Consider the following 52,500-nt stretch of genomic DNA (forward strand, 5'->3'; position numbering starts at 1 on the left):
TCAAACTACTGCTTTAATAAGATAAGACAAGATAAGATATTCCTTTATTGTCCCACATGGGGAAATTTCATTGGTGCAACACAGGTAGATACAGAGGTAGATATAGAAGAACAGATCACTTATAGGAAGTCTGTAGTACGTATTTCTCCGAGGTAAAGGCGTGTCCAGGTAAGCGCAAAGAAGGAGGGAAAGAGAAACGGTTTAAATTCAATGAACTTTCTTTTTGCGGAGCCCGAAATGTGGCTTCATCGGTCAAAAAGACGAGCAGAATCACCGACGTTCACAGGAAATAAAGGAATGGATACGCTTCCCCAGGCCCTAAGACGTAATGAACGCCTTAGTCTGTTTTCCTCAATAAACTTAAACGTTACCTTTTACTGCTACTCGAGTACTTACTGTTTTGTCCTTCCAGTTACATGAACTTCACATTGTAAATCAGAAGTTACGTCCAGACAGTTTCTCTTAAAGTTACTTGAGTAAAAGTTTCCCCAAATACTTTTTAACTCTCATTCACAGGCCAAAAAAGAAAAAAATGTGTTCGTACTGCGACCCGCCTCTCCACAGATACGACCTGTAACGTGATCTGGCACTTGACGCTTGTTTGTCTTGATAAGGGAATAAAATTAAATAAGATTAAGCTTTTGGATCAATTAGATCTATTTCACAGCTATGACTAAGGTTCACACGTTCAACACCTGTCCATAGGGCCAATTTAGAGTTGCCAATTCTACCTAACACCTGCATGTCTTTGGACGGTGGGAGGAGCCGGAGAGAACCCACGGTAACACGGGGAGAACATGCAAACTCCACCCAGAGAGATCATGTGATGTTGGTCTGCTCCGGGAATCGAACCCATGATCTCTAACCGCTAACCGCCTTTGCCACCGTGCTAGAACAGGACCAAACCTGGACTGTATCAGGACCAAGAGAAGACTAGAACAGGACCAAACCTGGACTGTATCAGGACCAAGAGAAGACTAGAACAGGACCAAACCTGGACTGTATCAGGGCCAAGAGAAGACTAGAACAGGACCAAACCTGGACTGTATCAGGGCCAAGAGAAGACTAGAACAGGACCAAACCTGGACTGTATCAGGGCCAAGAGAAGACTAGAACAGGACCAAACCTGGACTGTATCAGGGCCAAGAGAAGACTAGAACAGGACCAAACCTGGACTGTATCAGGGCCAAGAGAAGACTAGAACAGGACCAAACCTGGACTGTATCAGGACCAAGAGAAGACTAGAACAGGACCAAACCTGGACTGTATCAGGACCAAGAGAAGACTAGAACAGGACCAAACCTGGACTGTATCAGGGCCAAGAGAAGACTAGAACAGGACCAAACCTGGACTGTATCAGGACCAAGAGAAGACTAGAACAGGACCAAACCTGGACTGTATCAGGGCCAAGAGAAGACTAGAACAGGACCAAACCTGGACTGTATCAGGACCAAGAGAAGACTAGAACAGGACCAAACCTGGACTGTATCAGGGCCAAGAGAAGACTAGAACAGGACCAAACCTGGACTGTATCAGGGCCAAGAGAAGACTAGAACAGGACCAAACCTGGACTGTATCAGGGCCAAGAGAAGACTAGAACAGGACCAAACCTGGACTGTATCAGGACCAAGAGAAGACTAGAACAGGACCAAACCTGGACTGTATCAGGACCAAGAGAAGACTAGAACAGGACCAAACCTGGACTGTATCAGGGCCAAGAGAAGACTAGAACAGGACCAAACCTGGACTGTATCAGGACCAAGAGAAGTCTGGGTTAGACCTGAGTTAGACCTGGTTTAGTCTTGGTTAGACCTTCTGGTTTAGTCCTGACAGTGTCCTTTAGTCCTGGTTTAGTCCTGGGTTTAGGATTATATTTTGATGACATGAAAATGGCAAAACTGACTTAATTCACAGTTTCTTTGTTTCTTTACGTTGCGATAAAGCGAGTTGGTTTTGTTTCTGGCGAACAGAACGGTCGGGTTATGGTCAAAAATGACAAATCTGGAATCAAATATTCTGAAAGTGCTGTTAATACAGGACGAGAAGGCGTTTGCTGCTCTTACTCGCCACAATAAGACAGGGTATCATGTGCTTATGGCGAATTGCGACCTTTCAAATTGCAATTTCGAGTACCGCATATTTGTACAGAAGTAAAAGTACAGTTACAAGGCTAAAAATGCGCAAAATACAATACAAATTACATTTTAACATGGTTTAAGATCAGTCTTTTGAACAAAATTTGAACATTTAATTGACAGTTTAAAGCAGAATTAACGTGTTGGTGTAACAAGAAGCAGATTCAGCGGTTCAGTTTAAAAACAGTTCTTTTTATCTAGATTAATACGACTGGATTGTGGATATCCTGAGTTAACCTCGATTACATTATAATTTTAACTCATAATGGAGAAGGTATAGAAGCTTTTACTATAGATATTTTTATCATTATTATTATTATTACTATCTTATTATTATTATTTATTTTGCGTTATTTCAGTCCCTTTTTGTTGTTTTCTTTTCTTTCTTTTGTCGTTTTTGTGTATTTGTTATGTTGTTATTGTGTTTATCTCACTAAAAAGCAAAAATATAAAAAAAATAAAAATACAAAAAATCTACTTAAAATCACACAAAAATCGACTCAATGACAGTCACGCGTGAGTACTTTATTTAGTTCCTTTAATTAGTACTTTAATTAGTTCCTTACAATAAGAAATATTGCCTCTCATTTAAATATAAAATACAAATATCAACGCAGTTTTCCACTATTTTGACATTTGGATAACGTTTTATTACTTTTATTGGATGAAATCAATCAGTTTTATCTCATTAAACTCTGTGTATTGTTACTTCTTTTGAACATGTCGATAGATGCACTTACAGTGAGTCATGCAGCCAGTGAATATATACATAAAACACAATTACACGTGTTTGAACGGGCGTGTGAAGCAGTAAAGCTTCTATACCTTCTCCATTATGAGTTAAAATTATAATGTAATCGAGGTTAACTCAGGATATCCACAATCCAGTCGTATTAATCTAGATATAAAGTCGTATTGTCTCATTTTATTTGGATTTTGCTCGAGTTTATGCCTAAGTTTGTTGTCCAGGAAATCTGTTTTATTGTGGTTTGTTGTTTTTCAATCGTAAAATGTAAGTTTGAGCTGTTTCTATCAACATTTATACGAAACGAGCGTCTTTCCTGTCGCTCAATGTTTTATTTCCAATGTCTGAAATAAACGTATAAAATCAACTAAATTCAATAAAAGAAGAAGAAGAAGAAATAAAGTGACGCTAATCAATCTAATCTAATCCGGTCATTAAAATGATTAAATTAACTTTGTTTCCTCATCGTCTTCAAAGAATTGTAAATGATCACGTTACGACTCTATCAGAGCGTCTTTAGTTTATACGTGATAAAAAAAAAACACTCATTTTCTGCAAAAATACTTGAAATACTGCGAAAAGCACAAAACAACAAACCTGTAAAGAGTCGACTATACTGTATTTGAACATTTGAACATGATCAATTAAAAACAGTTTACTTCTATAGCTTCTTGTGGTGAATAGTCAGAGAAGTTCATCTATAGATTTCATGTTCTTTTGAAAAATGAAAATGTGTTCTAGAAAATAGACATTAAGTTCAGTTTTTTATATACCTTGTTTACAACTGTCACTGCATTATTCATCATCAGTCAGAACTGCACTTTGCCTTACCTTATCTTCCGTGAACCTTCAAAACTCCTTCTTCTTTCTGTTTCTCCTTCTCTCCTTCTTCTCTCCTTCTTCTCTCCTACTCGTCTCCTTCTTCCCTCTCTTCTTCTGGTTTACTCTCTGTTGCGGTGGCGTGTGGCTCCTTATCGAGGCGCTGCACGGCTCTGGCTCTGGCTCTGGCACAGGCTCGAACTCGCCCCGAATGCGGAGATCACCGCGGCGACGCACGGGGGAGGGGGAGGAGTCTGACAGGAGAAGGCACGCCCCGGCACGCTTTCAGGATCACTTTCACTGCGAAGGAGAGAGCGTGTGTTGAGCGTGTGCTTTATGGTCCCTGATCAATCATCGATCTTTATCAAACTTTAACCAGATCTAGAGTCAGGACACTGCACCTGGGGGACCTTTATCCAGATCTAGAGTCAGGACACTGCACCTGGGGGACCTTTATCCAGATCTAGAGTCAGGACACTGCACCTGGGGGACCTTTATCCAGATCTAGAGTCAGGACACTGTGTCTGAGGGAACTTTATCCAGATCTAGAGTCAGAAAACTGCACCTGGGAGACCTTTATCCAGATCTAGAGTCAGGACACTGCACCTGGGGGACCTTTATCCAGATCTAGAGTCAGGACACTGCACCTGGGGGACCTTTATCCAGATCTAGAGTCATAAAACTGTGTCTGAGGGACCTTTATCCAGATCTAGAGTCAGAAAACTGCACCTGGGGGACCTTTATCCAGATCTAGAGTCAGGACACTGCACCTGGGGGACCTTTATCCAGATCTAGAGTCATAAAACTGTGTCTGAAGGACCTTTATCCAGATCTAGAGTTAGAAAACTGTGTCTGGGGGACCTTAATCCAGATCTTGAGTCAGAAAACTGCACCTGGGGGACCTTTATCCAGATCTAGAGTCAGAAAACTGTCTGAGGGACCTTTACCCAGATCTAGAGTCAGGACACTGCACCTGGGGGACCTTTATCCAGATCTAGAGTCAGAAAACTGCACCTGGGGGACCTTTATCCAGACCTAAGTGTAAAACTGTCTCTGTGTCGCACACTGATGACATCACAGAGAGGGATTCAGATCTACTTCCTGTCATTCTAAACTCTTATTTTTCCATTTTTCAACTTAACGGAAGTAAAACTATGTTAAACATTTACCACAGGTTCTGTTCCAACAAACTGAGTCATAATTAGAAGAAAACAGAAGAACTTTTCCTTTTGAGCTTGAAAAAAGTACACATTTGATCAAATCTAAATAAACGTTTATCACATGGTCAGATCGTTTGACAGAAAACAGATGGCGTGTTTGAGATCGGTGATTATTTAGTTACAGTTATTAGTCACATGTAAACTAATATTCGCTGCGTTTAATTGAACGTATTTGAAACATTTACATACCTGGTAAAGCTTTCATCTTAGATATAAGATGTACAGATAGAAGTAGTTTATATAGTCTGAGGTCACTTTTCACACTTTTCAACTTCCTTATGATCCAATAAAATAATTAGACGATAACATGGTTGACTGAGACAAGAAGAAGTACAATAAAAAAGTACACATACATGATCTTATACATATAGATACATTAGCTTAAACATATAGATACATGAGTTTATACATATATATACATGAGTTTAAACATATAGATACATGAGCTTAAACATATAGATACATGAGTTTAAACATATAGATACATGAGCTTAAACATATAGATACATGAGCTTAAACATATAGATACATGAGTTTAAACATATAGATACATGAGCTTAAACATATAGATACATGAGCTTATACATATAGATACATGAGTTTAAACATAGATACATGAGCTTATACATATAGATACATGAGTTTAAACATATAGATACATGAGTTTAAACATATAGATACATGAGTTTAAACATAGATACATGAGTTTATACATATAGATACATGAGCTTAAACATATAGATACATGAGCTTAAACATATAGATACATGAGTTTAAACATATAGATACATGAGCTTAAACATATAGATACATGAGCTTAAACATATAGATACATGAGTTCAAACATATAGATACATGAGTTTAAACATATAGATACATGAGTTTAAACATATAGATACATGAGCTTATACATATAGATACATGAGTTTAAACATAGATACATGAGCTTATACATATAGATACATGAGTTTAAACATATAGATACATGAGTTTAAACATATAGATACATGAGTTTAAACATAGATACATGAGTTTATACATATAGATACATGAGCTTAAACATATAGATACATGAGCTTAAACATATAGATACATGAGTTTAAACATATAGATACATGAGCTTAAACATATAGATACATGAGTTTAAACATATAGATACATGAGTTTAAACATATAGATACATGAGCTTATACATATAGATACATGAGTTTAAACATATAGATACATGAGTTTAAACATATAGATACATGAGCTTAAACATATAGATACATGAGTTTATACATATAGATACATGAGCTTAAACATATAGATACATGAGTTTAAACATATAGATACATGAGCTTAAACATATAGGTACATGAGTTTAAACATATAGATACATGAGCTTAAACATATAGATACATGAGTTTAAACATATAGATACATGAGCTTAAACATATAGATACATGAGTTTAAACATATAGATACATGAGCTTAAACATATAGATACATGAGTTTAAACATATAGATACATGAGCTTAAACATATAGATACATGAGTTTAAACATATAGATACATGAGCTTAAACATATAGATACATGAGTTTAAACATAGATACATGAGTTTATACATATAGATACATGAGCTTAAACATATAGATACATGAGCTTAAACATATAGATACATGAGTTTAAACATAGATACATGAGTTTATACATATAGATACATGAGCTTAAACATATAGATACATGAGCTTAAACATATAGATACATGAGTTTAAACATATAGATACATGAGCTTAAACATATAGATACATGAGTTTAAACATAGATACATGAGTTTATACATATAGATACATGAGCTTAAACATATAGATACATGAGCTTAAACATATAGATACATGAGTTTAAACATAGATACATGAGTTTATACATATAGATACATGAGCTTAAACATATAGATACATGAGCTTAAACATATAGATACATGAGTTTAAACATATAGATACATGAGCTTAAACATATAGATACATGAGTTTAAACATAGATACATGAGCTTATACATATAGATACATGAGCTTAAACATATAGATACATGAGCTTAAACATATAGATACATGAGTTTAAACATAGATACATGAGTTTATACATATAGATACATGAGCTTAAACATATAGATACATGAGCTTAAACATATAGATACATGAGTTTAAACATATAGATACATGAGCTTAAACATATAGATACATGAGCTTAAACATATAGATACATGAGTTCAAACATATAGATACATGAGTTTAAACATATAGATACATGAGCTTAAACATATAGATACATGAGCTTAAACATATAGATACATGAGTTTAAACATATAGATACATGAGTTTAAACATATAGATACATGAGCTTAAACATATAGATACATGAGTTTAAACATATAGATAATGAGATTTTACTAAACATTTTGCCTATTGGGCCCCAGTTAGACCATATGTGTAAAGTTTACAGTTGTACTTCCTGGTTGGCACAAATGTGACATAAGGTAATCCCACAGCTGTTACCATAGCAACCAGACTGTAAACAAGAGCCAAACTCCACTTAAACAACACAACAGTTCTGACCTGACACACAATAACGCCATAAAACACCTTTATTTTGTTGAATGATTGTTTACACTGTCAGAAAAGACGGCACGTCACACACTGATGACATCACAGAGGGATTCAGCTCTTACTTACTATAATTTTAAACTCTAAATGTTTCAAAGTTTCTTCACAAGCTGCAACTTAACAGAAGTAAAGCTATGATGCCCCGGGTTCTGTACCTCCAAACTAAGTCATAATTAGAAAAATTGCAGAAACTGTCATATGGACTTTAAGTTACATAATGAGGAATTTGTTGCATCACATAATAAATCATTTTGATATTAATTTTGCCATAAGCCTTTGAGGGAATTGTTCGGCTCTGATGAGCAGTCAGTGCGTCTCAAATGGCGTTTCCTCTGACTCACTTAGTGTTTCGCAACAGGAGGAGGCACATGTGGAATCAATGGTTGGCGCAGGAATTAACAGGTAAAAGAGACAGTAACAAGACGCCTGCATTCCATGTTCTAACAAGTCTTTATCCTCTCAAGAATGTGGCCTCAGCGAGCGCACTCAACCAGGACGAGTGCTAGTAGTGGTAGTAGTGCTGGTTGTAGTAGTGGTAGTAGTGGTAGTAGTGCTGGTTGTAGTAGTGATAGTGGTGATAGTAGTGGTGGTAGTAGTAGTGGTAGTAGTGGTGGTAGTGGTAGTAGTGGTGGTAGTAGTGGTAGTAGTAGTAGTAGTAGTAGTGGTAGTAGTGGTAGTAGTGGTGGTAGTAGTAGTAGTAGTAGTAGTAGTAGTAGTGGTAGTAGTGGTAGTAGTGGTGGTAGTAGTAGTAGTAGTGGTGATAGTAGTGGTGGTAGTAGGCAAGGCAAGTTTATTTGTAGAGCACATTTCATACACAAGGCAATTCAAAGTGCTTCACACAGCAGGAAAAATACATTCAAATCACAAAGAAATTACAGAAATACAATAAAATTAACTAAATTAAAAATTATCAATCCAACTGATTTTCTAAACTAATAAAATCACAAACAAAAGAGAAGAGTGCAACGATAAAAATTAACTACAATAAAATTAACTAAATTAAAAATTATCAATCCAACTGATTTTCTAAACTAATAAAATCACAAACAAAAGAGAAGAGTGCAAAGAAAAAATCCTTTCAGTCATATGCGCAGCTAAACAAAACAGTTTTTAGCTTAGATTTGAACATTGTCAGAGTAGAAGCCTGTCTCACATCTTCAGGAAGAGTAGTAGTAGTGGTAGTAGTGGTAGTAGTAGTGGAAGTAGTAGTAGTAGTGGTAGTAGTGGTAGTAGTGGTGGTAGTAGTAGTAGTAGTGGTGATAGTAGTGGTGGTAGTAGTGGTAGTAGTGGTAGTAGTGCTGGTTGTAGTAGTGGTAGTAGTAGTAGTAGTGGTAGTAGTAGTGGTAGTAGTAGTAGTAGTGGTAGTAGTAGTAGTAGTGGTAGTAGTGGTAGTAGTGGTGGTAGTAGTAGTGGTAGTAGTAGTGGTAGTAGTAGTAGTAGTGGTAGTAGTGGTAGTAGTGGTGGTAGTAGTAGTAGTAGTGGTGATAGTAGTGGTGGTAGTAGTGGTAGTAGTGGTAGTAGTGCTGGTTGTAGTAGTGGTAGTAGTAGTAGTAGTGGTAGTAGTAGTGGTAGTAGTAGTAGTAGTGGTAGTAGTAGTAGTAGTGGTAGTAGTGGTAGTAGTGGTGGTAGTAGTAGTGGTAGTAGTAGTGGTAGTAGTAGTAGTAGTGGTGATAGTAGTGGTGGTAGTAGTGGTAGTAGTAGTAGTGGTAGTAGTAGTGGTAGTGGTGGTAGTAGTGGTAGTAGTGCTGGTTGTAGTGGTAGTAGTGGTGGTAGTAGTAGTAGTAGTGGTGATAGTAGTGGTGGTAGTAGTGGTAGTAGTAGTAGTGGTAGTAGTAGTGGTAGTGGTGGTAGTAGTGGTGGTAGTGGTGGTAGTAGTGGTAGTAGTGGTGGTGGTAGTAGTAGTGGTAGTAGTAGTGGGGTGGTAGTAGTGGAGGTAGTAGTGGTAGTAGTGCTGGTTGTAGTGGTAGTAGTGGTGGTGGTAGTAGTAGTGGTAGTAGTGGTAGTAGTAGTGGTGGTAGTAGTGGTAGTAGTAGTGGTGGTAGTAGTGGTAGTAGTAGTGGTGGTAGTAGTGGTAGTAGTAGTGGTGGTAGTAGTGGTAGTAGTGCTGGTTGTAGTGGTAGTAGTGGTGGTGGTAGTAGTAGTGGTAGTAGTGGTAGTAGTAGTGGTGGTAGTAGTGGTAGTAGTAGTGGTGGTAGTAGTGGTAGTAGTAGTGGTGGTAGTAGTGGTAGTAGTAGTGGTGGTAGTAGTGGTAGTAGTGGTAGTAGTAGTGGTGGTAGTAGTGGTAGTAGTAGTGGTGGTAGTAGTGGTAGTAGTAGTAGTGGTAGTAGTGGTAGTAGTAGTGGTGGTAGTAGTGGTAGTAGTAGTGGTGGTAGTAGTGGTAGTAGTAGTGGTGGTAGTAGTGGTAGTAGTAGTGGTGGTAGTAGTGGTAGTAGTGCTGGTTGTAGTGGTAGTAGTGGTGGTGGTAGTAATAGTGGTAGTAGTAGTGGTGGTAGTAGTGGTAGTAGTGCTGGTTGTAGTGGTAGTAGTAGTGGTGGTAGTAGTGGTAGTAGTGCTGGTTGTAGTGGTAGTAGTAGTGGTGGTAGTAGTGGTAGTAGTGCTGGTTGTAGTGGTAGTAATAGTGGTAGTAGTAGTGGTGGTAGTAGTGGTAGTAGTGCTGGTTGTAGTGGTAGTAGTAGTGGTGGTAGTAGTGGTAGTAGTGCTGGTTGTAGTGGTAGTAGTAGTGGTGGTAGTAGTGGTAGTAGTGCTGGTTGTAGTGGTAGTAGTAGTGGTAGTAGTAGTGGTGGTAGTAGTGGTAGTAGTGCTGGTTGTAGTGGTAGTAGTAGTGGTGGTAGTAGTGGTCTTATTGGTTCACTTTACAGTCCCATTATACTCTCTGTAATACTTTATCCCTAATAGCGACATGAAGTAAGAAGAGCAGCCTCGATCCCACGATACTATACAACTATCGACCAATCTCAAACTTACCTTTCCTGGGAAAAGTCCTTGAAAAAGTCATTTACAAACAGCTCACTCAGTTCCTCCTGATAAGTGACTCCTTTGATGTCTTGAGTCCGGTTTTAGACCTCATCACAGCTCTGAGACGCTCTCATTAAGGTGACAAATGACATCTGTCTGAGCACTGATGATGTAAGGCCTCTGTTTTAGTCCTGCTGGACCTCAGCGCTGCATTTGACACTGTTGATCACAGGATACTTCCACAGAGGTCAGAGGACTGGGTGGGCATCACTGGTATGGCCTTAAACTGGTTGAAATCCTACTTCGAAAACAGGAAATACTTTGTTGAGATTGGTGACTGTGTCTCTGAGAGCCTGGCATTGACCTGTGGGGTGCCTCAAGGGTCAATCCTTGGACCCCTTCTGTTCAATCTGTACATGCTGCCGTTGGGACAGCTAATGCGAAACAGTGGTGTGTCCTATCACAATGATGCAGACGAGTCAGATCTATGTCTCACTGTCACAGGTGAATATGGACCAGTCAATTCACTCTGTCATTGCCTTCAACAGATCAGTTTGTGGAGCAAAACAACTTTCTCCAGTTGAACTCAGACAAGACTGAAATCATCGTCTTTGGCCACAAAAACTTAGAGAAAGTGTTAGCGTCACCTCCAGAGTCTTGCTCTAAAACCCGTAAACAAAGTAAAACATTTAGGAGTAATTATGGACTCAGACATGAATTTCAACAGCTACATCAATTCAATAACATCAGTAGCTTTCTTCCATCTGAAAAACATTGTGTCCTAACCAGACTTGGAGAGACTTATCCATGTTTGTCTCCAGTAGATTAGACTGTAACGGCCGCTCACTGGCCTCTCCAAACGAGCTGTAAAACAGCTGCAGTTCATCCAGAACGCTGCTGCTCGGGTCCTGACTAGAACCAGGAAGTATGATCACATTAGTCCTGTTCTCAGGGGGCGGCCTCCTGCTGGTGCCAGAGTCAGGACTAAGCATGGGCCGGCCTCCTGCTGGTACCAGAGTCAGGACTAAGCATGGGCCGGCCTCCTGCTGGTGCCAGAGTCAGGACTAAACATGGACCGGCCTCCTGCTGGTGCCTGAGTCAGGACTAAACATGGACCGGCCTCCTGCTGGTGCCAGAGTCAGGACTAAACATGGACCGGCCTCCTGCTGGTGCCAGAGTCAGGACTAAACATGGACCGTCCTCCTGCTGGTGCCAGAGTCAGGACTAAACATGGACCGGCCTCCTGCTGGTGCCAGAGTCAGGACTAAACATGGACCGGCCTCCTGCTGGTGCCCAGAGTCAGGACTAAACATGGACCGGCCTCCTGCTGGTGCCAGAGTCAGGACTAAACATGGACCGGCCTCCTGCTGGTGCCAGAGTCAGGACTAAACATGGACCGGCCTCCTGCTGGTGCCCAGAGTCAGGACTAAACATGGACCGGCCTCCTGCTGGTGCCAGAGTCAGGACTAAACATGGACCGGCCTCCTGCTGGTGCCAGAGTCAGGACTAAACATGGACCGGCCTCCTGCTGGTGCCCAGAGTCAGGACTAAACATGGACCGGCCTCCTGCTGGTGCCAGAGTCAGGACTAAACATGGACCGGCCTCCTGCTGGTGCCCAGAGTCAGGACTAAACATGGACCGGCCTCCTGCTGGTGCCAGAGTCAGGACTAAACATGGACCAGCCTCCTGCTGGTGCCAGAGTCAGGACTAAACATGGACCGGCCTCCTGCTGGTGCCAGAGTCAGGACTAAACATGGACCGGCCTCCTGCTGGTGCCAGAGTCAGGACTAAACATGGACCGGCCTCCTGCTGGTACTAGAGTCAGGACTAAACATGGACCGGCCTCCTGCTGGTGCCAGAGTCAGGACTAAACATGGACCGGCCTCCTGCTGGTGCCAGAGTCAGGACTAAACATGGACCGGCCTCCTGCTGGTGCCAGAGTCAGGACTAAACATGGACCGGCCTCCTGCTGGTGCCAGAGTCAGGACTAAACATGGACCGGCCTCCTGCTGGTACCAACGGAGAATCTGCGTTCCAGATCTATGGGTCAAAGGTCAGGAATTGCCTTCCCAAAGTTGTGAGACAGGCCCCGCCCCCCGGCTGTGTTTAAATCTAAGCTAAAGACTGTTTTGTTTAGCCGCGCCTATGACTGACATCATTTTACCTGGTTTTTAATATTTTAAAATACCACATTCATTTTATTTAATTTATTTACTCTGACGTACATTGTTTTATATTTTTATAAATTGCATTGTTTTTTTTTGTTTTTTTGTGTGTGTACAAAGCACTTTGAATTGTAAAATAAACTTTATAAAAATAAACACTTTGAAAAATAAATTTGATTTGATTTATTTGATTTGAAGTAGTACATTGTAGTAATAGTAGTTTTAGTTTACTTTTCAAAAAGGAAATAAAGTCACAATATTACAATTTAATAATGTTACACTGGAGATCTGTGAAGCAGCAGTGGTTTATTTAGCGGTAGTAGTTTTATTTGATTTAGGTTTTGATCAAGACAACCTGTAATGATAGTAGTAGTACTCGAAATGGTAAGTAGTAGTAGTAGTCAGGTTTTTGTAGAGCAGAATTTGTATTTGTACAAAGTAAGTAAATAAAAGTACAAGAAACAACAGATCAGAACAAGAAAGGATGCATTACAATACAAACAACGATGATGTAGAAGTAGTAGTAGTAGTAGCAGTAGTAGTAGTAGTAGTAGTAGTAGTAGTAGTAGAAGTAGTAGTAGTACTTCCTCTCACAGATTTGAAATATTCGTGGTTTGTGTTTTTGAGTATCAGTATTAATTATTTTCTCCTGCTTCTTGTACTTCTTGTTTTGTAACTCTTCCTATGGCTGTAACTACGGCACTACTACTACTACTACTACTACTACTACTACTACTACTACTACTACTAGAACAATATTTATACACAATATGCCTTTACTTCGGTCTGTTTCTACAAACCTGGCAAAGCAGTAAATACATGATGATATATTGTACACATCACTCCACTTTTCATAGAACATAAATAGAACACAAACTGCCCTTGTTGTGGGGGAGTAGTATTTGTGTTGTTGTAATAGTGTTGTATTATGCATACTTTGTGTACTACATGTTTTCAATGTTATTTGTACTGTGTAAATCTGACAACTTCACTTTGAGTACTATCAAAGGTTTTCTCGGGCCAAAAAAGTTACATTTACAAGAACTACTACTACTACTACTACTACTCCTACTACTACAACTACCACTACTACTACAACTACTACTAGTCCTACTCCTACGGCAACTGTTACTACTCTAATACTACTACTCCTACTACAACTACTATTACAACTACTACTACTACTACTACTCCTACTCCTACTACAACTACTATTACTACGACAACTACTACTACTCTACTACTACAACTCCTACTACTACAACAACTACTACTACTCTACTACTACTACAACTCCTAGTCCTACTACTACTATAACTACTACTACTACTACTACTACTACTACTACTACCACTACTCGGAGCCATGACTTTCCCTGTTTTATGATTGCTCTATCTAGTGGTGAGTCCGTGCAGCAGAAAACACTTTAAACTCTGCTCCGGGTTTTCATCACTTAAAGCTGCACCGTGTAACTTTTCACGGCAGGGGATCTGGCACCCGCCCGTCTCCACGGCGACATCACCGCAGTGCTGTCGGAACGTTTCACAGTATATATTCGTTTATTTTCAATCTTTTTCTTCTGAAATCCTCAAAAACACAGAGCCGACCTGTAATCTGCTTGTAACCATGGAGATAGTCAGATGTGCCATAGTGTGGAACATTCCTGGCAATAACAATACACTGTAAATAAGACTTTTAGTATTTAACTGCAGTGATTGAGCAGATTTTTGTTGTTACAACAGTCATTTTGCAGTTTTAGTTTGGTTTTAAAGTTGCTGACGTAATTCTTAAGCGGATGACTGTACGTCACTGGATTTTAGGGGAGTTGGAGTGTCTTGCCCAAGGACACAACCGCACTGTACTTTAGTCACACGGCCCCGAGCGACTTGAGAAAGAGGAAGCCGAGGAGGAGGAGGAGAGAGAAGGAGGAGAGAGAAGGAGGAGGGAGGAGGAGGAGAGAGGAGGAGGAGAGAGGGGGTGAAATGGGGGAAGTGGTCCGCTGCAAATAAGGAGAAAAGGGGGCGGAGCCCGTTTCACTGCAGTGTTTATTTAAAGTTTTTCTGAGTGAGACAGAGAAGAGTCTGACCCATAATAAGAACCAGACCCTGGACTGGGGGAGGGGAGGAGGAAGAGGAGGAGGAGGAGGAGGAGGAGGAGGAGGGAGAGGAGGAGGAGGAGGAGGAAGAGGAGGAGGAGGGAGAGGAGGAGTGGGAGGGGGAAGAGGAGGGGAGAAGGAGCTGAAAGAGGAGGAGAGGAGGAGGAAGAGGAAGAGGAGGGGAGGAGGAGGGGGAGGAGGAGGGGGGGGGGAGGAGGGAGAGGAGGAGGAAGAGGAGGGGAGGAGGAGCTGGAAGAGGAGGAGGGGGAGGAGGAGGGGGGAGAGGAGGAGGGAGAGGAGGAGGAGGAAGAGGAGGGGAGGAGGAGCTGGAAGAGGAAGAGGGGGAGGAGGAGGGGGGAGAGGAGGAGGGAGAGGAGGAGGAAGAAGAGGAGGGGAGGAGGAGCTGGAAGAGGAAGAGGAGGGGAGGAGGAGCTGGAAGAGGAGGAGGGGGAGGAGGAGGGGGGAGAGGAGGAGGGAGAGGAGGAGGAGGAAGAAGAAGAGGAGGAGGAGGAAGAGGAGGGGGAAGAGGAGGGGAGGAGGAGCTGGAAGAGGAGGAGGGGAGAGAGGAGGAGGGAGAGGAGGAGGGGGAGGGGAGGGGGAAGAGGAGGAGGGGGAGGGGGAAGAGGAGGGGAGAAGGAGCTGAAAGAGGAGGAGAGGAGGAGGAAGAGGAAGAGGAGGGGAGGAGGAGGAAGAGGAGGAGGAGGGAGAGGAGGAGGAGGAGGAGGAGGGAGAGGAGGAGGAGGAGGAGGAGGAAGAGGAGGAGGAGGGAGAGGAGGAGAAGGAGGAAGAGGAAGAGGAGGAGGAGGAGGAGGAGGAGGAGGAGGAGGAGGGAGAGGAGGAGGAGGAGGAAGAGGAGGAGGGGGAGGAGGGGGAGGAGGAGGGAGAGGAAGAGGAGGAGGAAGAGGAGGAGAGGAGGAGGAAGAGGAAGAGGGGGAAGAGGAGGAGGAGGAGGAAGATGAGGAGAAGGAGGAGAAGAGTGTGGTAGAAAGAGCGACCGTGGAGCGACACATATTCTGCATTATTTCTATTGTATTGGACTTTTAACGCGCTTTCGAGTTCATCCGCTTTGACTCTTCATGTTTGTTCATGTACCGTATTTTCCGGACTATAAGTCGCACCAGCCAAAAATTCATAATAGAGAAGAAAAAAACATGTATAAGTCGCACTGGAGGATGAAATGCGGTTGCAAGTGTGAAAATAACAAATAATATCACATATAAGTCGCTCCGTATATAGTATACGTATAAGTATAAGTCGCCAAAACTATGAAAAAAGTGCGACTTATAGCCTGAAGAATACGGTAATGTTTCTAGTGAAAGCACGCTGTCAGTCAGGCGTTCCTTTGTCAGGATTTGTGTTACCCCTTCATCTACTGGCCGCAGAGGGAATTACCATGTGGAAATAACATGTATATATATATATATATATATGTAATTTTATGTATGTATTCAGTCAAAGTATTGAGTATAAGTTTATTTTTATCTTGTTTCGTTACCCATTTTTGTATTCATGTCTTATTATTCTTTTGTGTGTATTTTTCTGTTATATTTCTTGTTTCATGTTGCACCTTATTGCCGAAGACAGTTCCTCGTTTGTGATACTTTATTTTTATTCACTGACAATGACAATAAAACTTTCTCCGGATCCTCATTCTAATGAGCCTGATTTGTGGCGTAAATGCTCAGAACGCGTCTGGAGATGATTTATGGAGTTAAAAACAGCACAGACTTTAAGACTTTAACCTCTGACGTCACAAACATGGGGAACTTGGAACTGAGTGTTTGCTGAGGCTCAGAGGGAGAAGACCTCGTAAGTCCATGCAATTAGCACGAATGAAGCTAAACACAACATGAACTGCTTTTGATGAGGGAACAGTGCTAAAACAGGGTTAAATGTGTGGTTTTACTGATTTTATTCATGCATGTTAGTCCATATTGTTGTTATAAGATAAGATAAAAAAGGCTTATCTTATCTTTTTACTCTGTTGTTCTTCATTGATTGCTTTTTATTTTGTTATTATTTGATTTTATTTATCATTTTATTTTATTTTTATTTTATTTATTCATTTTTATTTTTATTTTACTCTGTTGTTCTCCATTGATTGCTTTTTATTTTATTATTATTTTATTTATTATTTTATTAATTTGTAAATCGATGCAATTAGCACGAATGAAGCTAAACACAACATCAACTGCTTTTGATGAGGGAACAGTGCTAAAACAGGGTTAAATGTGTGGTTTTACTGATTTTATTCATGCATGTTAGTCCATATTGTTCTTTATAAGATAAGATAAAAAAACCTTATCTTATCTTATCTTTTTACCCTGTTGTTCTTCATTGTTTGCGTTTTATTCTATGGTTTTAGTTTTCATTTTTTGTTCATATTACAAGTCCATTTTGCATAATATTTGTCCTTTAAGTAAAAGTATAGACATTTACCGGAGCAAAGTAAAAGTATGACAAGAAGTATGAGTAGAAGTATTGAAGTACATGTTTAAAAATGTACTTCTCACAGATTTTGAACGCCATAAAGAGTCAAACGTTGATCTTGTTGAAGAATTGGGCTCATTTTTGTTCAACAGAATAAACACTGGTCATTTTTAAGTTATTTATTTTTGTTTGCTAAAAGCCCAGGAATTGAACTCAAAACCTTCAGGAAAAATGCTCCCGTAAATAATATACACATTTCTGTAACAGTGATGTCGTTTTAACACAGTAATAATCAGGTTATATTCACAAAACAATCGCAATATTATCCATCATTTAAACATGAAACTACTTTATAACAATGTATTAGATGTAGTTTAATCCTTTTTCTTTCTTTTCTCTTTGGTTTGGCAATTGTGATTCAATTTCTCTTGTTGATCAATTAAAAAAGTCTTGTGGTTTAAACTTTTTACGTGTGTTATTTTTCTTATGATATATCAATGTTATTTATTGTTCAGTTTAGTTTTTGATTGAGTTTTTGTGTGTAAATGTGAGGTCGGGGGTGGGATATTTTTTTATATATATATATTTTTGAATATTTTATTGTTGTTTATTAATAAAAAAAAATGTTTTACTTGAATCTGTTATCTATAACATTTTTTGTCAAATTTTATTTGTTAATTAAAAAAAAACAACACAAAAAAAACGTTTCACTTGAATGTTATTTATTTAATTTTTTTGTAATATTTTATTATCAATAAAAAATAAAAAAATAAAAAAACGGTTTAATTTAATCTTTTATCTATTATTTTTTTTGTAATATTCTATTGTTAATTAAAAAAAGCAAAAACGTTTTACTTGAATCTGTAATCTATTTATTTTTTATAATAACAATAGCAGAAAAAAAAAACAATCATAGAAATAATAATAAGATATATATTCATCTGGTCTGACGAACGCTTTCTAAAACGACGCAATTCATCATTAAGAGTAAATAAACAAAGTCATAAATCTGGCCCACAGGAAACAGGAAGTGGTGCTGCGTTATTAGAAAACACAATATGGATTTAAAACGGGTGAGAAACATGAGGAGCGCATTTATGAGCGGGAACCAGGTGAGTCGGTGAATAAAATATTATAAACGGTAATAAAAACGGTTAGCTAGTTCGAAAACGTGACTAAACAGGAGATAAAATGTTTGTAGCGCCAAAGAAATGAGCCAAAAACATAAAAAGTGAGACGCTCAAAAAATGTGACACCGCAACAACTAAAGCGCAACGTAGAGAATAAAGTTTTAAGGTTTAAAATGTGACGTAAAAAGCCACCTCTTTCCTTTCCTTTCCTTTCATTTTGTGCAAGTTACTGCCACAGCTGCCCCGAGGCAAACTGAGAGGGATGTGGCTGCCGATCTGCGCCGACGGCAAACTCCCATTTTTCCAGAATCAGAAATGTTCTATTGCCGTCGTCGTCTTCGGTGAAGGAAATCCACAAAAACAACAACTTTGGCAAAAACTCAAATTGATGAATATGAATAAACCAGGATTTATGGACCACTTTATATCACTTTAATAACTGTTGTAAAGTGTTCCAATCCAGTCATGTTTAGGGTCCAACGATCCGAAACGATGGGCAGTAGCGTCCACTGAGATAGTTAAGAGGAAAGTCGGCGGGATCTCGGTCTGGAGTGGGAAGTACGGGTAGAAAATGTGAAAATATCGTAGATAATCTTCCGTAAGTAGACACTGGGCTCGGATTTACTCACTTCAAAACAGTCTTAATAGTTGAACTTAAGTATTTTATTTTTTTGATTAGTCGACTAGTTTTTAATTGTCTCTTGAAACAAACGTAAGTCGAAGCTAAAATAGAGACTTCTTGATTGACAATATTAGCAATGTAAAACAAAATATAGGCTATTCTCCTTGTCTCCTTTTTGATTGAATAACTGCAATGTACCTGCAAATGACATGTGTTACAATCTCCAGATAACGATCAATAATACGGTAAATGTCACGTATTATCACGATTATTCAGATTAATCGTTGTAGCCCCTATAACCACTATTGTTGTTGAACAATATTGAATAATTAGGCTTAAATCAAACAAAATAAGAAGGCTGATACACACACATGCACTTTCACGTCCACTCATGTCAACAACGGGCAGTATTTTTAAGTTTAATCCTCCAAAAACGTCCAAAAACTGCAGATAGTTTAAAGTAAAGAGTATGGGGGAAAAGGGGGCGGGACCGGGGGCAGAGGGGCTGCGTGAGTGACAGGTGAACGGGCCAACAGGAGCCCCTGACGCCGGCGAACCTTCCCATCTGGAATTAAGGCAAAAACCACGGACAAATATTTGATAAACTTCTTTTTTTCTTCCTCTTTTTTGCCTCTCGCGGGGGGAAAGATGGCGTGGAACTGAAAGAAGATGGGATCTGAGACGTTTCGGACGCGTTTCGGTCACGCCAGATGCGATGTTTCGATAGGAGCGGACGTCGGTTAAAAGAAGTTGCGACGGGACCGAATTATTAAAAGTTTCAGCCGGTTTTTCTGTGCGTTTTTCTCCCCCCCCCCCCCCCGTGTCGTTGTTTTTGGACCGTGAAAAACTACCGTGACTTTATCGCGTGCTCGCGGCGCGGATGGGGGCCGCCCCGGGGTCCGGCTGGGACGACGGCGAGTTCGAGTTTAAGTTGGTCTTCGAGGAGGACCACCGGAACCAGCGGCTCACCCCGATGTGCGCGGCCGGCGAGGAGCGCTCGAGGCCCGGGGAGGAGAGCGAGAGCGGCCCGCTGCCCCCGGAGACCACCAGCCACGGTCAGATTTTGGGCTTTTTTCCCCCTTATTTTTGTCTGTGCGGTTTCTCCTTTGAACGCGCGTGGGAAATGTTATACTTATCTGTTTATTTGACTCACTAAACCGTAGATTTTGTGACAATGGACTCGATTTTCATGAAGTTTGGTGAAGTTTTGAGGGACAGAGGAGGCTGGATGGCTCCCACTGCTGCTGCTGAGCAATAAAAAGGAATTGCTCATTTATAAACCCACTTTTAGTTTCTTGTAATAGGCTAATAAAGGCCTAATACAAGCTGCCAAACCGAAATAAGTGTTTATAGTTTGAGAATGAGAATGTAGGGCCGTTTCCATAGCGATTAACTCTTTTAAATAAAGTAATAATATAATTTTTGAATGGGGAAAAGTCCTCCAAATGTTGCATATAAAAGTAAGCCTTTGCACAGTGTTGAGAATAATACTTACCTGCGTTAAAATATGTTTGTGACGTACTCCGTTACTTGGTCCAATCAGTATTCTGAATACTTTGACTACTTTCCCATTGAGTTGCCGTGTATTATAGGGTAAAAACACAACATTGCTTTGGTTTCATTGTTTGTCATGTTTTTATTCATAAAATGAGAGAAACTTTATCACAAGTTAGTGAGTGAAAACTGCACTTGCTCTTATGAAAAAGGCTTTGTTTTCTATTTTTCTCACTAAATCTGTGCCGTTCGAAGCCTAAATTTCAAATCAAATACCATCATTTATTCCTCTGATTTTAGAAAAGTAACTGTAGCGGATACAGTTTATTATTATTTATTTATATACATATATATTCAGTTACTTCCCAACACTTCCAATGAATAGTCTCGTTGGAAATTAATGGGAAGAAGATGAATGAATTCCCCTAAAAAGAAATCGAATGTCTAAACCACGTCGAAACAGGAAGTGCACAAAATCAGTTCCTATGTTTGTGAATTCTATTAATTGACAATAGCCTTAAACCTTTTCTGATTCTGATTCTAATCCACGTCTTAACATGAAGTACACAAAGTAGTGAAAACATAAACGTGGGCACAAGCGAGGGAAAGTACATTTACACGAAACAGAAAATAAAAGGTGAAGTTCATAATAAAGCCACAAAACAACTGCAACTGCGACATTTCCTGCCACAGCTGCCCTGAGGCGGATGGAAACAGATGTGGCTGCCAGTCTGCGCCGACAACCGTCCGATCGTTCATTCTTCGGACGTTTCAGGTCAAACTTCAGCAGCGAACGACTAAAAGAGACTAAACCTGGAAGTAAACCTGGACGTACGGATACAGGAGCAAAGTAAAAGTATCTCATAAAAAATATATACTGAAGTAAAAGTGTAGTTAAACCCGTTTGAAAATGTACTTAAGTGTAAAAAAGTAAAAGTATTTCACATTTTGAGAAGTATTAAAGCAACAAATCTGGATAAAGAAGCAGATTTATGGTCAAAGAAGTAATGGAATCGATCATTTATTTACCGTATTTTCCGGACTATAAGTCGCACCAGAGTATAAGTCGCACCAGCCAGAAACATTTTATTATTAACAGTTATTCAGATAACTATAGCATAAAGAACATGCTAACAAGTTTAGCAAAGCATCAGTTTTACCCCAAATCACTAAATCCATTGAATTCTTCTTCCTCTGTGTCACTTCTAAACAACTCCACAAACTCCAGAGGAAGAGGAAGTGCAGATTCTTCTTCTGCGTCGCTTAGAGCCTAGAGCGCCCTCTTGTGGTTGTCAGTATGAAAATAACGGGTAATATCACATATAAGTCGCTCTGGAGTATAAGTTGCACCCTGATTAAAACTAGGAAAAAAGGTGCGACTTATAGGCCGGAAAATACGGGGTAATCATCACTGTGGTTATTTCAGGTGCTCTCAAACTTAAAAAAAAAGTACTTTACATTTCAGTCCAGCTCAAATACCTAGCGGAGTAGAAAGTGCAGGTTCCTGCTCTCAAACGCAGTGAAGTACAAGTCAAAAGAATCCCCAGTAAAGCACAGATTTATCTAAACGTTTGACTTTTCTTTGTCACTTTCCGCCTGAGAACCTGGACCGGGCCGCGACTGAACAAGCGCTAGAAAAGGTCCTAAAGCGAGAGTACGTCAGGAAAGCGGTGCCGTGCGTCCAGATCCAAACCGCCGTGAAAAAAGCGCTCTGTTGTGATCAGAACTTCAGGCTCCTGTTGCAGTTTTATTTGGGTTTGTCGTGCACGAGATCTGTCTGGAGTCGGCGCGCTGGCCTTGACTCGTTGCTTAGGACGGTAAATAACACATCAACTTCAAAATCGACCGTGATGCGCTCCAAAACGAACTAAAACAATGAAGGAACAGTTAAAAAAAATAATGAAAAACAGACTGAAGCGTATCTGAAGGAAACACAAAGACTGTACAACATTTAACTGCAGTAGAAGTAAACGTACGCAGTCAGAAAACCACGCAGAGAAGTAAAACATAGTACTGTCTGTCTCTGGTTTTAATACTTTTAATACTGCCGTGGTAATACTTTGCGTAAGATATTTTGAAGTACCGTATTTTCCGGAGTATAAGTCGCACCAGCCAAAAAATGCATAATAAAGAAGAAAATAACAAATAATATCACATATAAGTCGCTCCGGAGTATAAGTATATAAGTATAAATATAAGTATAAGTCGCACCCCGCCCAAAACTATGAAAAAAGGTGCCACTTATAGTCCGGAAAATACGGTAACTCCACTGAGATGTTATTTCTTTGCCTGAAGGGTTTTACACTAGCATTTGTTTATTATTTATTTATTACAAGATATTTATCGCTTTAGATATTTTAAACTTTAAAAACGTTGCATTGGTGGTCGCCTCTCCACAGATCTGACCCGTAACTGCGTGTCTCAGCCGAAATAGACCGAATGACGTTTTATGCCCTGCAGTCACAGTTCTGGTTACTCTTTGTACTGAGATCAGGTTTGTCAGGATCGTCCCTTCGATTCCCCGCCGTAGGCCCAAAGTCAATGGGACAGGCTCCGCCCCCAAACGGGAACAAGCGCGAGAAACGAATGAATGAATGGATTACCTCTCAGTCAGTTTATTTTGAAATGTATCTCTTTTAAACAAGTGGGAGAAGAAATACTTTTTCATTTGAAGAAGTATAATTTTTTACATGTAATTTTAGTGTTGGAAAAAATAAAAAGTAAAAGTATTTCCCACATATTTTTTAGAACGGTCTCAAAATAAGTAAAACGTTTCCACTGTTATAATCACGTAGCTTAACAGACTGAAACAAAGCCATGTGTTCTTTTCACTTTGTGCGCTTTTATTGCACTAAAATGTATAAAAATGTATTTGAAAGAACGCTTGCGTCTCCACAAACCTGACTCGCACTTGTTTCCACGGAGACGCTCCTATTTTACCTCAAACAATCCAAAAATTAATGTTCTAAAGTTTAGTTTTGACTCTCTGTCCGCAGGAGTACGGCAGGTGACGAGCCGTGTCCCGGAATGTTACGCCGTGCTGCTTTGAGTGCATACTTTTACTTTAGTACTCCAATACTTTCCAGAAACACAAACACAAATACACAGATCGTCTCTGGATAATATTTATGCTTTTGTGTCGTTTGCTTGTTGTCGAAAAGCACTTTGTTCAACTTGAGCGTCGTAAACTCTCGAATAAAGCGTCACTCCATATATTAAAAACACAAAGATTATACACGTACAACAACAACTCAGAAGGATATAAAAGTTTCTGAAGTAACAATTTTTTTTTGGCCGTCCACCTCTTCTGCTTCTGCACAAAAGGGTCGTAAAAATAGCTTTCACAAATGAGGTTTCGGGGTTGGCGTGGAGTCGAAAACAAACAAAGACAAAACAAGTCTTTGTCTAAAGCTCAGACTAAACAAGGATTAGACCCGGGATTAAACCAAGGACTAAACCTGGACTCAAACGTCCTCAGCGGCGATCGGTGGCGACCCTTTACCTTCAAGCGCGGGACCTTTTCTCAGAGCGTGAAGCTTTGAAAAGTGCCAAACTAAGTCATTATTATAAAACCAGGTTATAATGATCCCGTAAAGCTGAGCTGTGATCGAAGAAAGTGCACACACAAAGTCTTTTCACCATGTTCCAGTCGTGTTTCGCTTCAGTCGCACTTTTATTCAACCTGTTTACAAGGTCGTCTTCTTTAAGCCTCAGAAAAAACACATTCTGGCATTATAGGTAAAAATCCTATCAAACTCACTGTTAAAATGATGATAATATTAATAATTATAATCCTGACTTCTCTTTCACAGTTTTTAATCTGTCGCTGAGCATTCACGTTGCCTAAGGGCTTCATTTATGTATTTTTTGGTGTCCGTGGTTACAGCAGAGGGCGCTCCGACGGCTCAACGGACGGCTTTTTATTTATTTATTAACCTTTATTTGACCAGATAAAACTTCATTGAGATGGAAACCTCTTTTTCTGTTTACCGTATTTTCCGGAGTATAAGTCGCACCAGCCAAAAAATGCATAATAGAGAAGAAAAAAACATATATAAGTCACACTGGAGTATGAAATGCAGTTGCCAGTGTGAAAATAACAAATAATATCCTACATAAGTCGCTCCGGAGTATAAGTATATAAGTATGAGTATAAGTCGCACCCCGGCCAAAACTATGAAAAAATGTGCGACTTATAGTCCGGAAAATACGGTATTTAGTTTGTAAAGTGAGAGTGTGTTGTTCAAGGTTATTTTCAATGTGAAATGTGAACTACTAGGTGTTCAAAAGCATTAAAATGCAAATAAATCAAAGTACAAAGCTATAATATTTCCACTTGAGTCTCTAATGAGCCATATGTTAATTATTCAACCCTCTACAATAAATAAATACTGTCACGTTTTCCTCCATTGCAGTAATAAAAGTCACAACAGCACAACACAATGCTGACAAAAATAAACTAACTAATAAAACTAACTAACTAACTAACTAATAAAACTAACTAACAAAAAAATAACTAACTAATAAAACTAACTAACTAACTAACTAATAAAACTAACTAACAAAAAAATAACTAACTAATAAAACTAACTAACTAAAACACTAAGAAACAAACTAACTAACTAACAAAAAACAAACTAATACACTAAGAAACAAACAAAGAAACAAAGAAACAAACTAAGAAACTAACAAACAAACTAACAAACTAACAAACTAACAAACAAACTAACAAACTAACAAACTAACAAACTAACAAACTAACAAACTAACAAACTAACAAACTAACAAACTAACAAACTAACAAACTAACAAACAAACTAACAAACTAACAAACTAACAAACAAACTAACAAACTAACAAACTAACAAACAAACTAACAAACAAACTAACAAACTAACAAACTAACAAACTAACAAACTAACAAACTAACAAACTAACAAACTAACAAACTAGCAAACTAACAAACTAACAAACTAATAAAACTAACAAACTAATAAAACTAACAAACTAACAAACAAACTAACAAACTAACTAACAAACTAACAAACTAACTAACAAACTAACAAACTAACTAACAAACTAACAAACAAACTAACAAACAAACTAACAAACTAACTAACAAACTAACTAACAAACTAACAAACAAACTAACAAACTAACAAACTAACAAACTAACTAACAAACTAACTAACAAACTAACTAACTAACTAATAAAACTAACTAACAAAAAAATAACTAACTAATAAAACTAACTAACTAACTAACTAATAAAACTAACTAACAAAAAAATAACTTACTAATAAAACTAACTAACTAAAACACTAAGAAACAAACTAACTAACTAACAAAAAACAAACTAATACACTAAGAAACAAACAAACAAACAAAGAAACAAACTAAGAAACTAACAAACAAACTAACAAACTAACAAACAAACTAACAAACTAACAAACTAACAAACTAACAAACTAACAAACTAACAAACTAACAAACAAACTAACAAACTAACAAACTAACAAACTAACAAACTAACAAACAAACTAACAAACTAACAAACTAACAAACAAACTAACAAACTAACAAACAAACTAACAAACTAACAAACTAACAAACTAACAAACTAACAAACTAACAAACTAGCAAACTAACAAACTAACAAACAAACTAACAAACTAACAAACTAATAAAACTAACAAACTAATAAAACTAACAAACTAACAAACAAACTAACAAACTAACTAACAAACTAACAAACTAACTAACAAACTAACTAACAAACTAACAAACAAACTAACAAACAAACTAACAAACTAACTAACAAACTAACTAACAAACTAACAAACAAACTAACAAACTAACAAACTAACAAACTAACTAACAAACTAACTAACAAACTAACTAACTAACTAATAAAACTAACTAACAAAAAAATAACTAACTAATAAAACTAACTAACTAACTAACTAATAAAACTAACTAACAAAAAAATAACTTACTAATAAAACTAACTAACTAAAACACTAAGAAACAAACTAACTAACTAACAAAAAACAAACTAATACACTAAGAAACAAACAAACAAAAAACAAACAAAGAAACAAACTAAGAAACTAACAAACAAACTAACAAACAAACTAACAAACTAACAAACTAACAAACTAACAAACTAATAAAACTAACAAACTAACAAACTAACTAACAAACTAACTAACAAACTAACTAACAAACAAACTAACAAACTAACTAACAAACTAACTAACTAATAAAACTAACAAACAAACTAACTAACTAACAAACTAACTAACTAACTAACAAACAAAAAACAAACTAAGAAACAAACAAACTAACAAACTAACTAACAAACAAAAAACAACTAACACTTAATGCGTCAAATATTGAAATGTACAGGGCAAAAACTGTACAGAAATAAAACATAGAAACCAACAGAAACAATACAACACAAGCAGATAAACCAACATTCAACAGAAACATAGTAATAATGATGATTGTTATTAAATGATTACAAGTGTAACGATGTAGACCTCGTCTGTAGTTTAACTAAGACTAAACCAGAACTGGGCCGCGACGCTAAAGACGGATTTCAAGACTTTTACGTAAGAAAATCCAAGAAAAGGCTGGTAGAGAGGCTCATAACTCAGCAGCTCTGATCCAGGCCTAAGAATAGACTCAATACGTCTCCGAACACTAACGCTGGGATGTACACATGATGAATGCGTCCGAAAAGAGGCCCAAACAGCTCGTGCCACGAGAGCAAAGGCAGCGGCCGCATTGTGGAGTCACTTTGCCTTGATTTAGCGGCGCTCTGCTGGTGACAGCGGGACTCGCACAGAGCTTTTATTGGGTCAGTTCTCGGCGAGTAAGCGCGAGGAATTCTGCCCCACACACGCTTCACTTTAGTCGCTCTACGCTCGAGATGTTTCCTCAGGTTTCTCCAGACGGCGTCTCGTCCCTAAATGTACTTTACTGTCTGAACTGCAGAGCTCAGGCCGCTCAGAGACGCTTTTCTGTGCGACTGAACCTATGGAACTGTCTGTTGTGACTGTGCGAGCGAATTAAGCAGAATATCGTATTTTCTGGATTATAAATCGCACTGTAGTATAAGTCGCACCAGCCAAAAAATGCATAATAGAGAAGAAAAAACATATATAAGTCACACTGGAGTATAAGTATAAGTCGCATTTTTGGGGGAAATGTAGTTGATAAAATCCAGGACCAAGAACAGACATTTCATCTTGAAATGCAGTTTAAAATAATGAGATGAGAGAACATGGTGAATAGGTGTACGTATGCTAACGCTAACACCTTCAGCTACATGACGTATGCTAACGCTAACACCGTCAGCTACATGACGTATGCTAACGCTAACACCTTCAGCTACATGACGTATGCTAACGCTAACACCTTCAGCTACATGACGTATGCTAACGCTAACACCTTCAGCTACATGACGTATGCTAACGCTAACACCGTCAGCTACATGACGTATGCTAACGCTAACACCTTCAGCTACATGACGTATGCTAACGATAACACCTTCAGCTACATGACGTATGCTAACGCTAACACCTTCAGCTACATGACGTATGCTAACGCTAACACCGTCAGCTACATGACGTATGCTAACGCTAACACCTTCAGCTACATGACGTATGCTAACGCTAACACCTTCAGCTACATGACGTATGCTAACGCTAACACCGTCAGCTACATGACGTATGCTAACGCTAACACCTTCAGCTACATGACGTATGCTAACGCTAACACCGTCAGCTACATGACGTATGCTAACGCTAACACCTTCAGCTACATGACGTATGCTAACGCTAACATCTTCAGCTACATGACGTATGCTAACGCTAACACCTTCAGCTACATGAGGCACAGACAGAACTGTGGTAAGTGTCTGGTATGTTAACGTAACATATGAACAGTTATTCAGATAACTATAGCATAAAGAACATGCTAACAAGTTTACCAAAGCATCAGTTTTACCCCAAATCACTAAATCCATTGAATTCTTCTTCCTCTGTGTCACTTCTAAACAACTCCACAAACTCCAGAGGAAGAGGAAGTGCAGATTCTTCTTCTGCGTCGCTCAGAGCCTAGAGCGCCCTCTTGTGGTTGTCAGTGTGAAAATAATGAATAAGATCATATATAAGTCGCTCTGGAGTATAAGTTGCACCCCGGCCCAAACTATGAAAAAAGGTGCGCTTTATAGTCCGGAACAAACGGTTTATGTACTAGTCCGTTTTATGCCGGGTGAGAGTGAATAATACTGCGGTTAATATGTATTATCTGTATGTGTATAACTGTGTAGACTTATGTACAAGGACTGCAGATGGAAACGATAAAGTCTGATACAAACATCTGCTCTTTTATGCTTAAAGTAATTGTACGTTGTCCTAATAAATGAGAGTCCGTGTAAGCAGTGCGTATGAACGATTTGCCAAGACGGTCCACGAGATCGAGACGCGATTTTGATATAGTTTGTAATAAATAAATGGCCTCACCATTTTTTTGGTTTAATTTTTCTTTTTAATGGTCATTGTAGCGCCGCTTTTTGGAACTGCAACTTCAGATCGTTCTCCTCGTGCCGTGTGCATGATCTCGTGTCAGATTTATCTCGCCGGATCTTTTATCTCCCTAATTTACAGATCATTTGGGGATACAATTTTGCACAATCGCGGCGTAAATTGACAGAAGCGAGGCGGCCAATCTGTGCCATCGGCCCAAGATTCATACACGAGGGTGACAAAGTTTGCTCCACAACTGCAGAAAAAATACAATTCTAGGTTGAACTACAGTAACTGAAGACTTCTACATTGAGAATATTTATGAATGAAGTGTATTATGGATCTGCACAGTCCAGAGATCCATTACAATGATCCAAAAATACGACTATCATTGTCTTTTATCGTCGACTGATCGTCATCTCCGTATCTGACACAAACGTTCAAATGTCAGTCGTCTCTCGAGTGTACACTGCATTTTGAACAGAATCCCATCGTTTTTATACTGGAAAAAATCACAGTAAGGTTTGTTTCTTTCTCCAAACTCCTGTCCAAACGGTCCAAAACGTGTGCATGTCTGCCGTAGCCTCAGGTCCATTCAAATGTAATGGTTCAGAACAGCCTTATTAGTGGATGCATGTGTCCCCCGTCTCCTCACCCCCCGAGTGTTTACTTTCCCCCCCTTTCGCCCGCTCGCGTTCGCTTTGCTTTCGTTTCCGTGTGTGTTTGTCGGGTGCGTGCGAGCCCGGGCTAAATGTGTTTCTAATCATCGGGTTTTTTGTATGTTTTTGTGCGAGAAAGAGAGAGAGAGAGCGAGGGGAGAGCTAAGTGTTCCCATGTGGCACGTCGTATTCTGGTTTGCGTCGAGTCTTTCATTTGCACACCTCCGCTATATCCTCGCCTCACCCGCGCTCGTGGGTTTAAGCGCCGGCCGTGCACGTTTCGGGGGGTTCAGCCCGGGTTTTGAGCCCGGAATCTCAATCTTACGGTGGAAGAGCTTCACTGTCCTTCACCTCATGCACGGAAAATACGCACTGACTGTTGTACGTTTAAGGCCGCCACGATTTATCAACTCGTATTTTGATATTTGTAGCAGTTATCTGGTTATTTGGACTAAATAGAGTCTGGAACACATGCCAAAAGACAAAGAAAAATTTTCAAAAATAATAAATAATTTCAGATTTTCATTGATAACATACTTTATTCTTGAATATTCTCTATCTAGAAGCCGTCAGGCACCACATTTCTACCTTTATTTTGTTGATAATGTGTTAGTCTAAAAAAAAAAAAGAAGTTGCATCTCTACTACATTTACTACTAGAGCTGGGTTGAAAAAATCGATTTTCCGATTTTTAATCGATTCGCACATTAATGACCGATTATCGATTCGTACGTCCAAAGATCGTTTTTTTTTTTTTATTGAAAAATGCTCAACGTTTACATTTTATACTTCCAGTTTCAGTACTGGCAGTGTGTGAGCAGTTTTAAAACAAAAATGCTTTTGGTAGCAACCGCTTTTGGGTGAATTCTTAATTATTTTCAATTATTTGCACTGGTTCGTGTCCCAGTAGAATCCACTGTTGCAGATGTCGTCACCTCAATGATGTCCTCCATTTATTGTCCTGGATGATCTTTCTTGAAGGTAGATTGACCCTTAACCTTTTCATCAGTCTTCCATCAGTAACTACCAATACTTGTAAGATTTGCTGTTTAATATTGATATAATACTAGTTTTAACATGTTGCTTCTCTACACAGTCATGAAGTGAAGGAAACGCTTCAAATACATTTTTCATTTTTAATAACATTAACCCCCGGATCGAATCGAAATCTGATCGAATCGGATGGAATCTGAGAAATCACAAAAAATCGATTTTGAAACGTAAAAATCAGAATCGAATCGATTCTTGAAATTTGAATCAAAACCATTTATTTTGTACGTTTTAGTTGTATGATTCTGATTATTTTGATGACGTGCAAAATCCTCCAAAATGTTCTAAAAGTTACTACATCTATCAATCTACTCAAATAATGTTCATGTTTTACCTCTACTGTTCCCTTTGCTGCTGTAACAAAACAACAAACGGCGCATTTTCAAGCTTACATTAAGATACTAAGATAAAGTCCACAACATTAGACTTAGACTATTAGGCTATTGTTGCTGTTTTTTTTAGGGACAATCTAAGCTGTAATACTATGAGTTTAAGAAGATATACTGCATACTGTAGTACTTAAACCACAACACAAGTATAATAGATCACAACTTGACACTTTATTTGCTGTAAGCTGCAATACTGACCAGTACTAGATACATGTCTGTTTACTTAATTCAAGCAGTACATTTTCATTTATTTATTATTTCTGAGCTTGCCTCGGAGTCTGAAGTACATTAGAAAAGGGGTGGGGACAGAGCAATGGGCGGGGACAGGGGGTAGGTGGTGAGAGCCGCCGTTGCAGGACAATAGGGAGCTAACTCAAACATGCAGGAATCAAATGAAAAATACAACTCTTGAGTAAAATAATGATGAGGAAACACCACTGTAACATGGTTTAAAGTCACTTTTACATGATATGTCCCTTTAAGTCCAGTGGGTGGTGGAAGAGAGTGATGAATGTGTTCAATAGACAAATGTAGAGGATAATATGAACATTGTCTGTGCTTTTAAATGTGGTTCTGTTGTAATCTCAGTAATGCATGGATTAGTCCTAGTTCTGACTGAATTTTTCCAACAAAAATGTTTCAGTCCTGATTGTTACATGGTTTATACCTCATGTGTGATGTTCATAATCAACATATTTTTTAGTTTTCTCAGACTTCTACACCAGACTCTTGTGTCTTTCATTACACGCTGGAGGCTTTCACTTATTATTACGGCTTAAACAGCATTAGAGTGTCAGAGATGTGTGAAATTCGACAATCATTCTCCTAAAATCCAGCACAAACCGTTGTTTTTGTGCTTGTAAACCGCGCTGGTCCAAACACAAACATGTAAATCATTGTTTTATGAGAAATATCCACAACGGCTGCTGCTGCACACTTTAATCGCTTCGGAAAGATCGGCGTTGCCAGGAAACATTGGAGGAGATGTTTGAGCCGTGATGGAGCTGGCAGACGCAGTTACGTGTCGGAGACGACTCGAAACGCTGCACCAAAACAGACCTGGAAAGTGAAACGCTCAAAACTGATCCCAATTCCACAGTGAAAAACAAAACGGTTTCTTTCGGTTTTGTCACGCTTCAGTTTGATCACAAAGTGTGTTTTCCTTCTATAATTTCAGACCTTCACTCCATCTCCATCCTGAGTCCCCCGGCCTCGTCCAATCAGAGAGCGGGGATGCACTCTCCCCCTCCTCGCAGGGCCGTGGTCCGAGAGTTCAGTGGGACCTACGAGAGTCTGCCCGCTCGATCCGTGCAGGTGGGAAACCAGAGCAACAACAGCCTGTAGTCATAACCGTGTGTAGTGTGTCCCCGTAAACCAGTGGTCCCCAAACTACGGCCCGTGGGCCACATCCGGCCCGTTGGGCCTTTCAATCCGGCCCGCCAAGCGTGTCCAAGTTATGTCAAAAATTAAAAAAATAAATAGTAATAATAATATATATATATTTTTTTGTCTGCCGTAGTCTTTATTGGACAGTAGATGGAATGAGAAAGATAGGAAGGGGAATGATGAGAGAGAAAGGAGGACATTCAGCAAATGTCGGAGTCGGGATTCAAACTCATGATACTGTGGCTGGCAGTTCATTTTACCTTTCACCTGTAATGCCCACATTTCCCCAAGAGATGGCACTGTTCCCTCTAAGCTGCACCTGTGCAGCTGCACACTACTCGCTCATAGTGCACTGCTCGCACATAGCGCGCTGCGAGTAGAGTAGAATACTCTTGTGGACAGTAGAAGATTCTTGTGGACAGTAGAAGACTCTTGTGGACAGTAGAATACTCTTGTGGACAGTAGAAGACTCTTGTGGACAGTAGAAGACTCATGTGGACAGTAGAATACTCTTGTGGACAGTAGAAGACTCTTGTGGACAGTAGAAGACTCTTGTGGACAGTAGAATACTCTTGTGGACAGTAGAAGACTCTTGTGGACAGTAGAAGACTCATGTGGACAGTAGAATACTCTTGTGGACAGTAGAAGACTCTTGTGGACAGTAGAAGACTCTTGTGGACAGTAGAATACTCTTGTGGACAGTAGAAGACTCTTGTGGACAGTAGAAGACTCATGTGGACAGTAGAAGACGCTTGTGGACAGTAGAAGACTCTTGTGGACAGTAGAAGACTCTTGTGGACAGTAGAATACTCTTGTGGACAGTAGAAGACTCTTGTGGACAGTAGAAGACTCATGTGGACAGTAGAAGACGCTTGTGGACAGTAGAAGACTCTTATGGACAGTAGAAGACTCATGTGGACAGTAGAAGACGCTTGTGGACAGTAGAAGACGCTTGTGGACAGTAGAAGACTCTTGTGGACAGTAGAAGACTCTTGTGGACAGTAGAAGACTCATGTGGACAGTAGAAGACTCTTGTGGACAGTAGAAGACTCTTGTGGACAGTAGAATACTCTTGTGGACAGTAGAAGACTCTTGTGGACAGTAGAAGACTCATGTGGACAGTAGAAGACGCTTGTGGACAGTAGAAGACTCTTATGGACAGTAGAAGACTCATGTGGACAGTAGAAGACGCTTGTGGACAGTAGAAGACGCTTGTGGACAGTAGAAGACTCTTGTGGACAGTAGAAGACTCTTGTGGACAGTAGAAGACTCATGTGGACAGTAGAAGACTCTTGTGGACAGTAGAAGACTCTTGTGGACAGTAGAAGACGCTTGTGGACAGTAGAAGACTCTTGTGGACAGTAGAAGACTCTTGTGGACAGTAGAAGACTCATGTGGACAGTAGAAGACTCATGTGGACAGTAGAAGACTCTTGTGGACAGTAGAAGACTCTTGTGGACAGTAGAAGACTCTTGTGGACAGTTGAAGACAGTAGATAATTAATCATTATTTAATGCATTTGTTGCTTTGTTACAAGTTACAGGTCAAATATTGCGTGTCATTTATAGTAATTCATTAGTTCACACAAACACACCATATTTTCCTGGCCCGGCCCCTCGGCCACATTTTAGAACCCCATGTGGCCCTCGGGTCAAAAGGTTTGGGGACCACTGGTGTAAACCATAATACTCTGGAGTGTCATTATGAGTGTAAGCGTGGGGCTGTATTTAGACGTTTGGCGTGTAAAACGCTGGTCGTCCGTGTGCAGGTGTCAGAGTCCCGTGTGGTGGAGTGTCCCAGTATCCAGATCACCACCATCTCTCCAGAGGACGACCCACCGGCGCTGTCGTCCTGGGACATGAGCGCCGGAGCAGGAGGAGGTGCGAGCGCTCACAAACTCAATATGTAGACACGCCCCTCTTCACAAGCTGTGGTTATGAAAAGTAAAGCAAGAAATATATGAAATAAGTCAATGTATATGTTATTGAAATTGTACCTTGATGTGGACTTGGTTTAGTCCTGTTATAGTCAAAGTACTACAGTAACTACACAAAGTACTACAGTAACTACACAAAGCACTACAGTAACTACACAAAGTACTACAGTAACTACACAAAGCACTACAGTAACTACACAAAGCACTACAGTAACTACACAAAGCACTACAGTAACAAAAGTACTGCAGTAACTACACAAAGTACTGCAGTAAGTACTACACAAAGTACTGCAGTAACTACACAAAGCACTACAGTAACAAAAGTACTGCAGTAACTACACAAAGTACTGCAGTAAGTACTACACAAAGTACTGCAGTAACTACACAAAGTACTACAGTAACTACACAAAGTACTATAGTAACTACACAAAGTACTGCAGTAACTACACAAAGTACTACAGTAACTACACAAAGCACTACAGTAACTACACAAAGTACTATAGTAACTACACAAAGTACTGCAGTAACTACACAAAGTACTATAGTAACTACACAAAGTACTGCAGTAACTTCACAAAGTACTACAGTAACTACACAAAGTACTGCAGTAACTACACAAAGTACTACAGTAACTACACAAAGCACTACAGTAACTACACAAAGTACTACAGTAACTACACAAAGTACTGCAGTAACTACACAAAGTACTACAGTAACTACACAAAGTACTGCAGTAACTACACAAAGTACTATAGTAACTACACAAAGTACTGCAGTAACTACACAAAGTACTACAGTAACTACACAAAGCTCAGGTGTGAAATCGCTGCTTCTCAAACCGTGACAATGACATAAAACCTTATGTCTTTGTCCCCCTCAGTGTGGGACAGGGAGCGCCTGTACCTGCCGCTCCTCGACCCGTTCTCCTACAGAGACCGCAGCCCCGGCTCGCTCAGCCCCAGCCCCGCCTCCAGCCCCTCCTCCCGGGGATGGCTCAGCCCCGCCTCCAGCTGCGACTCACTCTCGGTGGAGGACGAGGAGCTCAACGATGCCACGGTGAACTTTGGCCTGTCCCCGTCCTCCAGACCCACGTCTCCGGGAGGGAAGAAGAGACGGAACAGCCCCCTGGCATCGCCCTGCACGTCCAGGAGGGGGAGCTACTCCGAGGAGGCGCAGGGGGAGGTGGGCGGAGTCTACTCACATACGGGAAAGCTCCATAACAATGTGAACATACTTTTAGACTCAATAGTTTCAGTTATATTAAAACAAATATGTCTATAAGTATGTAAATGATATGAGACTAAGGTTTTAGTCCTGAATTGTACAGCAATATATTTAGTTTGGACAGAAATATCACTTTAGACTAACTACGGCCCGCGGGCCACATACGGCCCATTTGTCTTTATAATCCGGCCCGCCAAAAAATATTTACTTTGTTTTTATTTATTTTTTTGTATTTAGGCCAGACTTAGGCATTTGTGGCCCCAGGGGCAAGATGTGGCCCTTGGCATGTTTTAATACGGCCCCTAGAAAGATTTTAGTTTCTATTTTTTAACCGTCTGCACTTATATCCTTAAAAAAGATGACATAAAATGACTTAAATAATAGATTCAATAGCCTATTTGACAGAAAAGTGATATTTTATTTGATATTAAAAAAAAACATATATATATATATTTTTTCACACCAATGATCGCGGGCCCTCCACTACTTGTCTGGATTGGAATATGGCCCTCGGAGGAAAATAATGGACCACCCTGCTTTAGACCTTTGTTTGGAAGATTACTCTAGATGTTTGTCTCATTTGAGGTCATTTTGAATAGTTCTTAGTTCTCAGTATCCACTTATGGACCACACAATACAATAAAATGAGTTTAGGGATTTAGGTTTATGTGACTAAAGTGTTTTTAAACCATTTTGACACAGAAAGGAATCAAAATGAGGATTGTAATTTAATCAAATGGACAGGAACCTAAATGTGTTGAGTTGTCATGTGTCTTCAGGGTCTGGATGGGGACTGCAGCTCTCAGAGCCACGCCCCAGTCCTCTGTGAGCTCAGTGTCCCACAGAAAACCAGGAAGACCTCGCTGGAGCAGGTAAAGGCATAATATCACAATAAAAGAGCGTTTATCTTCTGTAGTCTTGTTCTGAAAATCCCACATAATGAGTGTTTGTGTCAGTTGTCCCCGCGGGAGGCGGAGCAGGAGCAGGCTCCAGGACACGCCTCCTGCCCTCTGCCCGAGCCTCCTGTGCCCAGGAGAGAGGCTCCTCCGCTGGGCATGGATTACCTCCCTGTGCCCCCCGCTCTGGTCTGGGGCAGGACCAGGACCAACACCCACAGCCCTCTGTTCAGGTAAACACACCACCACCACCACCACAACAACAACAACAACAACAACAATATATTAATAATAATAATTTTAAAAAACGGTTTAATTTTTGTTTTCCGTGTAAGTTTGCCTGGTGTGATGCTACATGTGTTTCTTCTCCTCCTTCTTCCTCTCCTCCTCTTCCTTCTCCTCCTTCTTCTCATCCTCCTTCTCCTCCTTCTTCTCCTCCTCCTTCTCCTCCTCCTTCTTCTCCTCCTTCTTCTCCTCCTTCTCCTCCTCCTTCTCCTCCTCCTTCTTCTCCTCCTCCTTCTCCTCCTCCTCCTTCTCCTCCTTCTCCTCCTCCTCCTTCTCCTCCTTCCTCTCCTCCTCCTCTTCCTTCTCCTCCTTCTTCTCATCCTCCTTCTCCTCCTTCTTCTCCTCCTCCTTCTCCTCCTCCTCCTTCTCCTCCTTCTCCTCCTCCTCCTTCTCCTCCTTCCTCTCCTCCTCCTCTTCCTTCTCCTCCTTCTTCTCATCCTCCTTCTCCTCCTTCTTCTCCTCCTCCTCCTCTTCCTTCTCCTCCTCCTCCTCCTCCTCCTCTTCCTTCTCCTCCTTCTCCTCCTCCTCTTCTTTCTCCTCCTCCTCTTCCTTCTCCTCCTCCTCCTCTTCCTCCTCCTCCTCTTCCTTCACCTTCTTCTTCTCCTCCTCCTCCTCCACCTTCTCCTCTTCCTCCTCTTCCTCCTTCTTCTCCTCCTCCTCTTCCTTCTCCTCCTTCTCCTGCTCCTCTTCTTTCTCCTCCTCCTCCTCCTCCTCCTCCTCCTCCTGCAGGTCGAGTGCACTGCCCCCTCTGGACTGGCCCCTGCCGTCTCAGTTTGACCAGTTCGAGTTGAGGATCGAGGTCCAGCCCAGGCCTCATCACCGCGCTCACTATGAGACCGAGGGCAGCCGCGGCGCCGTGAAGGCCACGCCCTTGGGACATCCCGTCGTTAAGGTAAACAAACAAACATACAAACAAACAAACAAATTTGATCACGTGTAAGAGTTTAGGCTTTAACTGAACATTTTGAATCCATCTGTCTTTCCCTTCTCTCTTTCTTCCTTTATCTCTTTCTTTCCCTCTTCTCCCTCCTGTCCATCCTCCCCTCCTCCCTTTCATTCCCTTTCTTCCCTCTTCTCCCTCTTCTCCTCCTCCCTCGTTCCCTTCCTTCCCTCTCTTCTCTCCATCCTCCCCTCCTCCCTCTCGCTCCCTTCCTTCCCTCTTCTCCCTCCTCTCCATCCTCCCCTCCTCCCTTTCGTTCCCTTCCTTCCCTCTTCTCCCTCCTCTCCATCCTCCCCTCCTCCCTTTCATTCCCTTCCTTCTCTTTTCTCCCTCCTCTCCATCCTCCCCATCCCCCTCTCGTTACCTTCCTTCCCTTTCCTCCCTCCTCTCCCTCCTCTCCATCCTCCCCTCCTTCCTCTCGTTCCCTTCCTTCCCTCTTCTCCCTCCCTCCTCCCTTTCGTTCCCTCTTCTCCCTCCTCTCCATCCTCCCCTCCTCCCTCTCGTTCCCTTCCTTCCCTCTTCTCCCTCCCTCCTCCCTTTCGTTCCCTCTTCTCCCTCCTGTCCATCCTCCCCTCCTCCCTTTCGTTCCGTTTTCTCCCTTCTCTACATCCTCCCCTCCTCCCTTTCGCTCCCTTCCTTTTCTTTCCTCCCTCCTCTCCATCCTCCCCTCCTCCCTCTCGTTCCCTTCCTTCTCTTCCTTCCTTCTCCCCGCTCGTGTTGCAGTTGTGTGGATACTCCGAGCGGAAGCCTCTGTCGCTCCAGGTTTTCGTGGGAACGGCCGACGACAGGTCCATCAGGCCACACCCCTTTTACCAAATACACAGGTACACAAGCGTAGTACTAGTTTACTAGGTCCAGTACTAGTTCACTACAAGGCCAGATGGTGGAGTGTTGTCTGTGTTTAGAGTAACGGGGAAGATGGTGGGCACCGCGTCCCACGAGAGCGTCCAGGCCGGGACCAAACTGCTGGACATCCCCCTCACGCCGGACAACAACATGGCCGCACTGTAAGAACACGCCCACACTCTGAGCTCTCGGCCAATCACAGCCTGCCCTCTGCCACGCCCGACCAATCACGTCCCAGTCCGTTTGCAGTGAGTCGGGAGTGACGCGCTACAGCTGTGACCGGCAGTGTGGAGTGCGGTGGTGCATGCTGGGAGGGCGTGACCTCACCTCACTCCGCCCCGCCCACTTCTGCCTCTCGGTGCTACAGATCAGCACTTGTGTTATGTTAGCTTTACCGGGGAATCGTTTTTATTTGACACGGTATTGTGTCTCGAGATCAGCAGCTCTATGTAAACTAATACAGGTGAGAGGCGGGGCACAATTTATGGCGACACCCACAGAAACTTCCGGAATCAGGTGAATGGGCGATATACTGTACTTTCCGAACTATAAGTCGCACCAGCCAAAAAATGCATAATAGAGAAGAAAAAAACATATATAAGTTACATTTTATTAAAAAAACAAACAAATCCAGGACCAAGAACAGACATTTCATCTGTAAATGCAGTTTAAAATAATAACAGATGAGAGAACATGGTGAATAGGTGTACGTATGCTAACGCTAACACCTTCAGCTACATGACGTATGCTAACGCTAACACCTTCAGCTACATGACGTATGCTAACGCTAACACCTTCAGCTACATGACGTATGCTAACGCTAACACCTTCAGCTACATGACGTATGCTAACGCTAACACCTTCAGCTACATGACGTATGCTAACGCTAACACCTTCAGCTACATGACGTATGCTAACGCTAACACCTTCAGCTACATGAGGCACAGACAGAACTGTGGTAAGTGTCTGGTATGTTAACGTAACATATGAACAGTTATTCAGATAACTATAGCATAAAGAACATGCTAACAAGTTTACCAAAGCATCAGTTTTACCCCAAATCACTAAATCCATTGAATTCTTCTTCCTCTGTGTCACTTCTAAACAACTCCACAAACTCCAGAGGTAGAGGAAGTGCAGATTCTTCTTCTGCGTCGCTTCGAGCCTAGAGCGCCCTCTTGTGGTTGCCAGTGTGAAAATAACAAATAATATCACATATAAGTCGCTCTGGAGTATAAGTGGCACCCCGGGTAAAACTATGTAAAAACGTATAGTCCAGAAGATATGGTTAGTCCTGACCTCTCAGTGAAATGTTTGACTTGCGTTGTGTCGTGTTGAAATAACCAGAGGACTGAATGTCTGACACGCTCTTCAGCATCGACTGCGCCGGGATCCTGAAGCTGAGGAATTCCGACATCGAGCTGAGAAAAGGAGAGACGGACGTGGGGAGGAAAAACACCCGAGTGCGTCTGGTGTTTCGTACGCACCTCCCTCTGGCGCCCCCTGTGGGCCCTCCAGGACGAGTGCTGGCTCTGCAGGTCGCCTCGCTGGCCATAGAGTGCTGTAAGTCACATGTTCAAATGTTTATATATATAACTCAAATATCTTTTATGTTTTTTCATTTATTTATTTAAGTATAAATAATGATCCCTATTTTTATTTATTGATCTATATTAGAATTGTGTCCTTAAGGTAATTAAAAGAAAAAGTAAAGAATTAGAATTTAACTAATGGTTTTCTACAAATAATTTCCCATAATATGCTATTATTAAGTGTAATTTTATTTTGATCCTATCGTAGATTTAATTTATTTATTTTTGACTTATTTTGACTTATATAGTCATTTTAAAAAATCATTGTTCATTGTTTTATGTCGCACCGAGTCACCAAAGTAAGTTCTTATGTTTATGAATTATGTTCATTGACAACGGCAATAAACCTTTTCTGATTTTGATCTAATTCTAAAGTTTAAACAATAATAAAAGCTGCTTTGAGTTTGAGCAGTGACAAAATGATTTAAGAATATTCAGTTTAACCATTTATTGTCTCTTCTTAGGTTATTTATTCATGCTAGATTTCCAAACTGGAATGAATCACCTTTTAATTAAATGGACTGCTTCTTCTAATATTACTAAAATATTACATACTTTTTTGTTTATTTTTCCATTTGACAGAATAACATTTCCTTTTTCGATTGCACCCTGTAGATGTCAGTAGACGTCTGTAGATGTCTGTTCACACGTTGTCATGGTAACATGTGGTGGTGTTTGCAGCTCAGCGGTCGGCGCAGGAGCTTCCGGTGCTGGAGTCGCTGAGTCTCACCTCCAGCTCGGCTGAAGGAGGAGACGAGCTGCTGCTGAGCGGGAACAACTTCCTGTCCATCTCCAGAGTCGTCTTCATGGAGCGAGGATCAGGTCATGTGACTTTTATTCTGTTTATTTGTGCTTTTTATTCCCTCAAACCAGAGTGTGGTCATGTGACTTTATGTGTGTGGTCATGTGACTTTATGTGTGTGGTCATGTGACTTTATGTGTGTGGTCATGTGACTTTATGTGTTTGTTCAGACGGAAAAGTGCAGTGGGAAGAAGAGGCTCATGTGGACCGGGACAACAGCAGTGAGGTAACAACTGTCCTGCAATCATCTAAACCAGGACTAAAGCAGGGCTAAACAAGGACTAAAGCAGGACTAAAGCAGGACTAAAGCAGGGCTAAAGCAGGACTAAAGCAGGACTAAAGCAGGACTAAAGCAGGGCTAAAGCAGGACTAAAGCAGGACTAAAGCAGGGCTAAAGCAGGACTAAACCAGGACTAAAGCAGGGCTAAAGCAGGACTAAACCAGGACTAAACCAGGACTAAACCAGGACCAAAGCAGGACTAAACCAGGACTAAACCAGGACCAAAGCAGGACTAAACCAGGACTAAACCAGGACCAAAGCAGGACTAAACCAGGACCAAAGCGGGACTAAACCAGGACTAAAGCAGGACTAAAGCAGGGCTAAAGCAGGACTAAACCAGGACTAAACCAGGACTAAACCAGGACCAAAGCAGGACTAAACCAGGACTAAACCAGGACCAAAGCAGGACTAAACCAGGACTAAACCAGGACTAAACCAGGACCAAAGCAGGACTAAACCAGGACCAAACCAGGACCAAAGCAGGACTAAACCAGGACTAAACCAGGACTAAACCAGGACTAAACCAGGACCAAAGCAGGACTAAACCAGGACTAAACCAGGACTAAACCAGGACTAAACCAGGACTAAACCAGGACCAAAGCAGGACTAAGCCAGGACTAAACCAGGACTAACCTTAGGCAAGACCCGCTTTATTTGTAGAGCACAATTTGTACACAAAGAAATTCCAAATACTTTACAGAACAGGAAGAGACGCATTCAATTCAACCAATAAATCATTGTAAATAAATCAACATTTATTAATTAAACTGAAGAATCACACTGATCAAACTCTTCAGTTCGTTTTTTAGTTTCAATTTTTTACAGGTGCGTGTTTAAGCACCTGTAAGAGTAAATGCAAGACGGATATATTTATTTATTTTTTGAACTATATCATTATGCTAGTTTTTTTTTCTTCTAATTATTATTATTATTTTCTTTCTTGTTACTGTTTTTATGAAGGAATTAAAATAAAATCTAATCTTTTTGAGAGCATGTTTTTTTCAATTTTTTTGAAATTATTATGCTAGTTTATTTTATTTTTATTTATTTATTTTCCCTCATTCTTGTTACTGTTTTGTATTTGTAAATAAATGAATACAAAATAACATCTTTAGTTTAATACAAATGATTACACTTGGCTCCATTAAATGTATAGATAATATATTATACAATGTGAGACTCTTAAACCCTGCGACGTCTGCTGTGCTCAGGGCCTGCTGTGTGTTCGAGTCCCGGCCTACAGCGACCTCGCCGTGAGTCGCCCGGTCTCTGTCAGTTTGTACGTCTCCAACGGGAAGAGGAAACGGAGCAGCACGCACTCGTTCAAATACCTGCCAAGTAAGTCACGACTGTTCATGTATCGAGTGACAATCGTGTCCCGAGAACCTTTCCAGAGAGATAAATGTGTCCCGAGAGCCTTTCCAGAGCGATAAATGTGTCCCGAGAGCCTTTCCAGAACAATAAATGTGTCCCGAGAGCCTTTCCAGAGCGATAAATGTGTCCCGAGAGCCTTTCCAGAGCGATAAATGTGTCCCGAGAGCCTTTCCAGAGCGATAAATGTGTCCCGAGAGCCTTTCCAGAGCGATGAATGTATCCCGAAAGCCTTTCCAGAGCGATGAACGTGTCCCGAGAGCTTTTCCAGAGCGATAAATGTGTCCCGAGAGCCTTTTCAGAGAGATATATGTGTCCCGAGAGCCTTTCCAGAGCGATAAATGTGTCCCGAGGGCCTTTCCAGAGCGATAAATGTGTCCCGAGAGCCTTTCCAGAGCAATGAATGTGTCCCGAGAGCCTTTCCAGAGCGATGAATGTGTCCCGGGAGCCTTTCCAGAGCGATAAATGTGTCCCGAGGGCCTTTCCAGAGCGATGAATGTGTCCCGAGGGCTTTTCCAGAGCGATGAATGTGTCCCGAGGGCCTTTCCAGAGCAATGAATGTGTCCCGAGGTCCGTTCCAGAGCCTAAATGTGTCCCGAGAGCCTTTCCAGAGTGATGACTGTGTCCTGAAAGCTTTTCCAGAGCGATGAATGTGTCCCGAGAGCCTTTCCAGAGCGATAAATGTGTCCCGGGAGCCTTTCCAGAGAGATAAATGTGTCCCGGGAGCCTTTCCAGAGCGATGAATGTGTCCCGGGAGCCTTTCCAGAGCGATAAATGTGTCCCGAGGGCCTTTCCAGAGCGATGAATGTGTCCCGAGGGCCTTTCCAGAGCAATGAATGTGTCCCGAGGTCCGTTCCAGAGCCTAAATGTGTCCCGAGAGCCTTTCCAGAGTGATGACTGTGTCCTGAAAGCTTTTCCAGAGCGATGAATGTGTCCCGAGAGCCTTTCCAGAGCGATAAATGTGTCCCGGGAGCCTTTCCAGAGAGATAAATGTGTCCCGGGAGCCTTTCCAGAGCGATGAATGTGTCCCGGGAGCCTTTCCAGAGCGATAAATGTGTCCCGGGAGCCTTTCCAGAGAGATAAATGTGTCCCGAGATCCTTTCCAGAACGATGACTGTGTCCTGAGAGCCTTTCCAGAGCGATAAATGTGTCCCGAGAGCCTTTCCAGAGCGATAAATGTGTCCCGGGAGCCTTTCCAGAGAGATAAATGTGTCCCGGGAGCCTTTCCAGAGAGATAAATGTGTCCCGGGAGCCTTTCCAGAGCGATAAATGTGTCCTGAGAGCCTTTCCAGAGTGATGACTGTGTCCTGAAAGCTTTTCCAGAGCGATGAATGTGTCCTGAGAGCCTTTCCAGAGCGATAAATGTGTCCCGGGAGCCTTTCCAGAGAGATAAATGTGTCCCGGGAGCCTTTCCAGAGCGATGAATGTGTCCCGGGAGCCTTTCCAGAGCGATAAATGTGTCCCGGGAGCCTTTCCAGAGAGATAAATGTGTCCCGAGATCCTTTCCAGAACGATGACTGTGTCCCGAGAGCCTTTCCAGAGCGATAAATGTGTCCCGAGAGCCTTTCCAGAGCGATAAATGTGTCCCGGGAGCCTTTCCAGAGAGATAAATGTGTCCCGGGAGCCTTTCCAGAGAGATAAATGTGTCCCGAGAGCCGTTCCAGAGCGATGAATGTGTCCCGGGAGCCTTTCCAGAGAGATAAATGTGTCCCGGGAGCCTTTCCAGAGAGATAAATGTGTCCCGAGAGCCTTTCCAGAGCGATGAATGTGTCCCGGGAGCCTTTCCAGAGAGATAAATGTGTCCCGGGAGCCTTTCCAGAGCGATGAATGTGTCCCGAGAGCCTTTCCGGAGCGATAAACGTGCAGATCTTTTCTTAACTCTTGCTCTCTCTTGTCAGTCTTGTTCAAAGAGTCCGACGCGCTCTTGCCTAGTCCGTCCGTTCTCCCCCTGGACCCTCTTCATCCGCCCGCAGTCGAGCGCGGGCCCCTGCAGCTCCGCGCCGGTCTCGCCAACGAAGAGCGCCCCCTGGACTTCCACCCGTACCCGTTCTCCCCCCCGTGCTCCTCCATGCTCTACCCGGACGACTTCTCCTCCTCCAAACCCGAAGCGATACCCGTGGAGGTAAGCGTGTGTTTTTAGCGTGTCACAAAGGTATTTAAAATGTGCTTTTGGAGTAAAAACTTTTAGAGTAAAATGTTGTGTATTTTGATGAAGAACTGTGCTGATTCTGAAAGTCATTTTCATTACTTTCCACCACTGACTTCTTAACATTTGAGCAGTAAAAGGTGGAATCATAAACGTCTTCATCTGGAGCGGGGGATACGGACTAAAATGAATACCTCAGTATTTTTCAGCATAAACTTGATCATATATTATCAGATATTTTAAAAAAGCATCAGGAAGTTCAGGAATATCACTTTGTTCTCCTGTTTGAGAGATTACACTAAACTTTCTGTTTTAAAAGTTTTAATTATATTTCTAATTCTAATTCTAATTTTGCCGATTTACAGAACAACAACTGTGACAATATCCATTCTGATACATCTCCCACCTTCATCTACAACCAATTATTTATACAAACTTAAGTTTTAATGTACTGCTTCTTGTGTTTTTAACAGTATTGTCTAGAAAGTAGAGTTATTGTGTCAGTGACATTGAGTAGTTTCAGTATTATGGTTTTATGGAGGACTCTGAGTAAAGCTTTAATTAAAGGAGTCTTAATACCATAACTTAACACATTTTAATTTAGATTTAAAGACAATTTACATTTAATAAATGATTGATCAGATACTAGTCAGAGTTTTCAAAAATATATTTAAGTAAATAATTACTTAAAGCTTTACATGGTGCAAACTGTATTAGCTTCTCTGGTTAGCGTTTCCATGGCCCTCCTGGTCGTCCTGTATCATTTATTGTGATATATTTTATATATATATATATATATATATATATATATATATATATATACATATATATATATTTATTATATATATATATATATATATTATATATATATATATAATACATCGCACTCGTGTCATGACGACAGGCCTACGCGGAGGACACCAGGGCGGCGCTGTCCGAACGCCACCCCAGCTTTGAGAACCTGGAGCTGGGCTTCACGGAGCTGCTGCCGCCGCTGTACCCTCGCGGCCCTCAGCCCCCGTCGCCTTCTCCGTGGCTCGACTCGCCGTACTTATCGTCCTCGCCGTCGCCGTCGCACTCGTCCTCGCTCAGTCCGTTCCCGACAGGAAGCCCCATCTCCAGCTCGCCCCTGCCGCCCGCGCCCGCCTCGTCGTACCCGCATTTCCACCCGATTTACCTGCAGGAGGCGTGTCCGTCGCCCCCTCCGCTCCTGTCGGGCTCCAGTGCGCACTACCAGGACATGTGCCCGGTGCCGTACTCACAGTTCGACACGTGGCACGGCGGCGACAGAGAAGGGAAGGGCCTGGAGTGCGGGCTGGAGTTCAGCAGCTCCATGCAGCACATCACCTTTGAAGAAGGTCAGTCTCATAAACCTGCTTCAAACAGCACGTTTGAAGACTTTGATTCTTTATCATTGGATTTCATCGAAGAACATTGCTTGATGTCTGTGTTCTCGTGCGCTCCACAGTGACAGAGCTGATCGGGGAGGACCTGCGCTCGTATCACTCCACACAAATGGACAACCAGCAGAACTGAACCTGTTTTGGACCCGAGGCGCCTGCTCTGACCGGGTTTGTGAAAAATGATGTCATGACCACCAAGAACAATGATTTTTAAACCTATTTTAAACACATTTGGAAGATAAATTATGTATTAAACTATTTTGTGTCGTCTTATTTTAACCTCGCCTAAAATATTGTGATTTGTTTAAATATTTGCAAACGTCAAGATTCAGTTCAAAGTGCACATTTTGAATTATTTTATTTACAAAATGCTTCTCAACATTCCGGGTGAGTGGCAGAATTATTCATTAGTCTAAAGTGACGCACTCGTTGCTGCTGCCATCTTGTGGACGAAAAGTCTCAAAACAAAGGATTCTTTCTCTTGTGTCACGCCCCCAAAGACCCCGTTTGTCCAGAAATGTGTGACTGTGGTCAGGAGGGACCAGTGGACTTACAGAGGTCACTCCAGACTGAGGCTGAACTGCTCGTTTCAGGGCGTTAGCAGCTAATGCTAATGCTGGTCTACACATTATTGCGTGGCTATGCTAATAATCGTTAGCCGACTCGCAGACAGTTTTAACGAGCCACATTTCCAACTGTCCGGGTGTTGTGTTTTTAAATCCATATACATCTATTTAAATGAAACAATGTTCAATACCAAAGCCACGACGTTCAAACGAGTTCAAAATGCCCGAATGTCTCGTAACAGAGTGATTTTAAGCCCCCGAATGCGTCCTCTTGTTTTGATAAGATGAGCGTTTAAAAGCACCAAAGGGAAGTCTCAAGACGCTAAAGCTGTTTCCAACATGCTCCTGACATGTTTACGGCCCCACGTACTGTGCTGCGTCTCCATAAAAGGACTTGTTTGGACCCAGATCCAGAGAATCCAGCGTTTGAGCAGCAGCAGCAGCAGCAGCAGCAGCAGCAGCATCAGAAGCAGCAGCAGCAGCAGCTTCAGCAGCAGCAGCAGCAGCTTCAGCAGCAGCAGCAGCAGAAGCAGCAGCAGAAGCAACAGCAGCAGCAGCAGCTTCAGCAGCAGCAGCTTCAGCAGCAGCAGCAGCAGCATCAGAAGCAGCAGCAGCAGCAGCAGCAGCAGCAGCTTCAGCAGCAGCAGCAGCAGCAGAAGCAGCAGCAGCAGCAGCAGCAGCAGCAGCAGCAGAAGCAGCAGCAGCAGCAGAAGCAGCAGCAGCAGCAGCAGAAGCAGCAGCAGCAGCAGCAGCAGCAGCTTCAGCAGCAGCTTCAGCAGCAGCAGCAGAAGCAGCAGCAGCAGAAGCAGCAGCAGAAGCAGCAGCAGCAGCAGCAGCTTCAGCAGCAGCAGCAGCAGCTTCAGCAGCTTCAGCAGCAGCAGCAGCTTCAGCAGCTTCAGCAGCTTCAGCAGCAGCAGCAGAAGCAGCAGCAGCAGCTTCAGCTTCAGCAGCAGCTTCAGCAGCAGCAGCAGCAGCAGCAGCAGCAGCAGCAGCAGCTTCAGCAGCAGCAGCTTCAGCAGCAGCAGCAGCAGCAGCTTCAGCTTCAGCAGCAGCAGCAGCAGCTTCAGCAGCAGCAGCTTCAGCAGCAGCAGCAGCAGCAGAAGCAGCAGCAGCAGCAGCAGCAGCTTCAGCAGCAGCACCAGCAGCAGAAGCAGCAGCAGCAGCAGCAGCAGCAGCAGCAGCAGCAGCTTCAGCAGCAGCAGCAGCAGCAGCAGCAGCAGCAGCAGCTTCAGCAGCAGCAGCAGCAGCAGCAGCAGCAGCAGCTTCAGCAGCAGCAGCAGAAGCAGCAGCAGCAGCAGCAGCAGCAGCAGCAGCAGCTTCAGCAGCAGCAGCAGCAGCAGCAGCAGCTTCAGCAGCAGCAGCAGCAGCAGCAGCAGCAGCAGCAGCAGCAGCAGCAGAAGCAGCAGCAGCAGCAGCTTCAGCAGCAGCAGCAGCAGCAGCAGCAGCAGCAGCAGCAGGGCTCGGGTGTAAAGCTTGTAAAGGTTTTGAAATGGTTTCTGAAGCTATAACTCGTCACTGACAACACGGAACTTCCCACATCCACCAATGAAACGGAGGGAAACGTTCACGTGAGGGAGGAACGCCAGGGAATGGTACGTTTTATGGTCCCGGAGCCAAAAGAGTATAAGCCACGTGTACTTTGTTGCATTTACTAGAATAAATCAGTTAAGGATTTGTATTTAAGACGAGACACAGTATAGTTTTTTATATATACTTTTATGTATTTTAAGATGAGACACTGAGACAAGAGATTTAAACCCGGCTTTACCCATTTATCACGTTTATATGTCCCAAATATGCAGTTTTGGCACTTTTTACACATATAAAGCAATGAAACTTTTTACTTGTACTTAATAATATTTCGAAGTAAAAGTACTCCCACTTGAGTAAAAAAAGTGTGGCGTTCATGTGACCAGAGCTTTATGTTGACAGGTGACACCCCAGACTAGATTACGAGTCAGATCCGCGGCGAGGAAAGCCCGCTCACAGGAAGAACACATGATATTTCAAGGTTTTCTTTAACTGTTAAAAAAACACACCTGCTATAGAAAGTATGCATTAATGCTACAGTGTGAAACATTCAAGGAACAGCAATAACATCACCATGGAGACAAGCAGCTATCAGACCCCCGAAGTGACAAAGAGAACCAGAACTTGTTAAATATTTGATGTTTTGTCCGATACTGTTTAAGCTGCATTTCTCCCCTCTCTTACATGAAGATTAAAGCTCTATATTTCTGAGCCAGTAGAGGGCGCCACAAACCTCCAGAAAGACCCAGAATGATGGACAGTCCCAGGTTTGGACCATTGGAACCTCCTGGGCCCGGTTCAGATCCTCCAGGCCAGGAACACGTTCATATCCATCAACGTGAAGGTAACTGTTGTCCCAGAAGGAATGACGAGTGTTTCTGTGGATACTTTGGGTTTTACTACACTACGTCCTCCAGGCTGCTCCAGGTCATTCTAAAAGCGACACCAGGAGATCTTTTTCCCAGCGCACGGCCCGAAATTTAAAATGTTTCCACCAAAACCTGAAAACGTGAACAATAAGCTATTCATTCCTTCAAACATGCAGTCATTAAACCTCTTCTGAAAAAGCCTAATCTAGATCCCGACCTATTGGTAAACTACAGACCTATTTCAAATCTTCCCTTCGTCTCTAAAATCCTTGAAAAAGTTGTAGTAAAACAGCTTTGTCGCCACCTGCAGGACAATAACTTATTTGAAGTTTTCCAGTCAGGGTTCAGAGCCCACCACAGCACTGAAACTGCACTAGTTAAAGTCACAAATGATTTGTTATTAGCCGCTGACGATGGACTGGTCTCAGTCCTGGTTCTGTTGGACCTCAGCGCAGCGTTTGACACCATTGACCACAACATTCTACTGCAGAGGTTAGAATGTGATGTAGGTGTTGGAGGAACAGCCCTCAGCTGGTTTAAATCCTATCTATCTGATAGGTACCAATTTGTTAATGTAAACAAGAGCTCCTCACCAAGCTCTAAAGTAATTTACGGTGTGCCACAGGGTTTGGTACTCGGTCCAATTCTGTTTACTCTTTATATGCTGCCATTAGGCAACATTATCAGAAAGCATGGCATTAACTTCCACTGCTCTGCAGATGACACTCAGCTGTATTTATCAATGAAACCTGATCAGAGCGATCAAGTAGACAGACTTAGTGCTTGTGTGAAGGAGATAAAAACCTGGATGACACTTAACTACCTGCTTCTTAACCCTGAAAAAACCGAGGTCATTGTGCTTGGCCCTAAGCATCTACGAGACGCTCTATCTGAGCAGATAGTCACACTGGACAATGTCAGTGTAGCCTCCAGTTCTACTGTAAGAAACCTTGGAGTCTTATTTGACCAGGAGCTCTCATTTAAAGCTCATATAAATCAAGCTTGTAAAACAGCCTATTTCCATTTGCGCAACAAGAGCCAAAATCGGAAGAATCCTGCCTAAAAGTGATGCCGAAAAACTTATCCATGCATTTGTAACGACTAGATTAGACTACTGTAACTCCCTGCTTGCAGCGTGTCCTAAAAGCTCCATAAAAAGCTTTCAACTGGTTCAAAATGCAGCAGCAAGATTACTAACAGGAACAAAAAGAAGAGAGCACATTACGCCGGTGCTGAAGTCTCTTCACTGGCTCCTGTCGAGTTTAGTATCAAATTTAAAATTCTACTCCTGACCTACAAAGCCATAAATGACATGGCCCCATCCTACCTCAAAGATGCTATAGAACCGTGTCATCCAAACAGAGCTCTTCGCTCTCAGAATGCTGGCCTTCTGGTGGTGCCAAGAGTCTCTAAAAGTACTGTAGGAGGTAGAGCGTTTAGCTACCAAGCTCCTGTGTTATGGAATCAGCTCCCGACCCATGTTAAATATGCTGACACAGTCTCTTCATTTAAGTCCAGGCTTAAAACGTTCCTCTTCGAAATCGCTTATGGTCAGACTAGTTAGGAACAGAAACATAAACCCACAGCTTCAGCTACGCTGCCCTAGGAGTAACTATGCTGGGGGAAGTATGACAGCTTGAGCACTATCCTCTTCTTCTTCTGACTACTTATGCTATCAAACAATATTTATTTTTTGATTCCACTTGCAAACTGTTCACCGCCTTCTTTCTCTTTCTCTCACTCCTGAGGACCTGTGGACCCAGATGCCCCTCCCCTGGTGAAGTGGTCCCTGCCCTGTGTGGACGGTCCCTCATCTGCCTGAAGAGTGGGTCCAGCTCGCCTCAGTCGGTCCCTCATCTGCCTGAAGAGTGGGTCCAGCTCCAGTCTCCCTCGTGTCCGTCTGTCCGTCTGTGAGAGTCGGATCTCTCCTTCACTGGAACTCCTCCAGGTTTCTACGCTTTTTTCCCAAAGAGGTTTTTTTTGTAGTTTTTCCTGGCCGAGAAGGAGAGTCTAAGGACAGAGGACCCTGGGACATCGTCCCTCGCCACCACAGACATTGTCTGACTTCATCGCCACCACAGACATTGTTGATTCATTTCTCCCTGTGGCCCTCAGAGGCAACTGTTGTTGTGATTTTGGGCCTTACAAAAATAAATTGATTTGATTTGATTTGATTTGATTCATTCATGTCGCCCCCTGCATTTTTATGAGTTCCCTCCAGTTCTTTGAGTTTCCCACCAATCTGAACTCACACATTCACATATTAACAATAATATCACTATAACATTATGAAGATTGTTACAAGTTCCAGTTTTAACTATGAAGAAATTGTACTTTGTTTTTCTGCACAACCTGCTGGTGTAATGGCGATTATCTCTGTCAGCGATTACATGAGGATTAACCGTGTTACACAGTTTTAACGCAGCGACGCGGAGGAGGGTGTTATAACTGGGGGTTAGAGTTAGGGGTGTAACGGGCTGTGTAACGGGCTGTGTAGCTGTGTAACGCGCCGTGTGTGTAACGCGCCGTGTGTGTAACGCGCCGTGTGTATAACGCGCCGTGTGTGTAACGCACTGTGCTGTGTAACGCGCCGTGTAACGCGCCGTGTAACGCGCCGTGTAACGCGCCGTGTAACGCGCCGTGTAACGCGCTGTGTGTGTAACGCGCCGTGTGTGTAACGCACTGTGCTGTGTAACGCGATGTGCTGTGTAACGCGCCGTGTAACGCGCCGTGTAACGCGCCGTGTAACGCGCCGTGTAACGCGCCGTGTGTGTAACGCGCCGTGTGTGTAACGCACTGTGCTGTGTAACGCGATGTGCTGTGTAACGCGCCGTGTAACGCGCCGTGTAACGCGCCGTGTAACGCGCCGTGTAACGCGCCGTGTAACGCGCCGTGTGTGTAACGCGCTGTGCTGTGTAACGCGCCGTGTAACGCGCCGTGTAACGCGCCATGTAACGCGCCGTGTAACGCGCCGTGTAACGCGCCGTGTAACGCGCCGTGTAACGCGCCGTGTGTGTAACGCACTGTGCTGTGTAACGCAATGTGCTGTGTAACACGCCTTGTAACGCGCCGTGTAACGCGTCGTGTGTGTAACGCGCTGTGCTGTGTAACACGCCTTGTAACGCGCCGTGTGTGTAACGCGCCGTGTGTGTAACGCACTGTAACGCGCCGTGTGTGTAACGCACTGTGCTGTGTAACGCGATGTGCTGTGTAACGCGCCGTGTAACGCGCCGTGTAACGCGCCGTGTAACGCGCCGTGTAACGCGCTGTGTGTGTAACGCGCCGTGTGTGTAACGCACTGTGCTGTGTAACGCGATGTGCTGTGTAACGCGCCGTGTA

At 42.0% G+C, this 52,500-nt stretch overlaps 1 protein-coding gene across 1 annotated transcript; it reads left to right on the forward strand.

Annotated features, from left to right (window-relative positions):
• Positions 1 to 19,811: 19,811 nt before the first annotated feature.
• On the forward strand, positions 19,812 to 46,398 carry LOC140355569 (nuclear factor of activated T-cells, cytoplasmic 4-like). The gene is made up of 16 exons (XM_072440208.1): positions 19,812 to 20,019; positions 32,267 to 32,403; positions 34,244 to 34,355; positions 35,292 to 35,593; positions 36,415 to 36,507; positions 36,592 to 36,764; positions 37,546 to 37,708; positions 38,480 to 38,580; positions 38,662 to 38,763; positions 39,978 to 40,165; positions 40,876 to 41,016; positions 41,167 to 41,222; positions 42,488 to 42,614; positions 44,546 to 44,769; positions 45,698 to 46,151; positions 46,262 to 46,398. The coding sequence occupies exons 1-16, from the start codon at positions 19,845 to 19,847 to the stop codon at positions 46,327 to 46,329; spliced, it is 2,616 nt and encodes an 871-aa protein (XP_072296309.1). The 5' UTR covers positions 19,812 to 19,844; the 3' UTR covers positions 46,330 to 46,398.
• Positions 46,399 to 52,500: the final 6,102 nt, after the last annotated feature.

This window comes from Eucyclogobius newberryi, unplaced genomic scaffold (genome assembly GCF_026437365.1).
Source record: "Eucyclogobius newberryi isolate DKJ021-1_F unplaced genomic scaffold, fEucNew1.0.hap1 SCAF_115, whole genome shotgun sequence".
In the NCBI taxonomy this organism is placed as follows: domain Eukaryota; kingdom Metazoa; phylum Chordata; class Actinopteri; order Gobiiformes; family Gobiidae; genus Eucyclogobius; species Eucyclogobius newberryi.

Excerpts from the sequence above, each read along its gene's own strand:
- LOC140355569 (XM_072440208.1), top strand. The coding sequence starts at position 19,845 with ATGGGGGCCGCCCCGGGGTCCGGCTGGGACGACGGCGAGTTCGAGTTT. Across the intron at positions 36,508-36,591 it reads GGAAGACCTCGCTGGAGCAG|TTGTCCCCGCGGGAGGCGGA; the intron begins GTAAAGGCATAA and ends TGTTTGTGTCAG. Across the intron at positions 46,152-46,261 it reads GCACATCACCTTTGAAGAAG|TGACAGAGCTGATCGGGGAG; the intron begins GTCAGTCTCATA and ends TGCGCTCCACAG.